At 51.0% G+C, this 60,948-nt stretch overlaps 1 protein-coding gene across 5 annotated transcripts; it reads right to left on the reverse strand.

Annotated features, from left to right (window-relative positions):
• Nucleotides 1-12,443: 12,443 nt before the first annotated feature.
• SPIDR (scaffold protein involved in DNA repair) lies at nucleotides 12,444-60,607 on the reverse strand. Of its 5 annotated transcripts, none has more exons than XM_078875720.1 (21): nucleotides 60,490-60,607; nucleotides 56,501-56,698; nucleotides 55,750-55,813; nucleotides 54,131-54,328; nucleotides 53,369-53,484; nucleotides 51,660-51,925; nucleotides 50,110-50,216; nucleotides 48,818-49,325; nucleotides 40,420-40,615; nucleotides 39,461-39,688; nucleotides 35,194-35,240; nucleotides 28,887-29,450; nucleotides 25,661-25,748; nucleotides 25,074-25,238; nucleotides 24,065-24,139; nucleotides 20,920-21,166; nucleotides 19,574-19,720; nucleotides 15,654-15,747; nucleotides 15,109-15,229; nucleotides 14,043-14,099; nucleotides 12,444-13,107 (listed from the first exon to the last, which is right to left on the reverse strand). In XM_078875720.1, the coding sequence occupies exons 1-21, from the start codon at nucleotides 60,502-60,504 to the stop codon at nucleotides 12,982-12,984; spliced, it is 3,627 nt and encodes a 1,208-aa protein (XP_078731846.1). In that variant the 5' UTR covers nucleotides 60,505-60,607; the 3' UTR covers nucleotides 12,444-12,981. The 5 variants fall into 5 exon arrangements, with proteins under 5 accessions (XP_078731846.1, XP_078731848.1, XP_078731849.1 ...); XM_078875722.1 differs by having other exon boundaries at nucleotides 20,920-21,157; nucleotides 53,369-53,487; XM_078875723.1 differs by having other exon boundaries at nucleotides 12,445-13,107; nucleotides 51,660-51,898; nucleotides 53,369-53,487.
• Nucleotides 60,608-60,948: the final 341 nt, after the last annotated feature.

The raw sequence follows: 60,948 nt of genomic DNA on the forward strand, positions 1-60,948 counted from the left end.
TAAAAATCAAAGTTTGCTAGTTTAAGGACAAAACGCATCATCTCCCACGTATCTCAGCCTTGCCTCCCACGTCTCCCACCCGGGTACAATTTGGACACACGAAGGCATCGATGCGTGATGCATGGAATCAGGTTCAGGGTTGCGCGCTAATAAATGATTGCACGTTTAGGGCCCGTGAACATTGCTCACGGGAATCGTAAAACACGAGAGCCGAGCGCGAGTGAGGAATACCCAGCATTGAACGCTTGTTACGTAAACGTCTTGGCTTTATTATTTTTGTTTGCGATCATTTATCACGTGTTGCATTATTTAACGATCGCAACGTTAATACTTTTGCCGATTGCGATTTCAGCATTGGCATCGTAATCAACCAGTCGTGAGCTATTCACTGCAGGATGAATGCCCGCTTCATTAAACCGCCGCTGCTGCTCCTGTTGTTGTTGTATCTCACGGCCATACGGTGCAGCAATCCGTGTGTCAAGTTGCTGCGCTTTCGCTGATTTCATCGCTAGCGTCTCTTCGGTGGAGGTGGTTCCCTGCCCTGCAGAGGTCGCAATCGGGTACCCGGTACCCGTGCCCTACCCGATACCCGGCTACCCGTACCCGGCCGGGTACGGGTACCCGTTTGCGACCCTGGTGCGGCCGGGTACGGGTAGGCCGTGAGTCACTGGTGAGTCACCGTTTGTCACTCATTTCCCAACGTCTTGTCTCTTCTCACAATTCAAGTTCCTAGAATCAACCCGCCCGCGCCTGCAACATGGCTTCATCCCAGAGGTCGCAATCAGGTAACCGATACCCGTACCCTACCCGTGCAGGGTACGGGTAGGGTACGGGTACGGCCGGGTACGGGTACCCGTTTGCGACCCTGGTGCGGCCGGGTACGTGTACGGGTAAGGAATCAAAACCCGTTTGCGACCTCTGCTGCCCTGTGGCTGCTACCCCCCCCCGCCCCCCCCTTCCTTAATCTTGACCAACGGCCATCATCATCATTATCATTGCCATCATCATCACCATCAACATTACCATCATCATCACCATTGTCATTGCCATCATCATTATCATCGCCATCATCGTTGCCATCATCATCAACATTACCATAATCATCACCAACAACATTACCATCAACATTACCATCATCATCATTGCCATCATCATTAGCATCATCATTGCCACCATCATCGCCATCATCATCATTATTATCATCATCATCACCATCATCGTTACCATCATCACCATCATCGTTGCCATCATCATCAACATTACCATCATCATCACCAACAACATTACCATCAACATTACCATCATCATCATCGCCTTCATCATTAGCATTATCATTGCCACCATCATCGCCATCATCATTATTATTATCATCATCACCATCATCGTTACCATCATCACCATCATCACCATCATTACCATCATCACCATCATCATCGTTAACATCATCATTATCGTCCCTTATAGCCGTGACGCGTTTCTGAACGGTGGTCAGTCCGATGTGCCTCTAACCTGCGTTGCGTTCTCTAACCCACGTGTCCCTCTCTCTCACACATACACCCAGACTCACTCGCACTCACACTCTTGCGCAACTGGGGGCAGAACATTCGAACTCCAAATATACAGGCGCCGTCAGGGTCCGGGATCAAACCCACGTCCTTCCTGCATAGCAGGCCTTCATAGGTGCTCATTTGATCGAATCCTCTATACAGGGTGTTTTGAATAATGGACCCGATTTGAAATCGCTATATCACTGCAACCACGAACCGCCCATGAATGAAACTCTTACCACTTGAGAGGGCGGGGCATAGAGAGGGCGGGGCATAGAGAGGGCGGGGCATAGAGTGGGCGGGGCATAGAGGGGGCGGGGCATAGAGGGGGCGGGGCATAGAGGGGGCGCACAAACAGACCCTAGCCTCAGTCATTCGCGAGATGATGACCCCGCAACACACAAGGGGCGTTTGGCGTTCTGCAGTTCAGCAAGACTAAACATAATTATATTTCTTTAAATGCGATGGAGGGGGCTTTTTTTCTTGTTCTTGTGTCGGTTGAACTGCGGCTCTTGGCCACAAACAAGGACGCAAACCGTGAAGTTGCAACGTGTGCGGACACATTGTCTGAGTGGGCAATTGTGGTGAACGAGCAGGAATTTGTTAAAAAAATAAAATTGGTTGGTTAGCGTGAGCACGAGAGCAGAGCTGCGGACGTGTGTCGGAAAACTCCACTCACCACAACCTGATCACCACAACCTCATCACCACAACCTCATCACAACAACCTCATCACCGCAACCTCATCACCACAACCTCAACACCACAACCTGATCACCAAAACCTCATCACCACAATGTCATCACCACAACCTCATCACCACAACCTCATCACCGCAACCTCATCACCGCAACCTCATCACCACAACCTCAACACCACAACCTGATCACCAAAACCTCATCACCACAATGTCATCACCACAACCTCATCACCACAACCTCATCACAACAACCTCATCACCACAACCTCTTCACAGCAAACTCGTCAGTAAAACGCATTCCGCTCGCTGTGCGCAATTCGGTACGCCAGCGAATTATAGAAATAAAGCATCGAATGTTGCCTGCGTTTGTTATCGCAACGCAAGTTCTATATTGCCACGCGCCCCGCCACCACAAGCAATGACCTTTGATAAGGGTGGGTGGATCGGTGCGGTGCTGTGGGTGGATGAGTGCAGTGGGATGGGTGGTTTGTTCGGTTGGTTGGGTTGGGTTGGTGGTTTAGGTTGGGTGGGTGTTTGGGTTGAGTGGTTGGGTTGGGTGGGTGGGTGGTTTGGGTTGGGTGGTTGGGTTGGGTGGGTGGGTTGGTGGGTTGGGTGGTTGGGTTGGGTGGTTGGGTGGGTGGGTGTTTGGGTTGGGTGGGTGGGTGGTTGGGTTGGTGGGTTGGGTGGTTGATTTGGGTTGGGTGGTTGGGTGGGTGGGTTCGGTGGGTGGGTGTTTGGGTTGAGTGGGTGGGTGGTTGGGTTGGGTGGGTGGGTGTTTGGGTTGGTGTTTGGGTTGGGTGGTTGGGTTGGTGGTTTGGGTGGGTTGGGTGGGTGGGGTGGGTGGGTTGGGTTGGTGTTTGGGTTGAGTGGGTGGTTGGGTTGGGTGGGTGGGTTCGGTAAGTAGGTAGATGCTTGAATCAGGTAGGTGGCTGAGTGTGGATCTCATTCGCCTCACGAATAAAATAAATCAACGATCTGTAAATGCGGAACGAGCTTTTACCGAATGTGTCGGAGTAAGCGGAATGTATCTTTCTGCTTATTGTGCAAGTTGGTCGCGTTGAGACGGAGAAGACCACAATTCGCGTGTGCCACCTGTTGCACACGTGTGCCACCTGTTGCACACGCGTGTGCCACCTGTTGCACGCGTGTGCCACCTGTTGCACGCGTGTGCCACCTGTTGCACACGCGTGTGCCACCTGTTGCACACGCGCGTGCCACCTGTTGCACATGTGGTATACCTGTTGCACACGTGCCACCTGTTGCACACGTGTGTGCCACCTGTTGCGCACGTGTGTGCCACCTGTTGCGCACGTGTGGTTGTCCTCGTTATAGCCCAGCGGTTCTTCACCTGTTGACTTGCAGCCTTGCACCCCTTTGGTTTGCAATCGTTTAAAAAAAAACTGTTTGTTTGTTAATAAATACGTTGTTTTGATGAAACAAAGTCGTGTTTGCTTCTCCGTGCCCGTGCTTAATTTGTGTTTTCGATGAGGTTACCTTCGAAAAAAAGATCTGGCCAGGTCACGCACCCCACAGAAAGGGCATCTCGTACCCCCAGCGGGTGCAGCCCAGGTGAAGAACCACTGCCATAGATTTCGATTTAAAGCTTTCGTGACTGCAGGGATTCATCTTCTTGGTTCTGACTTTACCGAAAGAACCAAGAAGATGAATCACTGCCATAGACTAACCCCCCCACCACCACCACCACCACAGCAATGAACGTGCTGCTCAATAGAGGACATCTCTGACTTTGTCTCGTTGTTGACCGTCTGTCTCTGTGCCTCTCCCTGTGCCAGTCTGCAATGCCCCTCGACCCGCCTGCCTGTCTACCGAGCTATCTGTGTGTGTGTGTCTCGCTGGCACCCTGCCCACTCGTGTCACTGCCGCTGCGTGCTGCATGGACGCACTGGGGCACAGCACTGCAACCCACATGCTCAGTGACGACATTTTCATCTCGGGGGGTAGCGCCAATCGGTCAAGTGGGGGTGGGCCCCCCAATATATTTGTTCCGGCTCGCACCTCGGCTATGACGTCTCGCGGCTCCTCTTTTGACTAATCACATCTTCGTTACGCTCACACGGACACGTAACGCTGTATGGGGCGCTGCGTCTGCGCAAAAATAAATGCTTCGTTCATCTTCTTGGTTCTTTTGGTAAAGTCACGTAGAAGGGAAGTAATAAAATAATAAAAATAAAACATAATAAAATAATTCTCACGACGTTTCGGCCACAACGCAAGCAGCCGTCTTCAGATGAAGACGGCTGCTGTAGGTGAAGACGGCTGCTTGCGTTGTGGCCGAAACGTCGTGAGAATTATTTTATTATGTTTTTTTTTATTCCCTTCTACGTGACTTTACCGAAAGAACCAAGAAGATGAATCCCTGCAGTCACGAAAGCTTTAAATCGAAATTTAATGCTTCGATCGTTGACACCGTTGTTAAAAAAACATATCTCAAGGTGGCTGTTAAGGGGGCTCTCCCCCCCCCACCCTCCCAACCCCCAACTCGTAGCTTTGGCCACGTGGATTGGAAGCGTGGACGATGATCGAACAACCCGAGCAGCGAATGCGCCGCCCGCTAAGGCCGGCCGGGGGGTTGGCAACCTGCAGGTGTCTGGAGCCACGTGCTGTGGATCTTTAAGGGACCGCAGTGCGGCTCTTCAAGTTCAAGTTCATGTATTAGGTGTGTAGCCCTGTGAGCCATTCGGCTCTTGAATCGGGTGCAACCACAACAAACAAAAAACAAAAACATGAACAAAAAACATCTTAAAGTGAATATGTGACTAAGTGCAAACAGAAAATTGAAGAAAAGAAAGTAAAATATTGCAGAAAAAAACACCGTACACCAACGCTGTGTGCAAAAATCCCAGTGGGATGCAAGTCAAACAACAACAACAACAACCATAAGACAACTTAGATTAAGGCCATCAGTCTAACTCTGTACTACAACAAACAAACATGGCTAAACCAATACACTTTTCGAAATCACCAAAATAAAGCCATGAAAAATAAATAAACGTGGCTCATGTTGTTGCTGTGGTTGCCTACCGGTTTACCATGGGAGTCCAGTTTACAATGGGAGTCCACTATGAGACCTCTTTTACCAGTGGCAAAATATAGTAATAGGTTTTCACCCTTTCAACTGGTACAAAAACTGACACCTTTATACAAGGCATCATGTTTGCAATAACCACAACACAAGCAGTCAAAATGCAAACAAAATAAATAACTCTGATAATTATGATGATATGCAGTCCTTGAAGTTGATTGGTCCACACCCGAGACAGCTTTTCTTAGAGCCTAGTCTCCATTGGTGTTGGACCAGATGACGCCAAAAGGCGTACAACTCAAAAACAGCGCACTATCAGAGTATTGAGAGCTCGGAGTAAGCATTTACACTATGAGACCTTCTTTACCAGTGGCTGTCTCGGGTGTGGACCAATCAACTTCAATGACAGTGCATATCATTATCATCATCAGAGTTGTTTCTATTTTTTTGCATTTTGACTGCTTGTGTTGTGGTTATTGCAAACATGATCCCTTGTATAAAGGTGTCAGTTTTTGTACCAGTTGAAAGGGTAAAAACCTATTACTAATGGGAGTCCAGTTTACAATGGGAGTCCAGTTTACCATGTGCAGGGGTCTGCCATTGTCAACACGGTGGGGAGCTGAGGTGGGAGGGTGGGTGGGGCAGGGTTGATTCTGAAACTGTTGGGGGAGCGGTGGGGGAGTCATGGGTGGTGGCGGTGGTGGTGGTGGAAGGGCAGGTTTGGCATTTGGCTGTGGCACGCGACTTTGTAAACACAAACTTCTGCTTTTTTTGCCCTCCACTTTTTCAGTCGGCGTCTGCAAAACCCTTCCAACCCCCCCCCCCCCACACAAGGAAAGTGGAACACGGCAAGCTGCACCGAAGGCTACATTGCTTACGTGTGCATGGCCGGCCTCGTGCGTGTGCGCGCGTGCATCCCCTAGGTCGACTCAGCCTCAACTGAGTACCTGGGTGCGTGCGTAAACATCGCCGTGCCCACGTTCTCCATAGGTTGCTGCTCGCTAACAGCACTTGCCCCAAGTCTGTTAAGGCTATATGGGATATCTTTGTCTTTCGCGTGTGTGTGTATTCGTGGAGTGTCGTGGTTAGCGCGCTGCATTACTAAGCTGGCAACCAGTGACGATTATCTGAACCGGTCCCGGGCCTCCCCTGGGTCGACTCAGCCTCAGCTGAGTACCTGGGTGCTGTGTGTAAACATCGCCACTGGGGAGACAAAGGCGGCCGGGCGTGGTGCTGGTCACCCACCTCCTCGTGTGCCACAATGCCGGCCTTCATAGGCGCTGCTACTCGCTAAAAGCACTTGCCCCAACAGCCTGTTAAGGCTATACGGGGGAAAGGGGGGTCCTTATTCTTTGTACAGCACAATTCGCAAGGCGTGAATTCGTATCGCGACAGCGCAGCGTTTGCGTCGGTACACAAAACGTGGAATGGAGCGCGAAGAGAGAAGAGAAAGGAGTGGGGGGGGGCAAACCCAGAGACGGCTGAGCCCCCCACAGTATCGACTCTCCAACCAGGTCCCCCGAGATCTTCCTGTCGCCTTCGTCTGAATACTCCCCAGGTCAAGGGGCTTTCTGCTCTCTAGAGACAGGGAGGGGGTGATCGAGATTGCTTTGTTCAGTGCAGCTCCCAAACGTTGGAACAACGCTCCCTGCCACTTTGCTAATACGACGATCAGAGCCGTTAGAGATATTTAAGCCCTCGGGTTGAAAAGTCACCTCTTTGAAATTGTCTCTTAACCCCGAGGTCTGGCCGTTTACCCCTGTTCTGAGTGGGTGAGTAGGTGGGTGGGTGGGTTAGTGAGTGGGTGAGTGAGTGGGTGAGTGGGTGGGTGAGTGGGTTAGTGAGTGAGTGGGTGGGTGAGTGGGTGGGTTAGTAAGTGGGTGGGTGAGTGGGTGAGTGAGTGGGTTAGTAGGTTAGTGGGATAGTGAGTGAGTGGGTGAGTGGGTTAGTGATTGAGTGGGTGAGTAGGTGGGTGGGTGAGTGGATTAGTGAGTGGGTGAATGAGTGGGTGAAGAGTTGGTGAGGGGTTAGTGAGTGGGTGAGTGGTTGAGTGGTTGAGTGGGTGGGTGAGTGGTTGAGTGAGTGAGTGGGTGAATCAGTGGGTGAAGAGTTGGTGAGGGGTTAGTGAGTGGGTGAGTGGTTGAGTAGGTGGGTGGGTGAGTGGGTTAGTGAGTGGTTGGGTGAGTGGTTGAGTGAGTGGGTGAATGAGTGGGTGAGGGGTTAGTGAGTGGGTGAGTGGTTGAGTGGTTGAGTAGGTGGGTGGGTGAGTGGGTTAGTGAGTGGGTGAGCGAGTGGGTGAGTGGGTGGGTGAGTGGGTGAGTGAGTGGGTGAGTGGGTGGGTGAGTGGGTTAGTGAGTGGGTGAGTGAGTGGGTGAGTGAGTGGGTGAGTGAGTGGGTGAGTGAGTGAGTGGGTGAGTGAGTGGGTGAGTGAGTGGGTGAGTGAGTGAGTGGGTGAGTGAGTGGGTGAGTGAGTGAGTGTGTGGGTGAGTGGATGGGCCGTTTACTCTGCAGGTTCTGTTTGCTTCCTGCTTTCCAAACACGCTGTGTTGTCCTTCCCCCGCACCTCCGTTCAGCACGGTTGGCTGTGTACGGTGCGAAAGAAGTTCACCGTACACAAACGGTGGTGCATTGGGAACTCCAGATGAAATGCTCCATTTCACAAACGTAAATCATTGTTATTATTACCGTTCTCCGATCCCATAAGTCAGACGAGCAGGTGATTTGACCATAACCCTCCCAGCCGGTCAGTGGCAGTTCGCACTGGGGATCCGATAAGCAATGAATCTCTTTTTCACAGATGTTCAGTCATCTGTGTCCAGTACACTACACTATACACTACACGCTAGTGCTGTATTAGTAACGAATTGTCCACATTCTGTTTACGTGACAAACTTTACTAATTGGCTGTGTCGGGTGCCGGCGGGTTTAACGACACATTCATATTCACGCAATCTAACCCAAAAAATCTCTACTATATTGCTCGCGAAAGCTTGCTACGTATTAAAATTGATTAGTTAGTTGATCCAAGGTACGTCATATTTCATGTGTTCGTCAGTGCAAATTCATCTCTCCCCCCTGAGCGATAACAGGCAGGCGGCGGACATCGGCGTGAAATTGCAGCCACTTTCGCAGCCACTTTTCCGGCCACTTTCCCAGCCACTTTCACAGCCACTTTCCCAGCCACTTTCCCAGCCACTCTCCCAGCCACTTTCCCAGCCACTCTCCCAGCCACTTTCCCAGCTACTCTCCCAGCCACTTTCCCAGCCACTTTCCCAGCCACTCTCCCAGCCACTTTCCCAGCCACTTTCCCAGCCACTTTCGCAGCCACTTTCGCAGCCACTTTCCCAGCCACTCACCCAGCCACTTTCCCAGCCACTCTCCCAGCCACTTTCCCAGCCACTCTCCCAGCCACTTTCCCAGCCACTTTCCCAGCCACTCTCCCAGCCACTTTCCCAGCCACTCACCCAGCCACTTTCCCAGCCACTCTCCCAGCCACTTTCCCAGCCACTTTCCCAGCCACTTTCCCAGCCACTTTCCCAGCCACTCTCCCAGCCACTCTCCCAGCCACTTTCCCAGCCACTTTCGCAGCCACTTTCGCAGCCACTTTCCCAGCCACTCTCCCAGCCACTTTCCCAGCCACTCTCCCAGCCACTTTCCCAGCCACTTTCCCAGCCACTTTCCCAGCCACTTTCCCAGCCACTCTCCCAGCCACTCTCCCAGCCACTTTCCCAGCCACTTTCGCAGCCACTTTCCCAGCCACTTTCGCAACCACTTTCCCAGCCACTTTCCCAGCCACTTTCCCAGCAACTTTCCCAGCCACTCTCCGAGCCAATTTCCGAGCCACTTTCCCAGCCACTTTCCCAGCCACTCTCCGAGCCAATTTCCCAGCCACTTTCCCAGCCACTCTCCCAGCCACTTTCCCAGCCACTCTCCCAGCCACTCTCCCAGCCACTTTCGCAGCCACTTTCCCAGCCACTTTCCCAGCCACTTTCCCAGCCACTTTCACAGCCACTTTCCAAGCCACTCTCCCAGCCACTCTCCCAGCCACTTTCCCAGCCACTTTCACAGCCACTTTCCCAGCCACTCTCCCAGCCACTTTCCCAGCCACTCTCCCAGCCACTCTCCCAGCCACTTTCCCAGCCACTTTCCCAGCCACTTTCCCAGCCACTCTCCCAGCCACTCTCCCAGCCACTTTCGCAGCCACTCTCCCAGCAACTTTTCCAGCCACTCTCCCAGCCACTTTCCCAGCCACTCTCCCAGCCACTTTCCCAGCCACTTTCCCAGCCACTTTCACAGCCACTCTCCCAGCCACTTTCCCAGCCACTTTCACAGCCACTTTCCCAGCCACTCTCCCAGCCACTTTCCCAGCCACTTTCCCAGCCACTCTCCCAGCCACTTTCCCAGCCACTCTCCCAGCCACTCTCCCAGCCACTTTCCCAGCCACTTTCCCAGCCACTTTCCCAGCCACTCTCCCAGCCACTTTCCCAGCCACTCTCCCAGCCACTTTCCCAGCCACTTTCGCAGCCACTCTCCCAGCCACTTTCCCAGCCACTCTTCCAGCCACTTTCCCAGCCACTTTCCCAGCCACTCTCCCAGCCACTTTCCCAGCCACTTTCCCAGCCACTCTCCCAGCCACTTTCCCAGCCACTTTCACAGCCACTTTCCCAGCCACTTTCCCAGCCACTCTCCCAGCCACTTTCGCAGCCACTTTCCCAGCCACTTTCACAGCCACTTTCACAGCCACTTTCACAGCCACTTTCCCAGCCACTCTCCCAGCCACTCTCCCAGCCACTTTCACAGCCACTTTCCCAGCCACTTTCCCGGCCACTTTCCCAGCCACTTTCCCAGCCACTCTCCCAGCCACTTTCCCAGCCACTCTCCCAGCCACTTTCCCAGCTACTCTCCCAGCCACTTTCCCAGCCACTTTCCCAGCCACTTTCCCAGCCACTCTCCCAGCCACTTTCCCAGCCACTTTCCCAGCCACTTTCGCAGCCACTTTCGCAGCCACTTTCCCAGCCACTCTCCCAGCCACTTTCCCAGCCACTCTCCCAGCCACTTTCCCAGCCACTCTCCCAGCCACTTTCCCAGCTACTCTCCCAGCCACTTTCCCAGCCAATTTCCCAGCCACTTTCCCAGCCACTTTCCCAGCCACTCTCCCAGCCACTCTCCCAGCCACTTTCCCAGCCACTTTCGCAGCCACTTTCGCAGCCACTTTCCCAGCCACTCTCCCAGCCACTTTCCCAGCCACTCTCCCAGCCACTTTCCCAGCCACTTTCCCAGCCACTTTCCCAGCCACTTTCCCAGCCACTCTCCCAGCCACTCTCCCAGCCACTTTCCCAGCCACTTTCGCAGCCACTTTCCCAGCCACTTTCGCAACCACTTTCCCAGCCACTTTCCCAGCCACTTTCCCAGCCACTCTCCCAGCCACTTTCCCAGCCACTCTCCGAGCCAATTTCCCAGCCACTTTCCCAGCCACTTTCCCAGCCACTCTCCGAGCCAATTTCCCAGCCACTTTCCCAGCCACTCTCCCAGCCACTTTCCCAGCCACTCTCCCAGCCACTCTCCCAGCCACTTTCGCAGCCACTTTCCCAGCCACTTTCCCAGCCACTTTCCCAGCCACTTTCACAGCCACTCTCCCAGCCACTCTCCCAGCCACTTTCACAGCCACTTTCCCAGCCACTCTCCCAGCCACTCTCCCAGCCACTCTCCCAGCCACTTTCCCAGCCACTTTCCCAGCCACTCTCCCAGCCACTTTCCCAGCCACTCTCCCAGCCACTCTCCCAGCCACTTTCGCAGCCACTCTCCCAGCCACTTTTCCAGCCACTCTCCCAGCCACTTTCCCAGCCACTCTCCCAGCCACTTTCCCAGCCACTTTCACAGCCACTCTCCCAGCCACTTTCCCAGCCACTTTCACAGCCACTTTCCCAGCCACTCTCCCAGCCACTCTCCCAGCCACTCTCCCAGCCACTTTCCCAGCCACTTTCCCAGCCACTTTCCCAGCCACTCTCCCAGCCACTCTCCCAGCCACTTTCCCAGCCACTTTCGCAGCCACTCTCCCAGCCACTTTCCCAGCCACTCTCCCAGCCACTTTCCCAGCCACTCTCCCAGCCACATTCCCAGCCACTTTCCCAGCCACTCTCCCAGCCACTTTCCCAGCCACTTTCACAGCCACTTTCCCAGCCACTTTCCCAGCCACTCTCCCAGCCACTTTCGCAGCCACTTTCCCAGCCACTTTCACAGCCACTTTCACAGCCACTTTCACAGCCACTTTCCCAGCCACTCTCCCAGCCACTCTCCCAGCCACTTTCCCAGCCACTTTCCCAGCCACTTTCCCAGCCACTTTCCCAGCCACTTTCGCAGCTACTTTCCTAGCCACTTTCCCAGCCACTCCCTCTGCAATCCGCGCCACGAAGCTCAGCTGGCCGGGAAAACTCTTGAATATCGGACGCAATTCGCGTCTTGCCAGCGGGTGGCGTTCCGAAATGGGCAGGGCGCTCCAGGGAGCTGTCCTACTGAACGGAACCATCATGGGCGAGAGCGCATCGAATCGGGGAGCGAGTGGTGTGGGGGGCGATTTTATTTTTTGTTAAACGAACGCGACTTTAACCATCAGCGCTGCAAGGTTACGGCGCGCGCGACAATGCAGCGTTTTTAAAAAAGAACACTCGATTGTTTTAACAGCACAAAGTGGAATCTACAGCAAAACGGGCGTGAACTTACGCTAAAGCGTTAGTATAACCTTACGTGCGTTCACCCGTGTGTGTGTGTGTCACAACGGTGAACGCGACCAACACAACCCACACAACAATTAACAAGGGCAATATTCATCACGTTGGTCTCGTGCGATTCATAATTAGTGTCTTTTGGGAACGGTTCGTCGCGTAGGTTATAACGTCAATTTGTTTATATCAACAACTCACGGCCACAAACTTGGTTTCAATTGTTTTGTTAACCTGAACAAGAATTGTTTATTGTACGTTAAATCGCGTGGTGATGGCGCTTTGGGTGGTAGGTTCGTGCCAGAAAGCCCTCCGCCTCCTCCATCCAACATCAACATCATCACCACCACCCACCCAGCCCTTCTCCTCCCTCCTCCTCCTCCATTCAACATCACCACCACCCAGCCCTCCTCCTCCTCCTCCATTCAACATCATCACCACCACCCACCCAGCCCTTCTCCTCCCTCCTCCTCCTCCATTCAACATCACCACCACCCAGCCCTCCTCCTCCATTCAACATCATCACCACCCAGCCCTCCTCCTCTGGTATCTCGTTTGCACGCATCGTGACAACTCGACGCCACTGCCTACAGTCTTGAGCTGTGGTCTGCGAGTCTCTATGTAACTCTATGGGTCTCTATGTAACTCTACGGATCTCTATGTAATGCTACGGATCTGTAAGTAACTCTATGGGTTTCTATGTAACTATGTAACTCTATGGATCTCTATGTAACTCTACGGATCTCTATGTAACTCTATGGATCTCTACGTAACTCTATGGGTCTCTATGTAACTATACAACTCTACGGATCTCTATGTAACTCTATGGATCTCTACGTAACTCTATGGGTCTCTATGTAACTATACAACTCTACGGATCTCTATGTAATGCTACAAATCTCTACGAAGGCAGCGGAAGGCACTAGAAGGCAGCAGAGGTTTGGTGGAGAGGGGGGAGGGGTGAGGGCGGATGTCAAACGGCGCCGAACAGCGCCACCTCCGACAGTTCGCAGGGCCCGGCGAGCCAGGCGGGCGCGGTGCGGACGAGGCAAGGCAGAGGCCCCAGCGAGGAGCCCAGCAAGGCCTCGGGGTCGTAGCCCTGCGGGAGAAGCAATGGGCTCAATTTCGATTTAAAGCTTTCGTGACTGCAGGGATTCATCTTCTTGGTTCTTTCGGTAAAGTCGCGTAGAAGGGAAATAATAAAATAATAAAACATAAAACATAATAAAATAATTAAATTTCGATTTAAAGCTTTCGTGACTGCAGGGATTCATCTTCTTGGTTCTTTCGGTAAAGTCACGTAGAAGGGAAATAATAAAATAATAAAAATAAAACAATAAAATAATTACATTTCGATTTAAAGCTTTCGTGACTGCAGGGATTCATCTTCTTGGTTCTTTCGGTAAAGTGACGTAGAAGGGAAATAATAAAATAATAACAATAAAACATCTTTCTATTATTTTACTATTTCCATTCAATGGGTTCAACGCGAGCCCGTGGAGAGATGGTGTGTCGGCTGATCTTGGTGATGATGGAAAATCTACCAGAGGGTGAGGATGATGATCATGACCAAAATAGATGATGGTGTTCATTGTAATGGATGATGGAGAGATGTTGATTATTAGAATGCATTAAGATGACGATAACTCCAATGCTTGAATGACGGCGATTAATGCAGTTGAGTGTTGACGATGACGATGAAATTAACAGATGATTATTTTAAGAAACGACTTCGATGATGATGATGATGATGAATTTAACGGAGAATGATTAAATCGATGAACAACGAGCATTCGACGACTATGGCGACTATACCGTTGCTGGAAAGCGCCCTGGAATCAGGCGCTATAGACATCGAGACGAGACGAGATGAGACGCCGGCTTGTGGAACGCCAACTCGCGACCCGCCACAACCGCCCGCTAACGGATGTCGAGACAACCCGGGAGAAGTGAATTCAATCACCGGCCACGGTAACGCTTTGAACGACGGTTAAACCCCTAACCACCCCCCCAACCCCCGTCCCCAATGGATACCTCCTCGAAGAGGGAGAGCCGTGCAGGCAGCAGCTTTGAGATGGTCGGCTCCAGTAGCTGTAGGAGAGACGTCGACATCGACACGCGTACAGACGCAAGAGAAACAAATTTAGGAGTTTTCATTTCAAAGGGAAACTTCTATGCTCTCCCCCCCACCCGCGCCCGGCGGCAACATCTAACATCAATCATTCCGGTGCCTGGTTGTGGTTTTAGAAAGAAAATAATTTAGCCTAGGGGACCCCCACCCTCTCTGCATGTCAGCTGGCCCTGTGTAGCACAAGGGGTGACGGTGGCAGCAGCACCGGCCTGCGAGCGGGGGGTGGGGGGGGGGCGATGTTGCGATTCGTCATTCCGGTTTAGTAATTTGCGGGCGACTTTTCTGATTCTGAAAATGTAGATGGCGACACCAGCAGATGCATCGGAATCCATACTCTTTGGTTCTTTCGGTAAAGTCACGTAGGTAGATTGCTTGTGTTGCGATCTAAACGTCGCGATCTATTATTTTTCTACCTACGTGACTTTACCGAAAGAATCAAAGAGTATGGATTCCTGCAGTCGCGAAAGTTTCAAATCTAGAATGCATCGGAATGTTTTTTTGATACTGGGGGAATCCGATGAGCTATGAAGCGCTTTGTTCACAGATGTCAAGTAGGGGCACGGGGTCAGAACGTTAAAACAACAAACAGTACGAAAACACGATAGGAGTGAGAAGTATTGGAAAGGTAAACAAATCACTTAACAAAAATACAAATAAAACTAAATTATTTTTCTCCTACCAGGTAAAGCCCACTGAGCGATTCGCTTCTTTTTCAGACACGAACCTGGCCACAGATGATAGCTCAGCGAAGTCGCTCATCGCCACGGGGAAATTTACAGCAGCAAAATAATAAATAAGCAAATCTAGACGCACGCTTATAAATGTGATCTTGCACGGGCGATGGGTAGATGGATGCGACAGTGGCAGCAATTGGACCGCGGGGGGGATTCGTGGCGGCGTGGGGGAAGAAGGACATCATCCAGCAGTGGATTGAGCATGGGCAGGTGGAGATGATGACGAGGCACGGACCTTGAGATTGGCGCAGCGGTTGGGGCCGAGCGAGCGGCAGGAGAGAACGACGGAGAGGTTCGTCCTCTGAGCGGGGTTCAGCACGATGGCGTCGCAAGGCACGCAGTGCAGTACCTCCCCGCTGACACGCACAAAGACCCCCCCCCCCCCCCGTGTAACTTTCAACAGACTGCCGGGACAAGTGCTGTTAGCGAGTAGCGCCTGTGAAGGCCGGCACGGCACACGAGGGGGTGTGTGGCCAGAACTACGCCCGACCGCCTTTGTCTCCCCGGTGGCGATGTCGACTGCACACCGTGCCAGGTACTGAGGAAACCAGTGAGAACCGGGAGGCAACGGACGGAGAACGTATCAAGCAAACTCCGCGCGGAAAAACGTGTTCCCGAGTTGGGAATCGTACTCGGACTCACAGGGTGTCACCGCCGTTTGGCACTGCCACCCCGCCACCCTGCCACTCTACCACTCTGCCACCCTGCCACCCATTCGTGGGCCTGGGCATGACGGACGGTCGGTCGGTGGGATGGACGCCACGGAGGAGGGAGCCTCACCTGAAGTTGCGCGTCTTCTCCAGCTCCTTGCTCCCGCACCAATCGCACGTCAGCCAGGAGAAGGCGTTCTCCTCGTCCACGCCAATTATCACCCCTGCGCAAAACACACAAAGATCCCCCCCCCCCACCGCGGCAAGTGCTGTTAGTGAGTAGCGTCCGTGAAGGCCGGCACGGCGCACCTATTCGGGGATGGGGTGGCCAACCCCATGCCCAGCCACCTTTGTCTCTCCCCCCCACCCCCACCCCCTCTACCACCATGCCCTATTTGGCAATAAAGAAAAATTACAATGGAAATCATCCAATTCCTCTCCCATAGCGATCGGTGACTGGGCTGAAACATATTATAGCAAAGGTAAGCAAATTACTTTTAAAAAATCTATACAAATAGACCTATTTTTATCTTAACAGGTAAAGCCCACTGAGCTATTAGCTTCTTTTTCAGAAGCGACCAGGCCACAAATGATAGCGCAACGAAGTGGGCTCATCACGTGGGAATTTATAGCAGCAAAATAACGTGAATAATCTAGGCGCACGTTTCTAAACGTGGAGGGAAAAGCACGAGAGGACCCGGAGAAAAAAATCCACGCGACCACGGGGAGGACACGCCAACTCCAAATATAGAGACATCGTCAGGGTCGGGATACCAGGCGAGGGGATAACATCTTGCCAACGTGGTGAACCCACCCTCGCCAGTCCGCCCAGCCACCTAACAAACACCACATGAACACGACTTTAAAACTATGGGTTTCAATAAAAGTGATCATAATAATAAGAATAATAAAGAAATCAATGGGCCATTGCCTGCAACACAGACACGGATCTCGTATAATATTTACAAGAGAAAGGAGGGGTGGGGGTGGAAAATCAACAACACCACTCACTCATACTTCGACCACTGCCAAAAAAAGTTGGGAGTTTTTTTTTTGCAAACAAAACCGTTCAAAGTCCAGTAAACTATCACTGCCATAAAATGTTCCAACCCCACACACCGCCGCAGCCGCCGCCACCCACCCCCCTCCCACCCACCCCCATCGTTGTGATGCTGAGTTCACCTCCCAATTCCCAACCCCCCCCAACAAACAACCAACAACCGACCTCCACGACCACGACCAAAACGAGGGTCGCGCGGGACGGATTTAGGTGTCGCTGCGGCTGCTCAGCCTCTGCCCGGACGTACGGCGAGCCGTTCGGCGCGACTGTCCGACGTTTCACCGCCACCCCGTGCCGGGAGCTTCTCCAGGAAACCGAAGCGAGCAGCTCGCGTTCATAGAGCATTGCCGGCCGCTGTCGATCGGACCGTCTCTCGGCACCGATTGGCTGCGGTAACAACAACATTGACCAGACTACACCAGGGAGCTTGAGCTGACCCAATCGGGAGCCAGAGAGCGGCTACTTCAGCAGCAGTAGCCGCGGCAATGCGACATCATCGGGGGGGAGAAGGGATGGGGGGGGGATAATTAATCCGCTAAATGCGGTTTCAGAATCAGCTGCCAGAACGCGGGGTACGAAACGTTGGACATCGTGCCCGGACGTCACGTGGCACGACCCCCGAAATGGCCAATCGGAGAGAGCTGTGCAACCGTGGCACAGCTGTGAAATCCTATGCGGTGGTATCGCTGCGTTAAAACAACGCGCGTGTAGGGTGACCTGGGTGGAACAGGGGTCGGTGAAACTGAGCCGGCCAGCACTGCTGAGATTGCTGGGTTCAAAGCCGGGTTTCAGCCGCACAAATGCTAGTGTTGAAAAACTGGGTTCTCAAGTGTAGAGATTCTGTGGAATCGGTCAGCAATGTCTTGCATTGAGCCCCACGGACTCACACAGCGAGACGTAGACTCACACAGAGACACATAGACTTGCAGATGCACCCACATACTTACATAGACACCCATAGACTGGAGACCCACGGACTTACATCGAGACCCATAGACTCACACAGAGACCCACAGACCTACGTAGAGAACCATAGACTAGAGACCCATAGACTAGTCTCAATGCAAGTCTGAATCTCTGTGAGTCTACGTGTCTCTATGTAAGTCCATGGGTCTCTGTGTAAGTCTGTGGGTGCATATGCAGTCTATGTGTCGCTGTGCAAGTCCGTGGATCTCTGTGCAACGCACTTCTGACTGCGTATAAGTTTAGGACTCACATATAGACACACACGGAATCACGAAGAATGCGCTGTGTAACGAAATGATAGTCACAGCACGGTAACCAACGACCGCACAAACAACCCACCGCGGGAAATCTTCTCGCAACGCAGCGCGACCCGCAGAAGCAGATGTCACAGAGCTGCTTCTGACATTGCTCCAAGTGACCTTTGTTCCGCACCGTTAGGGGGTTGCAGTAGTCAAGTGAATTTATCTTTTGATTACGCGCATGGCGCCGTTCGGGCAACAATGTGTCCGCTATGCCACTGAGAGTAACGGGCGCCTCGTGACTGTACAACGGATCATTATCATTATTTTTTGACAGATTCAGCCAAATTTAGTGAAGAATCAAATTTAATGTGATCTGGTTTTTGTTGTTGGTGTTGTTGTGCTCGTGTAAGTGCCGGATGGGGCTGAGACCAGCGACTCACTGCACTTGAGAACCTCTTTTCATCACCGACGATTGAAAGCTGGATTCAAACCCAGGACCTCATTGCCAGGGGCATGCAAAAGAGTGGCCCAAAAAGCACTCCACCACTATCATCGGTGACAAACGCCGGCTTTTAAAACAAACTGTACACAGTTATTGGGTGATGCTACTGCTGCGTTGGAAGTGGTACACAAGCACAATTAATAACAGCCACTCAACACGCTCGTCTATAATAACACTGTGGCCTGAATAACATTGTGGCCACCCTATCCTACCCACCCGATCCTACCCAGCCGATCATACCCAGCCGATCCTACCCACCCGATCATACCCACCCGATCATACCCACCCGATCCTACCCACCCGATCCTACCCACCCGATCATACCCATCCGATCCTACCCACCCGATCCTACCCACCCAATCCTATCCAGCCTATCATACCCACCCGATCATACCCATCCGATCCTACCCACCCGATCCTACCCACCCAATCCTATCCAGCCTATCATACCCACCCGATCCTACCCACCCAATCCTACCCACCCAATCCTACCCAGCCGATCATACCCAGCCGATCCTACCCACCCAATCCTACCCACCCAATCCTACCCACCCGATCATACCCACCCGATCCTACCCACCCGATCATACCCACCCGATCATACTCATCCGATCCTACCCACCCAATCCTACCCACCCAATCCTATCCAGCCGATCATACCCACCCAATCCTATCCAGCCAATGATACCCACCCGATCCTACCCACCCGATCATACCCACCCGATCCTACCCACCCGATCCTACCCACCCAATCATACCCACCCAATCCTACCAAACCCGTTCATACCACCCAATCATACCCACCCGATCATTCCCAGCCAATCAATCATACCCACCCAATCCAACCCAGCCAATCATACCCACCCTATCCTATCCACCCAATCCTACCCACCCAATCCTACCCACCCAATCATACCCACCCAATCATAACCACCCAATAATAATCACCCAATCATAACCACCCAATCATAACCACCCAATCATACCCACCCAATCATACCCACCCAATCATACCCACCCAATCATACCCACCCAATCATACCCACCCAATCATACCCACCCAATCATAACCACCCAATCATAACCACCCAATCATAACCACCCAATAATAACCACCCAATCATACCCACCCGATCCTACCGGTCCAATCCAACCCAGCCAATCCTACCCACCAGATCCTACCCACCAAATCCTACCCACCAGATCCTAACCACCCAATCCTACCCACCAGATCCTACCACCCACCCAACGGCAGAAGTTGACCCGGTGACGACCAGTACCTTGCACCAGGCACAACGTGTTTTCCGGGCTAGTGGGCGACAGCCAGTCCAGCAGTGGAGTGTCCTGGCGAGCCGCACTGGCCGTGGGCTTTGTGGCGACGTGGCTGGAGAAGAGGATGAGGCTGCCCTCCGTGGCGACGAGGCGGTCTGTGTGGGCACACGCGCACATCTGCGTTAGCCTCAGAAAAGCAATGATACAGCTGTCGTGCTGTGACTGTTCCACCTGAAGACGGAAGCTTGTGTTGCTTCCGAAACGTCGTGATTTTTATTTTATTTTTATTTTACATTTAATTTTTTTACCTACGCGACTTTACCGGAAAAAAACCGAAGAATATGAATCCTTGCAGTCACGAAAGCTTCAAATCTAGAAGAAGAAAAAAAAGCAATGTCTGTCAATGGTGCAGTCTTAATATATGAATGCAATGTAATTCTACGGGTCCTACGTACGTGTGTCTATGGCCACTGCGTAACATACGCGTCCCTCTGCAAGCCTACAGGAAACCTGTGTAAATCTAGAGGCCAATTGTAAGGATGAGAATCCTATGTAAGTCTGTGGGTCCAATCGAAGTGTGCTGTTGAGCCTACGCAAGTCAGTGGTGCCGTATGAGTCGATGGTCCTCTATGTAAGTCCATGGTTCCATGCAAGTCGCGGGATACAATGCAAGTTGTAGGGGTCTTATGCAAATATATGGATTCCATGCGAGTGGAATGGATGCTATAAGTAAGTCTGTCTACGTTGGGCAGCTCATGGTGACCGCCAGATCGTTGTCACGCACTCGGGACAACGAGATTTGGACCTCAGAGTTTTGCGGTCAGCGTTCAATCGGCTTGGAATTAAATACCGCTGCATACTCTTTGGTTCTTTCGGTAAAGTCACGTGGGTATAAAATAAAATAAATCACGACGTTTTGGGCGCAACACAAGCGTCCGTCATCAGGTGGGAAAGCGTGGTCTGCTGCTGAAGCAGACTGTTTTAAAAGGTTTGAAATGGGTGTAGCCCAAGGGTCATACAGAAGTGGCCGGGGCTAGTGATGTTAATGTGAGAAGTTAGCATGTAGCTGTAAGATAGGAGAGCGGCCTCCTAGACTAGGGCACGGAAGTGGCTATGTTAATGTGAGATATTAGCATGATGTTAGTGTGAGAAATTAGCATGATGTTAATGTGAGATATTAGAGGGCACGGAAGTGGCGATGTTAATGTGAGGGATTAGCATGTAAAAGTGAGCTATGTTCGAGGGAGGGAGGGAGGTGAGGCACGGAGGTAGGTGAGGGAGGTAGGTGAGGGAGGGAGGTGAGGGAGGGAGGAAAAGGAAGATGAGGATGATGAGGTGGCGGCTCTCAGCGCACCGTTCTCACACACGACGTCCTTGAAGAGAAGCGAGGCGACGCGAGGCTTGCACAGCGCCGACCGCACGGCCGCGGGCAGCACGCACGACGCCGTGACGAGCACGCGGGCCGAGCGAGGAGGGGCGGGCGACGACGACGACGACGGCGACGACGAGGAGGAGGGGAGGGGCGTCTGCAGGGAGTCATCGGTCACGAAGAGAGAGCACCTCGCAGCACCGGCGCGTCCGCCCGGTGTCGCCTGCATTGCCTCACGGTCGAGGCAACAACAACAAAAAATTAACCCGTAAAAACAAAGTTTTTCACTATAAATCCTTTATATGCGTGGCGTCGGTTTTATTTTATTATTCATTTCAGTTTTTCTTGAGAAAGAGTTTCATTTTTATCACATTGGTATTTTATATTAAATATGAAAAAAAAAATTCCTAAAAAGTGGAAAATTTAGCAAACTTTTTTTCACGAAAATAAATTGTCACGCACAACGAGTCTGTGTGGAAAATGTCAGCTCGATTGGATCACGGGAAGTGGGTTAAAAAACGACCGAAAGATTTGCACGGTCGTAAGCACGCAAGCAAGCAAGCAAGTGAACTTAATATAAAGGATTTAAAAATCAGTCAGTTTTGTTGCCAGAAAAAAGGGGAAAAACCCTGTTAGTATATGTTGGTACTGGCAAAGCAGGTCCCATGATGTAGCTGCTCCTCCCGAGCTCTCATTACTCTGGTAGTGCGTTGTCTTTGAACTGTGCGCCTTTTGGCGTCATCTGGTCGAACACCATATGAGACTAGGCTCTAAAGAAAGCTGTCTCTGGTGTGGACCAATCAGTTTCAAAGACAATGCATACATTATCAGAGTATTGTTTTTTGTTTGCATTTGACCGCAAGTATTGTGGTTAATATGTAAGCATGATTCCTTGCAAAAGGTGTCAGTTTTGTTGCCAGAAAAAAGGGGAAAAACCCTATTAGGTGAAAACATTGTCGTCGAATTAATTTAGCGAGCATTCATGTTGTTTTTTAAGTGATTTGTAATTTACCCCCTTCCCCCCCATTCACCCCCCCCCTACCCCCCACACCATATGACGTGGAAGTGTAACGGTGAGCGGCGTACTCGACTTGCGATCCAGAGGTCGCCGGTTCAATCCCATCTCCCAGTGCGGTGGTGGAGACAACGTGGGCCAAGTTTCTCAACTCCCCCCACTTCGCCCCCCCCCCCGCCGTCACCTCTCTCCACTTAGCAGCAGTCGAAGTGAGTTCATCGGCAGGTCGCGCGTGGTGCCGTCAAGTGCGGGTAGGGAGCTCCCACCTATTTCAAGGCGTGTGGCCAGCATAGAAGGGGGTAGGCCCAATACCCTCCACACCAGGGGTCAGCAACCCGCTGCTCATTTATTAGGGACCACCAGTCTCGTATGCACGTGCATTCATCGTCATCACGATCCATACGCAGGCAGCCCGTAGGTGTCCAATGCACATTTGTTTCCACTTTCCGCTGCCTTGCAGCCAGTGCGCTCAAGTAGTGCGCAACGCATTGCATTGCGGCTCTCGATATATTTAGCGGGGGATTTTTTTTGTTTACAGAATTCGAAAAAAAACTGTTTTTGGTTGCCGACCCCAGCTCTATAAGGGCCTCTCTGGAGCCCCATAAAGGGGAGGCCATCTTCTTGCAGTGGTGTGAGAGCCAGCAATTGCAGGGGCTGCACCTTCACCTTTATCTAAACCTTTGTAATATCTCTGCAAGTTTTTTTTTGGTCTTTGTTTTAATCACAGGCCGAGCAGGTGCCTTGCTTTGCCTTGGCCCGCCCAGGAGTGAGCCACCCAGGCGAGAGGATAGGGCGGGGATTGGGCTTGCCAGCCGGCTTACTAACCCTATAAATAGACACGGGTTCAATGGTTTAACAGCTTAATTGAGCGTAATGGCTCAGCGGTGTGTAACTGCGTTTGCAAAACAGAAGCAGAAAAAGCTGCAGTGTTTAATGTGCAATCTTGCGCAATGTTAAAAAAAAAGTTACAGGCGAGATAATTGCACCGTTTAACTCGGGGCTTTCGTCATCGCAATGATGAGGGAGGGGGGTATAATTGCGATTATAGTAGTTATGGGTATCAGCGTAATTGGCAGAGCCACTAATGATAATAGCATCTTTAGGATCAAGCTTTATCTTGGCCTAATAAGTCCGCATTACAATCTTTATATTAACAACAATTTTTTTATATTACCAGTAAGCTATATAGCTCTTTTTCAGAAGCGACCTGGCCACAATTGATAGCTCAGTGAAGTGGCGTATCACGTGGAAATTGATAGCAGCCAAACGCACTAAACGCGTGTTGTTTTTAAATGTGGAGGGAAAAACCAGAAAACAAAATCCACGCGGCCATACGGGGCGAATTATGCAGCAGGCATCAGCATCGGGTTCAAAGCCACGAATCTCCTGCATACCAGCCGAGGTAGTTAACATCTATACTCTTAGGTTTTTTCGGTAAAGTCACGTAGGTAAAAAATAAAATTAAAAGTTAATAAAAGTAATAATGGAAATAAAATAAAATGATAAATCACGACGTTTCGGAGGCAACACAAGTCTCCATCATCAGGTGGGACCGTCACAGCTAAAATTACTGCATCAAGTGAGGAAAATTCCAAAAGACCAGCCCTTAAATACAATAATTTTAGCTGTGACGGTCCCACCTGATGACGGAGACTTGTGTTGCCTCCGAAACGTCGCGATTTTTTATTTTATTTTATTTCCATTATTACTTTTATTAACTTTTAATTTTATTTTTTACCTACGTGACTTTACCGAAAGAACCTAAGAGTATGAATCCTTGCAGTCACGAAAGCTTCAAATCAGGAATTAGTTAACATCTGGCCACGGTGGCATGCCCAGATCACTGGTGAATACCACGGCCGTTGGGTGGACACACCAGGGTCGGAGTGGACCAGGGCGGACAAACGAGCGAGACGGGGAAACAAGCGGTCGGGGGGAAGTCAGCCAAGTGTCCAGGGGCTTAGACGTGTGAAGTGGGCCGATGGGTCAGGTGAGACCCAACGGGACAAGGGGTGTGTGTGGGAGAGCGGAGAGAGAACCTCCCCGAGGGCTCGTGTTGAAATGCCGAGCACGTGTTGAAATACAAAACAATTTTAAAAATAATGGTGATGATACCTCCTCCATCTCCGCGTAGATGAGCGTGGCGTAGAAGGTGCAGCGCCACGACGCACGGTGGCCCCTCCGCTGACTCTGAGCGGAACGCAGGGGGGGGGTGGAGGAGGGTGCGGAATGAGCGACGGCATCCAGAGGTGAAGAAACGCGGCGCTTGCGTCCGACGAGCTGCTGTCCTCTGGGACTGTTTGTTGTTGTTGTTGTTATTCTGCCCTGCCCCCCCTAAGCTTGCATTTTTAATTAAACAATAAAATTATTGAAGGGGCACCACAGTGCTGTGATGTTATCTCCCTCGCCTGGTATGCATGAGGTTCGATCCCGACCCTGACGCCTGCTGCTGCATATTCTGAGTTTGTGCGTCTCTCTCTCTCTCCCCGTGGTCGCGTGGATTTTTCTACGGGCCCTCCAGTTTTTCCCTCCACATTTAGAATCAACATCACGCGTGCGTAGCTGTCCCCTCGCTCCCCTCCTGCCCCCCCCCCACCCCCCCCACCGTGTGTTTTCGAGTCGTACCGCGCGCCATCGTGCGCGGCATCCCGACGCGTTTTCAGTTCCTGAAGAAGCTCCCGCGTGCGTGGGAGCGGAACCCTTGGGGGGGGGGGGGGGTCACTGTGACCTCTATCTCCTCTCTACTGATCTCCACTCCTCTCTCTACTGATCTCCACTCTCTACTGATCTCCACTCTACTGATCTCCACTCCACTCTACTGCTCTCCACTCTCTACTGATCTCCACTCTACTCTCTACTGTTCTCCATTCTACTGATCTCCACTCCACTCTCTACTGATCTCCACTCTCTACTGCTCTACTCTCTACTGCTCTCCACTCTACTGTCCCGGTGCTGTAAAGATGAGGGCCACTGCCCATAACGTTTCTCGCCACCGTTACACTTTTCCGCGGAAGTCTATTTCTCCTAAGGCCACGGGCGGTACCGATCAACGTCGAGACCACGAGTGAACTTCAGATATTTCGCGATTGTGAGTTGTAGCCGTGCATGTGCCGTGCGTGGGTACCAGTGTGTGGCTGAGTGGTAACGTGGAGGGCGCGCGGTACAGAGCGCTGGTACCGGCGCCGCCGCCGCTGCCGCCGCCGTCATCCGAGAGCGGAAGAACGCAGGAGCCGGCGCGGGTCGCCAGAACGTAGCAGAAGCTGGGCGCCGGCATCATCTCGGCACTCTCCTGTGCATCGTCGTCATCATCATCACCGCCATTGTCGTCATGGACATGGCTATCATTGTCGTCAATAATCATCATCATCACCATCACTGTCATCATCATTATTGCCCTGCATCGTCATCACTGTCATCATCACTGTCATCATCATCATCACTGTCATCATCATCATCACTGCCATCGTCATCATGGACATGGATATAATTGTCGTTGCCGTCAAAAATAATCATCATCGCTGTCATCATCATTATTGCCCTGCATCTTCATCCAAGTTATCATCATCATCACTGCCATCATCATCATTGTCATGGACATGGCTATCATTGTCATCGTCATCAAAAATCATCATCATCATCATCGCTGTCATCTTCATCAGCATCATCATGTTCATCACAGCCCTGCAGCCGTTTGCTCCCGTCCTGCGTTACCTCTGGGCTGTGCGGGCTCCCGGGCTGGGCTTTGGGGGGTTGTCTTGGTGGCCAGAGGCTGTCAATGAGGCTGAACAGTGCGGGTGACCTGCAGGAGGGAATTGAACCGCGGAGTCAAAGTCACCCCCCCCCAACCCCCCCCACCCCACCCCACTAAGGGTAGGTGGATCACGCAGAGACCCGTGAGAGTCGCCACAACCCAGCTGAGCTATAAGGCGGCCAGGTTGAGGCGGTACAGCGAGTGGGTTTTCATAAGCCGCCTGGGCGGTCTGGCGCGTGCCGTGACGGGGCTACCACAAGATCCGACCGTGTCGGTGAAGTGCTCGCCGAGAGCTGCACTGGCTTACCGCTGAGCTAACTAATCCGTTCTGAGGTCACCGCTCGTTACACGCAAAGTGCTCGCCACAAATTAATCACAACGCCTTGCCGATCTCAAGGAGCAGAAACCATCCTCGCAGGAGCAGCAGCAGCAGCGGCTTTTGGCTTGGCCATCGAACAAAGACGGCCACCGCATCACGTGGCGCTTTCAGACGCACTTCTGCGGCCGTCTGGAACGCTCTTCCTTCCCATATCAGTATGCCACTGGAACTGCGCACTATTAAATAATCAGGATTGAAAACGCATTTCTTTACAACTGCTTTGTGTGTTTAGTTTATTGTCCTTCCCCGGCACCTCCAATTAGCACGGTTTTCTACGTATGGTGCGAAAGAAGTTCAACATACGCACACACATACATAGGTGGGCAGGTGAGGTCAGGGATGCTGAGCCAGCACCGACGAGAGCCTGGGTTCGAATCCGGGTTATAACCGGTTCTTAAGCATAGCAGAGTAACGATCTCAGACCACGGCATTTCCCAATTACTGCACATTTTTTTAAAAACTTGCCAAAAATTCCAACTCTCGACAATTCATCACGTGGCAGAATGTGTGGGAAAGTGCGCCCCCTACCGTGCCAATGATGCAAATGCGACTTTATGGATTTCTCGGGAGAGAAGCGATTGCCGTCAAATGTACGGTGCCACGCGAAGGGGAGGTTTTCCGGACGGCATTCTTCATCTCGGTTCATTGCACGGGATGGATAGAAAATAAACACAATTACCACCCAAAAGGCTACAGCAAGTCCTCGCTGAACACGTCGGGTGTTCACAGGACGCATTGTCGCTCAAAACCGGAACACTTTTCGCACAGCGCGAACGCGCGCACCATTATAACATGGAACGCGCGACGTCATAACGCAGTTTCTGAGCGGTCAACGACGAACTACAGGTAGTCCCCGACTTACAATGGTCCGACTTACGATATTTAGATCTTACGATGGCGATAGCGATATGACAAAATTGAAAAATATTTTATATTTCGCGCGGCAGGCAAACGCAGCAGCGTACGAGGTACGATACTGTATGTTTGGACGCTGCCGGGATGTACTGAACGCATCTCCCGCCTTGTGTGGTGATGCCTCTCACTCTCACCAGCGGTCGACGGAGTTAAGTGGTCACGGTGTTAGCGCGTGTAGTTTTTTCTGTGTTTTTGTGTTGGTGAGTACAGTACAATATGATACATTACGATACGTTCAATGCATGTATGATACGTAGATTTAGCGAATTCATTTTAGGGTTACCACGATACGATACATACGTTCAATGCATGTTAAAAGTTTTTATAGCAGATAGGATTGTTTCCTGAAAAAACTTTCTATGAAATTGCAGTTCATATAGGTAGGCTTAGAATTTACCTTGTTTTTTACTTTACATGTTACTGTGCAATACAGTATTGTAATTAATATATCCACACGGTATATAGTTTATACAGCAAGGTACTGTAAATTGCTCTGCTTTGCTAAATTATCACCATTCTTTAAGACTCCTGGGTAGGCTGGGCCATTTTCGACTTACGATATTTTCGACTTACGATGGGGTCGTCGTAACGCATCTCCATCCTAAGTCGGGGACTACCTGTACTTTCTTGAGCTGCGCGGCTGAGCGTACGATACGATACGCGGAATGATACAGAAACGTGGGGGCATACGCAGTTATTTATCCCGCCATCTCAGTGTGAGCGTGTGTAGTCAGTGCATCGGGCGAAACCGTTTTTCGCTCAAAGCGCCTTTCGCTCAACGCGGCACTTTTCATCCGAACTCATCGACTACCGCGAGCAGCGAGCGTCACAAACGAGGGCTCCGCTAAAGCGCAAAGCGGAAAAGACATTCCGCTTTGCGCGGCTCAAATCCCTCAAACTCCACGCCGAGTAACGCGGCGGACAATCGCCCGGGACGCAAATGCGACTCCCCCCCCCTCCCCGTACCCCCCCGTGCCCCCCACCAAACCACGCATGAGTGCCCTGCGCATGAGCCTATCTGTGGCGGTCACACTGGCCCCGGCTTGTCAAAATGAAACCGGGGACAGGCGGCGCGCTGGGGGAAACGCGTCGCCCCTCGACGCCAGGGCACAGGGCACAGCTAGCGGGCGTGAGAGCGGTCGTCGTCCGACGATTAAAATAGATCCTTAGCCTGGCGCAGGCTGTGTGTGGCACCGTCGATTCATTATAATTTTCCGCTGCTGATGAATTTGATAAAGATGCTGCTGATTTCGACGATGATGATGCTTGCTGTTGATTTTGACAATGATGCCAATTTTGACGATCCTGTTCATTTTATTGATGCTGCCGATTTTATTGATTGCTGCTGCGGATTTCGATGATGCTGCTGATTTCGATGATGATGAAGTCCGTGACGCAGCTGCAGATGGTGTTCTTGTTGCTGCTGCTGATGATGAAAGTGATGTCACGGACATTGCTGCTGCCGTTTCTGACGATGATGATGATGATCACAGAGATATAAATCAAACTGCTGCAGATTCTGCTGCTGCTGCTGCTCATAATAACAATTGATGACAGTCATGATAAGAATGGTGAAGAGTGATATGAGTGGCACTGCTGCATCATCAGTGCTGCAATCACTGATAATGACGACAATGAAAGTGATGTCCATGACGCTAATGATGACTACGACGATGAATATTATGACATAACTGCTGCGGCTGCTACTTCTGATCACGATGACGATGACAATGATGACGATGACCACGATGCTGTCCGACAGTGGCGATTACGACGACGATGTTGCTAAAAGCAATACCGGCCACAGCGACGCCGGCAAGCACGACCCGAGTGACGTCATGCCCCCCCCCACCCCCCCGACCCCCACCCCGACCCCCACCCCCCGCCCCCACCTTGTCCGCGTGGTCCTCCGCAGCACCGCGACATCGGCGAAGAGGCAGCAGCGCCCCTCCAGGTGTGCCGGCAGCACGGGAGGAGAGTCCGTCGCGCCCGCCGGAGGAGCTCCCGCGGGGCAGATAGTGGAGGGGCCAGGGGGCAATGGAGCAGGATCAGCCCTCGGCCCCAAGGTGGAGCCAGCGGGTTCGGCCCTCAGCTCCATGGTGGAGGAGCCAGCGAGCTCGGTCCTCAGCTCCACGGTGGAGGAGCCAGGGAGCTCGGTCCTCAGCTCCACGGTGGAGGAGCCAGCGAGCTCGGTCCTCAGCTCCACGGTGGAGGAGCCAGCGAGCTCGGTCCTCAGCTCCACGGTGGAGCCAGCGGGCCCGGCCCACGGCTCCACGATGGAGCCAGCTGGTTTGGTCCTCATCTCCACGGAGGAGCCAGGGGACCCGGCCCTCAGCTCCACGATGGAGCCAGCGAGCTCGGCCCTCGGCTCCGCGGAGGGGCCAGGGGGCAACGAAGCGAGATCGGCTCTGAGCTCCGCGAACACTCCGCACGAATCTTGTAAGAGCAGCACACACCTGCACAGAGACAACATCATCGTCGACAAATGACAAACGACGACAACAACACCCGGTCAAGCCGGTACGCATTTTCAGAACCGATTCGCCGAAAGTCAGGACGTGGTCGACCGATCCCAGTGGGGATTTAAGTCGTGAATGTTCGTACGTCAAACTTATTTCGCACCGTACGTATCCAATCCTGCTAATCGGAGGGGCGGGGGAAGAACAACAAACTACGGACGGAAACGTGTAACATCGTTCCAACCACCACGCCGGGAGGGGGGAGTCAAACCGTAGTCTTTCACAACCAATATGAGAAATGATAAAAAAAATTCCTCCATGAGATCTGACCTCCTGTTTAAAAATCTGATGCACGGTGGATGCAACGTCCGGCGAGATGTCAGCGAGCCGTGTCGATGTCGTGAGATTCCTCTCCAAAGACAACGACGCCGCTGCTGCCACCGCTGCCAACGCAGGAATGCCACTGTCCACGCTTGATTCAAGTGGTACTCTTTTGATTAAATACGATAAAAAAACGAAACTATTTTTATATTTAACCAGCTAAGGCACACTGAACTATACAGCTCTTCTTCAGACGCCGCAACCTGGCCACAAATTGATAGCTCATCGTCGTGTGCAATTTATAGCAGCCAAATACTCTAAACGCGTAATGTTGATTCCAAACGTGGAAGGAAAAACCGGAGGAGCCGGTGAAAATTCCACGCGACCACGGGGTGAGAGGGAGACACGAAAACTCCAAATATACAGCAGGCGTCAGGGTCAGGATGGAACCCAAGACCTCCTGTATACCAAGTGAGGTAGTATTAACATCACATAGAAATTGAAAGCAGCCATAGGCTCAAAATGCATGATTCTAAATGTGGAGGGAAAAAAACCAGAGGACCCGTAGAAAAATTCACGTGACCACGGGGAGAGACACGCAAACTCCAATTATACAGCAGCAGGCATCAGGGTTGGGATGTAACCCACGACCTCCTGCATATCAGGCGAGGTAGTTAACATCTCTCCACCGTGGCGCCCTTGACTGGCTGCATCAGGTGGCGGAGGGGTTTACGACACGCGAGATGTTGTTCTTCGTTATTTCCTTGCCACTTACCGGTAATCAAAGGTCGCAAACGGGTTTTGATTCCTTACCCGTACCCGGCCACACCAGGGTCGCAAACGGGTACCCGTACCCGTTTACCCGTACACTACCCGTACCCTACCCGAAATGAGTGACAAACAGTTACTCACCGGTGACTCATGGCCTACCCGTACCCGGCCGCACCAGGGTCGCAAACGGGTACCAGTACCCGTACCCAGTCGGGTACGGGTAGCCGGGTATCGGGTAGGGTACGGGTATCGGGTACCCGGTTGCGACCTCAACCGGTAATGATTAGCACGGTTGGCTACTTACGGTGTGAAAGAAGCTCAACATACATACATGCATGACAATAAAAAGATACATTACGGTTAACGAGCCTACGCCGAACACGTTACGTTACTCTCTTCTCTCGGCAAAATCTGCGCGGTGCCTTTTGCGTTACCGGCTCGCGGGGACGCGTGTCAAGGAAAACCGGAACGAGAGTTCAAAACCGTACGGCAGAGGTCGCAACCGGGTACGCAATACCCGTACCCTACCCGATACCCGGCTACCCGGCCGGGTACGGGTACAGGTAACCGTTTACGACCCTGGTGCGGCCGGGTACGGGTACGGGTAAGCCGTGAGTCACTGGTGAGTAGCCGTTTGTCACTCATTTCGGGTAGGGTACGGGTAGGGAACGGCTACCCGTAACCGGCCGGGTACGGGTACCCATTTGCGACCCTGGTGCGGCCGGGTACGGGTAAGGAATCAAAACCCCTTTGCGACCTCTGCTGTACGGAGACGAGTGGGCAGACGCACGCACGCACATATGGTGGAGGTGCACGCTGGGAATTACGCCCAGAGACCGCACCGCAAGATGAGCACGTGGCTTAGATCAGTGGTTCTCCACCTTTGTTAGCTACCTGTTGTATTTTGTTTCAACCGAGTCTACCCCTTGCCTGACCCAACGCGGCACAGCGGAGAAATAAATGCGTGAAGAAATGAACGTCAAATATTTTAACCAATTGTTCACTTTGCGAGGCGTCCTAACGAGCTCGTAACTGCAAGCAAATAAAAACAAATGTCAACGGACGCTCTGCACTCGAGATCAAATTTGTTCGCGCTCGCTGGCTACTCCTGGAAACCACGTTGTTTACGATCAAGGAGTTTAGAAAGGTATTTTATATCGTTCTTGGTTAGCATATAGATTACAATTTTTATTGTAATTATTTTATATTGGAAAAGATTCATCCGTGATTTTTCCCCAAAACTCTCATGTATGATTCTAGATTTGAAGCTTTCGTGACTGCAAGGATTCATACTCTTAGTTCTTTCGGTAAAGTCACGTAGGTAAAAAATGAAATTAAAATTAATACAAATAAAATAAAAAAAATCACAGAAAGTGGGGAGTATCATGTATGATATAATTTGTCAATATATTATTTTATATTGCCAGATTCATACATGACTAGTCCCCAAAAACTCTCATGTACGATGATACATTTTACACATTTATGAATCGCCTCATGTACCCCCATGTTACCCTCAGGGGTCCGCGTACCCCCCGTTGAGTACCACTGGCTTATAGAAAAATACTCAAGGTAGAGGCATTCACGCCGGCTGGTAACGAGAGCGGACTTGGGCTTAGGATGTTGCTACAAGGGATGATGCCCAAGTGGTCGTGACCAATGACGAAGTGCCTCAGTTCGAGTGGTTCATCGCACAGCGTGCAAACAGCTGTACAAAGACAAAGATCCACCGTATAGCCCTTTAACAGGATATTGGCGTAAAGCGCTGTCAGCGGGCACCTATGAAGACCGGTACGGTACACGAGGGCGTGGGTGGCTAACACCACGCCCGGCCGCCTTTGTCTCCCCAATGCTGATGTTTACACACCATCTAAGTGGGAGCCCACCGAGGAGAGAGGTTAAAACATTCGCCACTGTTATTGGTCGTGAGCGGGAATCGAACTTGGTGAGCCGGGTTCGTAGAGCAGTGAACTACCCGCTGTGCTACCGCTCCCCCAAAAGACCACTGTTACAAACACAAAGATCCCCCGTGTAGCCTCAACAGGCTGTTGGTGCAATTGCTGTTAGCGAGCAGCACCTATGAAGGCCGGCACGGCACACGAGGGGGGGGGGGGGTGGCCAGCACCAGGCTCGCCCGCCCGCCTTTGTCTCCCGAGTGGCGATGTTCACTACACAGCGCACCAAGTACTCACTTGAGGCTAAACCGACCTACGCAACCGCACAAACCTACACAGACCCACACCAAGCGTACGAGGGGATGTTTGAAGGTCCACACGGCTGGGTTCATGAACCAACGAAAAAGGGGGGGGGGGGAGTGAGATAGCAGACAGTAGGGAGGGGAGGGGAAGGGAGGGGACACATTGTGACTTCCCGTAACCCTGCCGCGTACAAGAAACGCCACGCATCTTTCCTTCTCGCTCGCGGTCCGCGCGTGTGTGTGCGTGTGTCCGCATGTGTGCGTGTGTGTCCGCGTGCGCGGTAGTGGTAGCGTATAGCGCGCTGCACTACGAACTTGCGACCCGAGTTCGATTACCGCTCACGGCAATCACCGACGACGATTGTCTGAACCGGTCCCAGGCCTCCTGGTGCGGTGTCTAAAAATCATTTCCACTGATGAGACAAAGACGGCCAAGCACGGTACTGGCCATCAACCCCCTCTGTGCACCGTGCCGGCCTTCACAGTTGCTACTCGCGAATAGTACTTGTCTCAAAAAGTCTGTTTGGGCTATGACGGGGGGATCTTTGTCTTTGTGCACTTGCCCCAACAGTCTCTTTGTGCTATACGGTGAATCTTTGTGTGAGCGTGTGTGTGCGCGCGTGCCCACCCGTCCGTGCCCACCCGTCCGTGCGTGTGTGCGGGCGCGTGTCACAGCTGCACACACGCCCGCCCACAGCGCCGAGGTCTCTTTGAATTTCTTTTCCTCTTTTTGATTTGTCCCGCTGTGGTCTCTAACGCTACTGTTGTTTTGGTTTTTTTGGTTCCACGCAACCCGGACTTGATTCCCTCTCAATTTCCAATAAAGAGAAGACGCAAAACTCAATCGATCGGGGGAGGTGTCGCAACCGTCCGGCAATTGGTCAACGTGACCGGATTTTAAGTCCTTTCGGAGAAAGAGGGGTCGGGTGACTCAAGAGGTCAGGGACGATGAGCCGTCACCGTTGGGATCCTGGGTTCGAATCCGTTTTTCAGCTGCAGCAGCAGCGCGTGATTAAACCGGGATCTCAACCGTAGTGAGATGATGGTCTCGGCATGGTCAACATTGACTCATAGAGATACCCATAGACTCACATAGAGACCCATAGACTCACAGAGAGACCAATAGACTCACAGAGACCCATAGACTCGCATAGAGACCCAAAGACTCACATAGAGACCCAAAGACTCACAGAGAGACCCAAAGACTCACATAGAGACCCAGACTCACAGAAAGACCCAAAGACTCACATAGAGACCCAAAGACTCACAGAGAGACCCAAAGACTCACAGAGACCCAAAGACTCACATAGAGACCCATAGACTCACAGAGAGACCCAAAGACTCACATAAAGACCCATAGACGCACACAGAGACCCATAGACTCACACAGAGACCCATAAACTCACATAGAGACCCATAGACTCACAGAGAGACCCAAAGACTCACATACAGACCCATAGACTCACATAGAAACTCTAAACTAAACTTTTTTTAGCAGCTAAAGGCCCACTGATCTATATAGCTCTTTTTCAGAACCGACTTGACCACAAACGAAATGGCTTATCTCGTGGCAATGTATAGCAGCAGCCAAACACTCTAAACGCGTGATATTGATTTTGAACGTGGAGGGAAAAACCGGAGGCCCCGGAGTAAAATACACGCGACCACGGGGAGAGAGAGACACACAAACTCCAAATATACAGGAGTCTGAGTTAGCATTGAACCCACGACCTCCTGTATACCAGGCAGAGGTAGTATTAATATCACGTAAGAAAATTGATAGCAGCCAAATCATTGAAATGCATTGTTGCAGACGTGTAGAGAAATATATACGGGCGTCAGGGTCGGGATCGAACCCACGACCTCCTGTACATCAGGCGAGGTAGTTAACATCTCCTAGCCACCGTGATGATGATGAGAGAGAGAGAGACACGCAAACTCCAAGAATACAGCAGGCGTCAGGGTCGGGATCGAACCCACGACCTCCTGCACATCAGGCGAGGTAGTTAACATCTCCTAGCCACCGTGATGATGATGAGAGAGAGAGAGACACGCAAACTCCAAATATACAGCAGGCGTCAGGGGTCGGGATCGAACCCACGACCTCCTGTACATCAGGCGAGGTAGTTAACATCTCCTAGCCACCGTGATGATGATGAGAGAGAGACTCTAACTCCAAATATACAGCAGCAGGCGTCAGGGTCGGGATCGAACCCACGACCTCCTGTACATCAGGCGACGTAGTTAACATCTCCTAGCCACCGTGGGAGCTGCGCAACAATGCCTGGAGGCTCATTTGCAGCCGGACGTCACGTTGACTCGTAGCACTCAGGTTTTAGTTTTTTTTTTGGGGGGGGGGGGGTGTGGGTGGTGGGGGTGTGGGTCAAGGCTCTGAATACCGGCGCGACTTTCCCGAGAGGGAGACGTCAGCGGAATCAATTATCAATTTACCCGTGTTGGCTGGTGGCCGCCCCGTGCTGCGCTGGTGTCCGGCTCACCTGCCGAGGGCGACACACGAGAGGGGAGAGCACGCGTGAACACGCGCTCGGTGGAACAGACAACAGGTGGTGAACAAACAACGCGCGTGAACAAACAACGGGGTTGAACCAATGGGGGGGGGGGGGGGGGGTGGGGTGAGGGGGATTTGCTCGATTAGCCGGACGCGTTCGGTCCGGCGGCGACGCTGCATTAACGGCGGCGACGAAAACGCGATTGACAAAGTGCGCGGATCGGAACGCACCGCTCCATCCAGAAGCTCGATGGGCGAAAGCCTGGGCAGGTGAGTTCTGAACAGGTGAGAGCCTGAACAGGTGAGGTTCAACAGGTGAGAGCCTCAACAGGTGAGAGCCTGGACAGGTGACAGGAGCCTGAACAGGTGAGAGTCTAAACAGGTGAAAGGCCGAACAGGTGACAGGAGCCTGAAGAGGTGAGAGTCTGAACAGGTGAAAGGCCGAACAGGTGACAGGAGCCTGAACAGGTGAGAGTCTGAACAGGTGAAAGGCCGAACAGGTGACAGGAGCCTGAACAGGTGAGAGTCTGAACAGGTGAAAGGCCGAACAGGTGACAGGAGCCTGAACAGGTGAGAGTCTGAACAGGTGAAAGGCCGAACAGGTGACAGGAGCCTGAACAGGTGAGAGTCTGAACAGGTGAAAGGCCAAACAGGTGACAGGAGCCTGAACAGGTGAGAGTCTGAACAGGTGAAAGGCCGAACAGGTGATAGTAGCCTGAACAGGTGAGAGTCTGAACAGGTGAAAGGCCGAACAGGTGACAGGAGCCTGAACAGGTGAGAGTCTAAACAGGTGAAAGGCCGAGCAACAGGTGAGCCTCAAGCTGCTGCTTAAAGGTGGGTGGTGCGTTGATGCTGCGTGTGTGCAAGCACAACGTCTTGGGTTGTGTCATTCGCTGAAGCTTCGGGCTCTGGGCGCTGAACCGCGAACAGAGAAGCCGCTAGTGTTCCAGTGCTTTAGATTTATTTTGCTCAACGATGCAAACAATAATTCACAGCTCTTTTTTTTTTCTTGGTTCTTTCGCAAGCAGAGTTGTAGCCGAAACGTCGTGAGAATTATTTTATTTTATTATGTTTTATTTTTATTATTTTATTACTTCCATTCTACGTGACTTTACCGAAAGAACCAAGAAGATGAATCCCTGCAGTGACGAAAGCTTTAAATCGAAATTTCACAGCTCTTTGTCAATCCCCTGCTGGATGAAGGCCTTCCCACGCCCCCGACTTCGTGACGCTCAGATGAGCTGTTTGATTGACGATACTTCACTACGCTGGCCAGTGCGGGGGGGGGGCGGGGGCAGAGAGGGTGGCTGGGGGTTTGTGAGGTGGAGGCCCACTCGCCACTGATCTTGGCCGCAGTCAAAAATCTAACTCAACTAGCAAATCACTGCGCTACCACCCCCCCCGGCCTTTAACGTATGAACATAAAGACTAACGGCGTGCCATCATGTCTCGCTGTTCCGCCGAACGTGGGATGGGGTGTTCATCTGTTAAAGGTCCCGTGCCAAGTTTTGGAAATTCCACGTTCCTCTGGCATACAGCGGTCTATCCCCAAAGTGAGCGATGATAACGATGATGATATCCAAAAAAAAGTGGTCCTGATTTTATTGGCCCTGGAGGAACGATTGCCAATGATGATGATGGCGGTGGTGGTCTGAGTTATTAACCCAATGGGAATTTTTACGTAGAAAATTTGGGAAGCTGAGTCATACGCTCCGACCACAGAGCAAAGAAGTACTGAGAGGTACATAGAGAGAAAGAGGAACACGTGAATTCGAGGAAACGCGCAAGTGGGTTGACATCATGTTGACGGTTAAGATACATTAATTTTAAAAAAACTTAACACATTCGCCAATAACAGCGCGGCTTTAGAATAAAAAAAATAATAGTGGGTGACATTTGGAGGCAATGGCCCATCTTTCACAGCGTATTGTTTCCTGTACTTGCGCCAACGCAGCATTACCGAGTAATTTGTTAAGATGAGCAAGTCGGCCTGGGCAGGAGCTGCAATCAGCTGGTGTCAGCGCTGGACGAATCAGGGACTGCTGGAGGTGGCGACGAAATTAGCGAGGCCTTCATTGAGCAGTGGATTGATCATGGTTGCTGAAGATGATGATGAGGATGACGATCATAGTCATCAACCCAACCGGAATATGAACTCAGAAGTTTACGATCGCCGACACACGCGGACGTCTTTCCCTTCAAATCTAAACTCTGAGAGATCAATCCGAAGGGCAGAGATGACTCAAGGATGTTTAGAGCTTTGAGCTGGCACCGTCTAAGATCTCAGCTTCGAAATCCTGGTGTTTGGCCACCTGCGAATACAACAGCTCCTAAAGCGGAGTTCGTCACTTGTCTCAGCCCGGTCACCAATGGACAAAACAACGTCGCATACAATTTGGCTGTGCACTCAATTTGGCAACAACAACAACAAATATTCTGTCTCTGAGAATGAACGTATCGGTTCGACCGTCGTGCGACGAACTTTACTCTCGAGTGGGAAAGTGGCACCCTCAGGCTGCGTGTGGACCACAAGATTACTTCAGGGCATCTCAGGGGCAGTTCAACACGTGGGCGGCTTTCCCGACCAATATTATCCATAAGAGGTTTTTTTTGGGAGTTAAATCGTGTAAATCTAAATGAGTCGTTAAACCTGCCACCGACAGTGTCGCCTGCTGATGGTAGTTGTTATTACTTGCGAAACGTCGTACTCGAATTGTAAATGTGTACTCTCCAACACACCGGTGTGCTGTACTAGCAACGAATTGGCACGTTCTGTTTACGTGACAAACCTTACTAGTCGGCTGTGTCGGGTGGTGGTGGGTTTAACGACACATTTATATTTACGCGATCTAACCCAAAAAAAAACTCTATTATGAATCTCAGAGGCAGCTTTGTGATGTCCGCCTCCGTGGGCACTGCGCGCTGCCAGAGTTTCCGAATGAAGTCTTCGAGTGATGATGCGGCGCCGATAGCACAACTGGGATAAAAGTGGGGGTGGAGGTGGGGGGCTTGGGGTGGTGGTGGAGGGGGGGAACCATGTGACTACGTAGCACAGTGGCTAAACGGCACGGCTTCAGTTTGAAAGGTCACATGCTCAAATCCTGGTTTGGGTTCATCACGATCATCATCATCATGATCATCATATCCGCTCGTTTTTTTCTGTTTGTTCCATAAGACCCGGACTTGATTCCCTCCCAATTCCGATAAAGAGAAGGCACTAAACGGAATCGACCGGGACGTGTTGCAACCGTCCGGCAATTGGGAAATGTGACCGGATTTGAGGTCCTTTCGGAGACAGAGGTGCCGGGTGACTTAAGAGGTCAGAGAAGTTGAGCCGGCACCACTGGAATCCTCGGTTCAAATCCGGGTTTCAGCCGCAGCCTGAGATTAAACCGGGTTCTCAAGCGCAGCGAGTTCATGGTCTCAGCATGGTTGCCATTGACTCACAGAGAGACCCATAGACTCACATAGAGATACACAGACTAACAGAGAGACCCACAGACTCACATAGAGATCCACAGACTAACAGAGAGACCCATAGACTCACATAGAGACCAATAGACTCACAGAGAGACCCATAAACTCACATAGAGACCAATAGACTCACATAAAGATCCATAGACTCACAGAGAGACCCACAGGTAAAATAGGCCAAGTTGTGATTAAACCGGGGCTCTAAAACGCACGAGTACTCGACATGTAACGCTGCACTGACCCATCAAATCCTGATGATCATCAGCCATGATCTATCCACTGCAGGCTCCCCAAGTTGTCACCATCTCTCACGGCCTCGCGAAATAACAATCAAGCAATCAATTCCGTCCGATTTCTGTGTTTTAATTCTAGATTTGAAGCTTTCGTGACTGCAAGGATTCATACTGTTAGTTCTTTCGGTAAAGTCGCGTAGGTAAAAAATTTAATAAAAATGTATTAAAAAATAAAATAATAAAATCACGACGTTTCGGAGGCAACACAAGACTCCGTCATCAGGTGGGACCGTCACAGCCAGATTTGCTGCATCAAATCTGGCTTTGGCTGTGACGGTCCCACCTGATGACGGAGACTTGTGTTGCCTCCGAAACGTCGTGATTTTATTATTTTAATTTTATTAATTTTTATTTCAGTGTTTTATCCCCGATGAAATAAAAATGGGGGAAATGTTAAAAATGCCGCGCTGACCACCCCCCCACCCGTTCCCCCTTGGCTCACCGGCGTCGAGCGTGGTGGTTTCCTGGACAGTGCCGGCGTGGTTGCGGTGGTTGCGGTGCGTGTGTGGTACACGCGCTGCACCACCGCACGTACGCACAGCATGGTGGCGGCGTTCCCGGCGGGCCCCACCGCTCCTCCCTGCTGCCACTCGAGGGCCTCCAGCAGTGAGTCTGTCGCTCCGTGATGGCCCAGGAAGAGGCCCGTAACCAGGGCCGGCGTCAGATCCGCCTGCGGAACAAGACGATGGCAGAGGCAGCAGCGGCAGCAGCAGCAGCAACAGCAGAAACAGAAGCAGCAGCAACAGCAGCAGCAGCGGTAGTGGTAGCAGCAATAGCAGCAACAGCGGTGGCAGCAGCAACAGCAGCAGCAGCGGCTGCAGCAGCGACAGCAGCAACAGCAGCCACAGCAACATCAGCTATGACAGCAGCACTCCCAGATGTCCCTCTCAATCACGTGGTCGGATTTCTTAGTCCTCAATCCGCTGCTGGATAAAGGCCTCTCCAAGCCACATCAGTTACACGGGGGGGGTTATTTGACCATACTTCACCACACTGGTCAGTGCGGGTTGGCGACGTCGCTGGGTCTCCATGCGGGTCTCCGCACAGCGCTCTCTCTTCACATGGGGTCGGACGCGCAGATGTCACCGCCGTTTTCCGTGAATTCACTGCTCGATGAGGCAGGCCCTCCCGGACACCGCACGGGTGGTGGTGGGGGGGGTTATTTGACCATACTTCACCGCGCTGAACGAGTGCGGGTTTGCGAAGCCGACCAACTGCCAAGCACCGCTCCTCACAGCCTCGCCACCGCCACCAAATCTGGCCATAGGCCGTCCCCCTTTTGGTCGCCAACCTCTGCGCGACACTCTGGTGTGTCGACGACGATCGTCGGCCCGGGCGCAGGGGGAGCGTAGCGGAGTGCGGTACAACGCCGGGGGGGATGGGGGGTGGGGGGGCAGTAACCTGGCGGTTGAGCCTCCGGCAGGCGAGGTTGTGTCCCAGGGAGTGGCTGAACCGTGGAAGGACGCGCGGAGGTTCAGTGACGGAGTGACGGCTCGCACTGCCGTCGCCGCCACCGCCGCCAAGGTTCTCCACGAATCGCGTGCACAGCACGACCGGGAGCCGGTCGCCAGACTCCGAGGACAACCACAGCTTCAGCCTGGCTCCGGAGAGACAGCGGAGAGGGACACCACGGTAGCGAGATGTTAACTCCCTCGCCTGGTATGCAGCAGGTCGTGGGTTTGATCCCGACCCTGACGCCTGCAGCTGTATATTTGGAGTTTGCGTGGCTCTCTCTCTCTCTCTACCCCCGTGGTCGCGTGGATTTTTCTCAGGGTCCTCCGGTTTTTCCCTCCACGTTTAGCATCGACGTCACGCGTTTAGAGTATTTGGTTGCAAAAAAATTCAACGCGATAAACCACTTCGTTCAGGTACCATTAGTGGCCAGGTCACTTCTGAAAAAATTAACCCGTAAAAACAAAGTTTTTCACTGTAAATCCTTTATATGCGTGGCATCGGTTTTATTTTATTATTCATTTCTGTTTTTTTTGAGTAAGAGTTTCATTTTTATCACATTGGTATTTTAAATTAAATATGAAAAAAAAATCCTAAAAAGTGGAAAATTTTGGAAAAAAAATTTCACGAACATTAATTGTCTCGCACAACGAGTCTGTGTGCAAAATGTCAGCTCGATTAGATCACGGGAAGTGGGTTAAAAAACGACCGAAAGATTTGCACGGTCGTAAGCACACAAGCAAGTGAACTTAATATAAAGGATTTAAAAAGATCTGCATAGCTCAGTGGGCCTTACCTGGCAAGATAAAAACAATGTTGTAGTAGTGGAGAGCGGAGAGAGAGTGAAGAGAGGTCCGTGTGACGGTTGGCGGAGAAACGTTACCAACTGTTTGTGTCGTATTGTCTGTGAATGCAACTCGCTAACCCACCCCTTGCTGGACATCTACGAGAAAGAACTTCACAGCCCGTCCAATTCCTCCGGGATTAAGATTCCGATTCTGAAATCACGCCTCGATGGCCCGCCGATTTGATCAATTGCCTTGACGCAGCACTACGATTCCGCTCAAGGATCGATTTGGGCATCGGCGGTGACGCTTCTGCGGAATAACGGGTTGCGCATACTGCTGGAGTGTCATCTGTATGTACGTATGTTGAACTTCTTTCGCACCCATTCAGACGCTGTCTTTCCGACAGACCTGTTCTTCACCTGAGGACGGCTGCTTGCGTTGTGGCCGAAACGTCGTGATAATTATTTTATTATGTTTTATTTTTATTATTTTTATTATCTCCCTTCTACGTGACTTTACCGAAAGAACCAAGAAGATTCTTTCGCACCGTTCGAAGCCAACCGTGCTAATCGAAGGTGCGGGGCGGGGGGACAACAGACTAAAGAGAAAAATCGGTTATCAAGAAATGAGTTTTCAATACGGATGATTTAAAAGTGCATATCTCCTAGTGGCTTCCAAATATCGGAAGGAAGAGCGTTCCAGACGGGCCGCAGAAGCGCAATGGATGCCTCATCTCGTGGCACTACGCCGGCAGCACGATCGGCGTTAAAGTACGGGGGGGGGGTGGGGGGGGGAATTCGCACGAGACAATAACCAACAACAAAAAAACCACGAGGAATTTAGGAGCTTAACAAGCGGAGTTTGATTGACACGCAGCGAACACGCTTTGCGGGACTTGTGATAGCTTAGTTTTGTTCATTATTGTTTAACCAGCTGAGAAGTCAAGGGACTAGGGTGAGTCGCAGTTTCAAGAGTGAGCCGAGGCATTTAGTCGGGCAGCCGAGAGCAGCGATTGGTGCTGTGTACACATTCCAAATTGAGTTTTGCTCATTTGGATCCCCTACACCAGCAGCACGCGATGGCCAGCTACTCTTTCGAACGACATCCAGGGACACTGCGAGTGAAGCAGAGGGCGCGTGGTAGCCCTGCGATTGTTAGCACCCGCAGTGGTAACCAGGGCGGCCCACCGGATTCAAACCGCTAACCTCTGCATGTGCTCCCCTATGGAGTGGATGTACCGTGAACTTGAAGCGAGTTCTAAAGTAGTTCCGTCAACTACAAACTGGGTACATGAAAAAAATTGCGTAGTAAAAATATCTATAGCATTAAATATCCATAACATAAAATATATTTTTTATTGACGGAAAAAAATGGGGATCAATGTTTCGCTCCCAGGCTTGTGTGGCGACAGCATCTGTAACCACACGTATGCGGTGGTGGTGGCGGCAGTGGTGGCAGCAGTGGTGGCGGTGGCTCAGAAACCGCCCCGGAGATAAATGAATCAGCGCTTCCGCCTCACCCAGGCGTAGCCACGCACCCGTCTATTTACCGTGCCAATATCACTTTTTAATAATTATTTGTTTTTAATATTATTACTACTACGAGCAGCCCGCATATCCTTTGGATGTGCCCGTCCGTTCCTCCTGAAATCCAGCCAGCAAAACTTGTTTTAGATATATCATGAAAGTAGGATAGCACAATAGCGTATCTTGCGGGCTTGCGCTGGATGCAAGGCTGGGGTGGAGGCTGTGTGGGGCTTCAGCACGACACATGAACCCGGCTCAACTCCCGGGGGGGATGCATGCGTGTGACGCGCCAGCCAGGCAGGAATTCAGCCAGCAAAACTTTTTGTTCTCATATAGTGTGATTATTATTACGCTTGCTCCCACTGGAAGGCCTCAAGGCTCTTTTTCAGGAAGGTCCTGCCACGTTTTCTCGGGAGGGTGCAATTTTGACGAGTGTAATCCCAGTTGAGTAATCAGCATTGGTGATCACCATTGGAACCTCATTTGCCAGTAAAAATATGATAATTGTTTTTTTTACCCTTCTATCTGGCAACAAAACTGACACCGTTTTACAAGGAGTCATGTTTGCAAACATGACTCCTGACACCTTTTTACAAGGAGTCATGTTTGCAAACATGACTCCTTGTAAAAAAGGTGTCAGTTTTGTTGCCAGATAGAAGGGTAAAAAAACTAATTATCAGCATTGGTGATGTTTGTCAAATATTTGTAGCGTTGTGTGTGTGGTTTTTTTCACCTATGGGTGAGGAAACCGGAGAGCCTGGAGAGAAACCCATGCAGTACACGGCGAGAGAATACAAACTCCACACAGAAAGGCGCCATAGTCGGGAATTGAACTCGCACCACACATCCAGTAAGACCCCTCGCTACGGCTGCAGCTACGACTTGAAAAATATCTTGTTAGCTCAAATGGGCTTTACTCGTTTAAACTTCTGATTCTGATTCTACTTAAGTCACGGTGGTGATATGTTAACTACCTCGCTTGGTGTATAGGAGGTCGTGGGTTCGATCCCGACCATGACGCCTGCTGTATATTTGGAGTTTACATGTCTCTCTCGCTCTCCCCGTGGTCGCCGTGGATTGTTCTCCAGGTCCTCCAGTGTTTCCCCTCCACATTTAGAATCAACATCACACATTTAGAGCATTTGGCTGCTATAAATTTCCACGTGATGAAATCCACTTCGTTGAGCAACCATTTGTGATAGCCAGGTGGCTTCTGAACAAGAGCTTACCTGGTGAAATAAAAATAGAAATAAAAATAGAAGTATCCATGCTCAAACAGGCTGCTCTGCGGGGCCTATCCAAGTTGCTGCAAATCACATGCCTTTTAATTAACTTTCATCATTATAGAACAAAAACAAAGATCCCCATATAGCCTTAACAGACTATAGGGGCAAGTGCTGTTAGCGAGCACCTATGAAGGCCGGAACGGTACACGAGGGGGTGGGTGGCCAGCACCACGCCCGACCGCCTTTGTCTCCCCAGTGGCGATGTTTACACAGCGCACCAGGTACTCATTTGAGGCTGAGTCGACCTAGGGGATGCCCAAGACCGGTTCACATAATCGTCACTGGTGTTGGCCGTGAGCGGGAATCGAACCCGTGTCGCCGGGTTCATAGCGCAGCGCGCTAACCGCTACACTACCGCTCCCCATTATATAACACACATATACACACGCGTGCACGCGCGTACACGTGTGTGTATGCGTGTGTCTCTTCCAGCCGCTACTGGCAGATTAATCAGGGCTGGGGCTGAGCCCCGCGTGTGCTTGCGGGACGAGGGATGACGGGACGAAACCCGCCGCGACCCGCGGACAGGCTTGCCTCCCCCAGATAAGGGAGCGTGCGTTTCTCAAGAACGCCTCTATCAGGCAGACATCACTCGTTGGGCAACGTGCATTGTCACTCAGGGCTCTTCCCTTTTTGATCAGAGTAAATAAGCCCCCACCACCCCCTCGCTCACCCACCACCTACTCTCCCTCCTTCCCCCCCCCAACATCAACCACTGTATTCTTGGTTCTTTCTGTAAAGTCACGTAGAATGGAAATAATAAAATAATACTAATAAAACATAATAAAATAATTATCACGACGTCATTCAGACTGTCGTCTCGACAGACCTGTTCTTCACCTGAGGACGGCTGCTTGCGTTGTGGCCGAAACGTCGTGAGAATTATTTTATTATGTTTTATTTGTATTATTTTATTATTTCCATTCTACGTGACTTTACCGAAAGAACCAAGAAGATGAATCCCTGCAGTCACGAAAGCTTTAAATCGAAATTTAATTATTTTATTATGTTTTATTTTTATTATTTTATTATTTCCCTTCTACGTGACTTTACCGAAAGAACCAAGAAGATGAATCCCTGCAGTCACGAAAGCTTTAAATCGAAAAATGTGTGCTGAACTTCTTTCGCACCATATATAACCAACCGTGCTAATCAGAGGTGCGGAAAGATCCCGCCCGCCCCCCTCCCTGTATAGCCTTAACAGACTGTTGGGGAAAGTGCTGAGCGAGTAGCAGCATCTATGCAGGACGGCAGGGCGCAGCTATCGATCGAGGGTCGAATTCGAACCGTGTGTGATCGGCATCGCGCTCGCTGAAGGTGTTGATGCCTTCAGGGAAGTCGTGTACTGTATACACGCAACTGCGCACAATTCTGTGAGTCACTTGTAACTGCTTTGTCGTTACTTATTGCCAATTATAAACCCATACTATTGTCCGATCATTTCATAGAATCCCTGGCACGTAATAATATGCTACACAGTGGCAGTGGGGGTCGCAAAATGCCAATTTATTACTAATAAAACCCAATGATCCGATCGAAATTAGGGATTTCGATCGGATCATTGGGGGGGCAACATGCCACCCCCCCCCCCCACTGGCTCTGCCAGTGCTCACCACTATTTGATTAACCGTTTCCAAATTCACTGCATTCAAGTAATATGGGCACATCCTTTCATATGCCCTGGAAAGGAAGTGTTTATCACACCATAAATCTTGGTTTTGTAAATCTCAAGGCTGGGACTTTGTCAAATGAAGCGACAATCCCAATGTAAAGTGACGTGTTTATGTCTGTAGCCATTGGTCACTGGGGCTGAGGCCTTCAACTCATCGATCACACTCGATAACCAGGTTCAATCGCAACCGGATCTGTGTGACTCTACGGGTCTCTATGTAATGATGTCTCAATACAAATCAATTGGTCTCTATGCGAGTCTACGTGAATTTTACACGAGCCTGTGGTTTTCTATGCAAGTCTATGTATGGCTATCTATGCTTAAAGGTCTATTTTTTGCATCTATGTATGTGTGTTGAACTTCTTTCACACCGTACGCAGCCAACAAACTAAACACAACAGGCAGTTCCAAAGAAATGAATTTACAATCTAAATTTAAAAGTGCATAGCTCCAGTGGCTTCCCAATATCGGAAGGAAGAGCTTTCCAGATGGCCGCAGAAGCGCATCTGAAAGCGCCACGTGATGCGGTGACCGTCTTTGTTCGATGGCCAGCCAAAAGCCGCTGCTGCGAGTTCGCGTGAGGGTTTGCGCTCAATCTAGATTTGAAGTTTTCGTGACTGCAGGGATCCATACTCTTTGGTTCTTTCGGTAAAGTCACGTAGGTAGAAAAATGCATCAATTAAATCACGACGCTTCGATCGCAACACAAGCAATCGTCATCAGGTGGGAAAACCACAGCAAGAACATTTTTTGCCGAAGTGTTTTTTTGCTGAAGGTTTACGCTCTTCGACGGGATCAGCTAGGTGTTGCGTGGTTCATTTTGCGTCAATCGCAAATACTTTATATGCGTCTCCATATAAAGTACATGGGCCTCTTCGTAAGTTCATGGACTATGCAAGTTATCGGCGAGCAGGCTGAAAACCCATCAACCCACTAAGCTTCGAACCCAGTTTAATCCCAACTCGGTCTGTGCGAGTCTAAGGGTCTCAAACATATATCTGCACGCATGCTAAAAGTGTCACCCATCCTGGCCGGGTCCCCATTGAAAAGGAGCTTGTTGGCTCGATGGGCCTCACGATATTCATTAAACTGACCGACTGCACGTGTGTCAGTCTCTACGCGAGCCTACTTGCAGCTGCGCAAGTGCGTTGGTCTCTTCGTGAGTCTACGTATCGCCGGGAAAGTGTGTCAAAGAGAGTCTTGCAAGCCCTACGGCAACCGGGCTGATACCGTCAACTCGTCAACAGTCGGGGACCCGGCCTTATTCCTAAAAAAACTGGATTCTAACCCAGGCTCTCAATTTCCACGTGATAAGCCACTTTGCTGAGCTATCACTTGCGGCCCGGTTGCTACTGAAAAATACGTTAATGCCTCAGTGGGCTTTGCTTTATAGGATGGGGATTCGTATTCTTGGTTCTTTCGGTAAAGTCACGTAGAAGGGAAATAATAAATTAATAAAAATAAAAAACAATAAAAATTCTCACGACGTTTCGACTGCAACACAAGCATTCATAATCAGGTGTGGAATTGCTATGGATTTCACACCTGATGATGATTGCTTGTGTTGCAGACGAAACGTCGTGAGAATTTTTAATTGTTTTATATTTTTATTATTTAATTATTTCCCTTCTACGTGACTTTACCGAAAGAACCAAGAACATGAATCCCTGCAGTCACGAAAGCTTTAAATCAAAAGGATGAGGATTGTTTCGTTTTATTTTGTACGTGTTTGGGTGATTTTCCTTTCTTGTACTTTGCACCCTTATCGTGTTTTTGTACTTCCTTTTGGCGTCATCTGGTCGAACACCATATGAGACTAGGCTCTAAAGAAAGCTGTCTCTGGTGTGGACCAATCAGTTTCAAAGACAATACATACATTATCAGAGTATTGTTTTTTGTTTGCATTTGACTGCAAGAATTGTGGTTAATGTAAGCATGATTCCTTGCAAAAGGTGTCAGTTTTGTTGCCAGAAACAAGGGGAAAAACCCTATTAGTAGTGTTTTCGTACTGTTTATTGTTGTAACGTACTGAACCCGTGTCCCGACTGGACATCTGTGAAAAAAGAGCTTTGGAGCTCATCGAATTCCTCCAGCAGTCGACATTAATATTCTGAGTGGTGGCTCTGTGTCTCTGACTCCAGTGTCATTGCCCTGGGCACACGGGGCCACCGTTCTTGTTCAATCAAGCGTGCAGACTGCGACCCATCCATTACGAATGTGATCCGAAACCGGAAGAGACACCTGCGGTTAGATTGAGGACGTGGGAAACAGAACCAGGAAAACAAAAACTTGGTAGACAGGAATGAAATCTTGTATGCATCCAAATCGGCGGCAGTATGTATCGGGGCAGGTCAACAAGAAACAATAGAAAAACACGACTGAGGTGCAAATTATAAGAAAGGGAAGCAAATCACAAAAAATAAAACAAATAAAACTGAACTATTTTATCCGACCAGGTGAAGCCCACTTAGCTATTAAACTTATTTTCAGAAGGAACCTGGCCACAGATGATAGCTCAACGAGGTGGCGGCATATCGTCATGTGGACATTTTTACAGCAGCCAAATAAGTCTAAACGCACGTGCAGAACCTAGCTGCTGCCCAATGTCGAGGTCTGCCTGCTGGCCTATGCCGAGAGGGCATCAGCAGGCAGAGAGATAAGTAGTACTAATCACATACCTGCATTTCCCATAAATATGCTAAATTCCTCTTGATATGCACATTCTTTTGTCAAGGCGCCCTTCCCCCCCTTCCAACCCAGCTTAAATATACGCTCCGAGCGTGGTGGTGTTTCATTCAGACGCTGTCTCCCCGACAGACCTGGTCTTCACCTGAGGACGGCTGCTTGCGTTGTGGCCGAAACGTCGTGAGAATTATCTTATCATGTTTTATTTTATTATTTTATTATTTCCATTCTACGTGACTTTACCGAAAAAACCAAGAAGACAGGCAGAAATAGTTCGTGGAGTTTTGAGATTCTTCCACTGAAGGAGCCCAGACTACGGCGAGCGGTTTCCCGCATGGTCCAACGGCCATCTCCCGTAAACAACGTGACGTGGCGATGCCGTGCACTCACCAGGGCGCAAACACGTGAACTGTGTCTCCGTTGCGCATCTTCAGGTGCTTGACGGCGTCTTTCGCGAAGAGGGCAAAGACGGTGTTGTCCGCGAGCGGCCCCGACGAGGTTTGCTCTCGAAAACCGTCATCGTGCCCACGTTGTTGCTCTCCCACATCTTCGCATCTCCCTCCTCCTCCTCCACTTTCCACTTCCTTCGAATCCAGATCCGGTCCATCGCGCCGACAGTTCCGGGGCGACCTCGTTGAACCCGGGTCCGGAACGCGTGCCAAGCCGACCTTGCTTTGCGATTCCGAAACCGTCGCCGCCAATTCCCCGACAGTTGACGTCCCTTGTGGTCGCGCACCTGCTTCTGATTTTTCCTGCTCTGAGTCTGCGGCGCCCGTAGAGAAGAGAGCTTGCCGCGGCGACATGAGTCTGCAGGTGGTCACGAGCAATGAGCATTCCGTGTGCTGCGTGAGGATACGCAGTTTCAAAGGTGCTCCCCTCTCCTCCTCGTCCAAGGAGACTGTGAAAATATAAGTCAAGGTGCCTAAATTATTTCTTACGTCAAATAAGGATTTTTTTTTCTTCTTTTATTTATTCATTCTCTGGAGACCAGCAAAGATCGATGATCGATGTTTGGTCGCCGCGTTGATGGCATATCGTCGTGATTACTCACTTAACAACAGAGTGGGCCGTGTGAAGGCTGCTGCCATCTTTGTTGACACCCACCTCCCGTTTACAGCCCGGAGGCGGTGGTGACAATTCAATATCCCTACGGTGGGGTCGAGTCTATGCACAGGACAACCGCTGTTGATCTTCCCACGAGGCGGTACTCATTTTACCTAAGTTGGAGGGATGATGGGCTTAGGCAACCACCCCCTTTCCCCGCCCCCCACCCTCTCCAAAATAACCGTGTCACCTGACCCGACATCAAGGTAACAGCCAATCAGATTGAAACTCGACACGAACCATTACAGATTCGGTGATTCCAATCCTATCCTGCTTCTACTACTCAAGACAACGCGATACCAACAACGGTGTAACATCTTCTTGGTTCTTTCGGTAAAGTCACGTAGAATGGAAATAATAAAATAATAAAAATAAAACATAATAATTATTCACTATTTTATTATTTCCATTCTACGTGACTTTACCGAAAGAACCAAGACGATGAATCCCTGCAGTCACGAAAGCTTTAAATCGAAACGGTGTAACAGTTGAAAACAACGAGTGCAAACGCACCTCCGACGCATACCAAGTCGTAAGTTGGTCGGTCTGGTTTTTGGTTTGGCGTTGAACTTTCTTACCCGCTGACGCCGCCGCAGACGCGCAGGCGCGGTGATGGTGGCGCCAAAACACGATGGAAGATTTCTCCCGGCACTGAAGCCTCCAAGCTCTCTCTGCCAGGCCTCCCCTGCCCCATGGACAACAAAAAAGACAGAGAGCAGTGCCCGTCGCATGACTGGCGTCAGGGTCCACGCCTCTGCCAAAATTTGAACGATTACACCGTGAGTTACTCAGTTGGGATCACAACAACAACCGCCATTTGCCACCAAGTGGCGGTGACGTCAGCACGGCACTTGTGCCAGGCTAGTTGCACTTTAAGGCCACGTGAAGTGTAGAACGCCCGCTGGCAGGAGGTCATGGGACAGACCCAGTTGCCATGGATGGGTTGTCACTAAGATGAGTGGCCGATGCACCATCTTTGCCCACTACTATGCCAACTTGCTTTGTTTTAGCCGCCCGGCGCTCCGCTCGTTGTTGTGAGCGTCGCTCCCCCGCCCTCCGCTGTTGCTGGAGGGCGACTGCCTCCAACTGCCCAGTAGGGTCCTTCACGAGCCTCCTCCACAGAGGCCGATCTTGACACCGCTGGTACCAATTATTACCAAGTCCACTCAGCTCCACATCCTCTCGCACTACATCACTCCATCTCTTTTTAGTCCGTGCCTCGCCCGTTTAGTTGGGATCACTCCCACACACAGCAAATCAGCATCTCAAAATGCCGCTGAATTTGCAAAGCGCGCAGTCTTCGCATACCGAGAGAAATCACAGACAAGTGCTTGGGAAGGGCAGCCAGCACCAGCGCCAAACAGTCGCCCAAGCTCTGTAGTCCTATATGGTGATTGCTGGACCAACCCGATTAACGCGCGGTCTATACGTGTGGGAGGAAACCGGAGTGACGAATTCGTGGTTTCGCGTTAATCTGTGGCACACGGGCCCAATGGTGACATCTGGTGGCGTGGCAGGAGAGCGCGTGCACAGGGGTTACCTACCGTTGCATGGCGAGAAGTTCACAAAACCAGTTTTAAATATTCTTCCATTAGGGAACAGCAGCAGTGGCAAGCAGCAGTAGCAACCAGCAGCAAGCAGCAGCAGTAGCAATCAGCAACAAGTAGCAGTACCAGCAGTAGCAAGCAGCAGCAGTAGCAAGCAGCCACAGTAGCAAGCAGCAGCAGTAGCAATCAGCTACAAGTAGCAGTACCAGCAGCAAGCACCAGCAGTAGCGAGCAGCCACAGTAGCAAGCAGCAGCAAGAGCAAGCAGCAGCAGGAGCAAGCAGCAGCAGGAGCAAGCAGCAGCAGGAGCAAGCAGCAGCAGGAGCAAGCAGCAGCAGTAGCAACCAGCGGCAAGCAGCACCGACAGTAGCAACAGCAAAGCAGCAGGAATATTAAGCAGCAACAAGCAGCAATAAATATGAACGGCAGTCACAACAGCAAGCAGTAGCAGCAGCAAGCAGCAATAGCAAGTAGCATCAGTAGCAAGCAGCAGCAGCAGCAAGCGGCAGCCAGCGACATGAGCAAACATAACACGAGCAAGGGGGAAAAAAAAGAATCCGTCCGTTGACCTTTGACCCTCACCGGAGGAATCGCTTCTTGCCTGCGGAGTCCTGCAGCTCGGCGCAAGCACCGCGCTCTCCCCCCGCCGCCCCCTCGTCATCCGGCGGCGTCCGCATCATCTCCAGCCACTCGCTCACACGCCTCCGGGGAGGACCCGCCGGGGCGTCGGCGGAGAGGGGTGCCGAAACGGTGGAGCCGCGGCCACCGTGAGTCTCCTCTTCATCATCGTCAGTATCGTCGTCGTCGTCGTCCGAGGCGAACTGAGTGATCGTAATGGCAGCTCGGCACTGTTCACACAGAACGGCTCCGCCGGTAAGTTTTGAAAGTTGTCGAGGTTTGATAATTGGTTTTTTACCCTTCAAGGACAGTGCATACATTATCAGAGTTATGTTTTTTGTTTGCATTATGACTGCAGGTATTGTGGTCTATTTAAACATGACTCCTTGTAAAAAAAAGGTGTCAGTTTTGTTGCCAGATAGAAGGGTAAAAAACCAATTATCATATTTTTTACTGGCAAATGAGGTTCCAATGGTATAATGGTCGAGGTTTGTTTTGCTGCAGCCAGGTGAGAACTCGACAGACCAGGGCTGGACTCGAGTTTGCACGGGCGTTCTAGTGGTAACGTTGTCGAAATTTGTATATTTCGGACCCTGACCGTCTTGCAACTGGCATCGTGAAGATCTTTAAGATCCACTGCGTGCGAAGCAGATGGCGCGTGGTATTTTTCCGGTCATTTCACTCGGCGGTATTAACCAGGGCGGCTGCTGGGTTCGAACCGCGAAACTCTGCAGAAAACGGCGAATGCGCAACCGTGGGGGGCACGTCACCGTCCCCAGCAGGTGTGGACACGTCCGTTCCTTCTTCGCGAATCGTTTACGATTCTTAGCTCTTGCAAAAGATTATCCAAAATATAAGTATACTTTCGTATTCATGTTGAACTTTTTTCAAACCGTACGTAGGCAACCGTGCTAATCGGAGGTGCGGGGAACGATAACCAATGAATGAGTGGGTGAGTGAGTGAGTGAGCGAGCGAGTGAGTGAACGAGTGAGTAGATGAGTAGGTGAACGACTGAATGAGGGTGGCGTGGACAAGTAAACAGGTGAGTTGTAATGTATGTATGTTGAACTTCATTCGCACCATACTAATCGAAGGTGTGGGGGGGAAGGACAACAAATAAAATATAAAAAAAACAGTTCTAAAGAAATGAGTTTACAATGTAGATGATTTAAAAGTGCATAGCTTCCAGTGGCTTCTTAATATGAGAAGGAAGAGCGTTCCAGACGGCCGCAGAAGCGCATCTGAAAGCACGCAATGCGGTAAACCATCTTTGTTCGATGGCTAGCCAAAAGCCGCTGCTGTGCGGATAACCGGAATCCTCGTGGCCATTCGGAACTCGCTGTGGAGGAAAGCGGGCAAATCGATCAAAGGGCTCCTCAAAATCTTGCAATAAAAACCAGCGGCAAGCGGATGTGTGTCGTAATGACGCGCGTGATGTCATCAGAGTCGTGTCGGCTCAAGATGTACCGCTACTACTGCCGCCCTTTAGAACACTTCCGAGGACCAAAGTTAAGCGTTGCGAAGTGTTACACGGCCCGCGCAAATGTGCATCGTGTTCCTTGTGTTTTTGTCATTTTGCAAACGTGTCTTGAGACTGGGCAGCATGTAGCGCGCTACGTAAATTTAAATTGTTGTTGTTGTTGTGATTGTTGTGGTTGTTTGCCTGGCTGACCGGTAACGGGCGGAGTGTGGGGCTGCTGTCGAGGCTGCGTTCGGAATCAACGATGTCAAACTCCGCCAGGGGAGAGTCCAAGGGGAGAGCGTAGTCCGACTCCACAGACTCGATGTCTTCTGAGCAGCAGGGAATAAGCAAGCGTTGCCTTCGTGATATAAACCAGCGACATCACCTCACGGAGCCCAAGACTTCATATCACACAACCCGCAACGTCATTTAACACGACCCGCAACTAAACCCTTGTCCATTCCGAGACATCTGCAAGTTGCAGGGTGGGTGTCCCGTTCACCGCTGAATCTCGGAACACGCAAGCGGTTAGCGGTCATTTTATTGAGTGGCGCAACGCCGTTGTTTTTAAAGGCATTGTGCTCACCGTTGAAAACTGTAGCGACACGACCACACTCTACGATAACTGGCACCAAGCCGTGCCCCACGCCCTCACGCATGGCCTTGTGGGAGGCTTGGTTCGTCTTCTGACATGAAGACGTACCGATAAAGTTATGTTATTTATTTTAATAACAAAAAATTCTTCTGATTTTGTTTCGATGGCATGTTGTCATTGGAAGGAAAACTGATGACGTGCATATACCATGATGACGTACCAATGAAGCACTGTTATTATTATTTTTCTTCCAAATCAGAAGAAAAACGGATGACATACACGTACGTACCGTACGTCATCGGAATGGGAAAAGATGAATTTCACACGACCCGCAACTTCGTGTCCACCAACCCCCGACCCCAACCGCACGGACTTACCGTCGTCGTCCGTCGCAGGCCTGTGCACGCTGCGGCCGTAGGCTACGGCCTGCGCCGCTCCCAGCCGCTGCTCGGCCACCAGCGAGCCGGCCCCGACGCGCCCGCGTGAGCGGCGGCGGATTGCGACATCGGCATCCGGCGACTCGTCACACGAACCGCTGCTGGTGCCGGGGCTGGAGATGATGGCATCCGCGTCGCCTTCATGAGCGGTGCGGGGAGAGGGGGGGCGGGCGGAAGGGAGGGGGGGGAGGGGGCATGAGCTCCAAGTGGATTCTGCTGCGGTAGGACAGGCTGTGCGAGGGTGCTTCTAAATCTTCTTGGTTCTTTCGGTAAAGTCACGTAGAAGGGAAATAAAAAAATAATAATAATAAAACATAATAAAATGTTTTCTTTTTATTATTTTATTATTTTATAATGTTTATTTTATTATTTTATTATTTCCCTTCTACGTGACTTTACCAAAATAACCAAGAAGATGAATCCCTGCAGTCACGAAAGTTTTAAATCGGTGCTTCTAAACTTATCAAGCATGTTCGTAACAGTCAATATTTTGATTCGTATCTTGATTTTTTTTTGGGGTTGGATCGTGCAATGTGGCCAAATTTGCGTCATTAAGCCCCCCCCCCCCCTCCGTCACCCGACACAGCTGACCAAGTGAAACTGTCACGTACGCAAAGAGAAGGAAAAATCGCAAAGTTACCCTCGCTCTCTCCTGAAGCCCTCTCGTTGTGGGCAGCGGCCCTCAACATTGGCATCATTAGCTCCTGAACATATTGCCCAATGCAAGAAGAGCATAGTCTATGGGCTATGTGAATCTATGGGAAATGTGAGTCTACAGGCCATGTGAGTATATGGGCAATGTGAGCCTATGGGCAATGTGAGTCTACGGGCCATGTAAGTCTATGGGCAATGTGAGCCTATGGGCAATGTGAGTCTACGGGCCATGTAAGTCTATGGGCAATGTGAGCCTATGGGCAATGTGAGTCTACGGGCCATGTAAGTGTATGGACCCGAAAGTAAAACGACACCAACTCTCTATTTTTCTCTCCTGAAGCCCTCTCGTTGTGACCAAGAGAAGACCTTCACATTGGCCAACGAGCTCCTGAACAATATATTATTGCTGTCGCCATCACGTGCAAGAATCATCATCACGATCTATGGGCAGACAGCCCACAGGTGTCCACTACAGATCGTCACTTTCCTCTGTCTTGTGCCAATATGCTCATGTAGTGCACATCCTCCTGGCACCAGTTTCTTATGTCGTGGTCAAGCCATCCTCTGTCAGGTCTTCCTCTCTTTCCGCAGATGAAGATGTATATCGCCTGATGGTGCTGGTTGTAATTACTAGCGAAACGTCGTTCTCGAATTGTAAACGTTGTGGTGGGTTTACTCTCCAACACAACGTTGTGCTGAACTAGTAACTCATTGGCGCTTCGTTTCCGTGACAAACCTTACCGATTGGCCGCGTCCGGTAGTGGCGGGTTTAACAAAACATATTTACGCGATCTAACCCAAAATAAACTCTGTTATGGATAATATTGATCGCTGAAGCCATTACTACTACGTGTTAAGCTGAGGGTGGGAGCGCTGCGGTGCCGTGCTCCGTGTGTGCACCTCACCTGGCAAGCAGCGCTGCAGCTTTGTGAGACACCTTGCTACCGGCTTCCACGATTTCCAGCTCGCCTGCCCAACGAAAAAAAAAATCCGTTTAGCCGCACCAGATTACGTCGTTGTCTCAATAGTCGGCTGCGATCTGTCAACCGCTGGGTTCACCGCAGGTCGTCATCGTCAGCCGTGGACCCACCCGTCTATCCGTTCACTTCCCCAAGCGGTCATCATCTCCAGTCGTTCCACGATGGAAGTTATTTGCCGGCGGTGTTGCTACCGCTGTCGCTGCTACAGTGGCGGTGATGTGCAAGCAAGAATAACAAATCTAAACTCAAACACGTTAGTCAATAACGCCGTGGCCTTAAAAGGAAACGATATCAGAATCAGAATATGTATTTAGACTGGAGGAATCCGTTGAGCTACGAAGCTCTTTTTCACAGGTGTCCAGCAGCGGTAGGTAAGAACATTACAATGACCACGTAAGGCCCGCTGAGCTATTAGCTTCTTTTTCAGAAGTGACCCTGCCACAAATAACAGCTCAACGAAGCGGTTTATCGCGTAGTCAAATACCCTAAACGCGTGACGTTGATTCTAAATGTGGAGGGAAAAACCGGAAGGACCCGGAGAAAAAAAATCCACGCGAGCACGGCGAAGAGAGGCACGCAAACTCCAAATATACAGGTGCCAGGGGTCGGGATCGAACCCACGAACTCCGACATACAAGGCGGCGAGCCGTGTGAAATGAAGGAGGTGCGGTCTTACTGGATGGGCGACGTCGGCTGACGTGAAAGCGTCGCCGCAGCGCGCCCAAGACTCGTGCAGCCGCGCGACGTTTGGCGGTCTGCCTCCTCCCCGCACCACCACCTCATCCTCATCCTCCTCCTCCGCCGTGAGTCTGCGCTCCTCCGCGCGCGAGCTGCCCGATGGGAACGGGACATCCTCCCAGGAACGCTCCTTGCGCTGGACGGTGGAGGTGGGGGGGGTATTAAATGCGAAGACGAAGATTAGCCTGCGGTAGGCTGAAGGGGCAAGAGATGTCAGCGAAGCACACACGTGCATGAAATTACAAAGACACAATCACAAATGCGCATGTAAACCCTGTACATGATCGCACACACACTAACAAAGACAAAGATCCCCCGTATGGCCTTAACAGAGTTTTGGGGCAAGTTCTGTTAGCAAGCGCCAATAAAGGCCGTTACGGCACACGACGGAGGGTGAGTGAACCAGCACCACGCCCAGCCTCCTTCGTCTCCCGAGTGGCGATGTTTACACAATCGGCCGAGTCGACCTAGAGGAGACCCAGGACTGGTTCAGATAATCGCTGGCCACGAGTGGGAATGGGACTTGGGTCGCCTGGTCCGTAGTGCACTAGGCACTACGCCGCTGATCCCCGCACAACGATCGCCGTTCACTACGAAGTGCACCTTGAGGTCACGTGAAGTGTGGAAGGGCTCGCTGGCAGGAGCTCATGGGACAAAACGTTCTTAAACTTCCATTGCTCTCCTCAAAGACAAAACCTGCAAGTGTGTTCAGCTTAGGATGCGATATGACCCAGAGGTGGCAGTACAGTAGTGGATTGTGAAGCTTTGGAGAGCGGTCATGCAGTGTAGATTTGAAGTTTTCGTGACTGCAAGGATTCATACTCTTAGGTTCTTTCGGTAAAGTCGCATAGGGATAAAATCAATTAAATCACGCCCCGCCCCCACACTCTCTATCCTTGGCTCCTCCTCCCTCCCTCATTTATTTAACCCCTTGCGCCCAAAACGTCGTGATTTCATTTATTTTATACATACGTGACTTTACCGAAAGAACCAAAGAGTATGGGGTCATGCAGTGGTTAACGCACTTCGCTACGAAACCTGCGACCCGATTATCCGAACCGGTCCTGGGCCTCCGCTAGATCGACTCCGTTTCAAATGAGTGCCTCGTGCGGTGTGTAAACATCGTTACTAGTGAGACAAGGAGCGGCCGAGTGTGGTGCCGGCCACCCACACCCCTATCAGTACTTGCCGCAAGAGTCTGCTAGGGATACGTGGGATGTCTTGCTTGTGAAGCTTTGCGTGTTTTATCCCCGTATGCCTGCTGGGTTTTCACCGGGTCCTCCAATGTTCAAGTATTGGTACAAAAGAAAAATAATCAATTCTTGAAACAAATCAACCAGAACATCTTCAAATAAAAACGCGATGAAGCACCTTCCTGAGAAAAAAGTCATGGGACTCAGTGTGGCTTTCCTGGATAAATAAGCCATCATTATTTATGATTATTTACAGAACAGACCGTGGAACGATAACGATTAAAAGGACCGATTCACAAGTACGGCCGCAGGCGTCATCACAGCGACACACTCCTCAATCATCTGGCTCAACCACCTCAATATGAAGTGACGGACGCTGCTCTACATCCAACATGAGCCGCACAAAGAAGAAGACGACGACTGGGGCGGAATCAACACAGCACCGATGTTGAGTTTAAATAAACCCTCGCTGCGTCAACACAAGGAGGCGAGGGTTGGTGGATCACGCAGAGGTTATTGAAACTCCACTACGTATTCTTAGGTTTTTTTCGGTAAAGTCACGTAGGTAAAACATTAAAATTAATGAAAGTAAAATAAAATAAAAATCACGACGTTTCGGAGGCTACACAAGTCTCCGTCATCAGGTGGGACCGTCACAGCCAGATTTGCTGCATCAAGTGAGGCAATGATTCAAGATGTAATCCCTTAAAAGCAAGTTGAGGGGGGAGGAGAGGGGGGGGGGGGAGCTCATCAGAATGTGGTAGCCAATGAATGGAACGTATCGGGAGGGAGGGGGGCGGGGCTCAAAGACGGCACGACGTGCCCCCCCTCTCCTCCCCCCTCAACTTGCTTTTAAGGGATTACATCTTGAATCATTGCCTCACTTGATGCAGCAAATCTGGCTGTGACGGTCCCACCTGATGACTTGTGTTGCCTCCGAAACGTCGTGATTTTTATTTTATTTTACTTTCATTAATTTTGATGTTTTACCTACGTGACTTTACCGAAAAAACCTAAGAATATGAATCCTTGCAGTCACGAAAGCTTCAAATCTAGAATCTCCACTGCGTAGTCTGCGAGGTGGCCGGGAGATGGCAGCACACAGCAGGAGGGAAGGAAGCTTCACGAACCCATCTGTAATGCGTACATTTGAACATTATTTTCCGCCTGTGTGTGTGGTGGGGTTTCCTCCGGGTCCTCCGCTCTCCTCCCACACGAAGCCAATGTCCCATTCAGGTCAATAAGTCTGTGCTCTCCAATCTCCTGGGTGAAAACTGGGCTAGGTTTTTTGCCCAATCCTGGCTCGCTGGCTCAAGAACGTAACGAGTAGCCAGGCGGTGGTGGTGATGGCTATGCACGTGGCTGCCTGTAACCCAGCACTGTGGAGGCAGCAGCGAGGGTTGATGGACCACCAAACACAGATGTCGTGAAACTCCCTTTTTCCCGTGGGCGTCGTGGAGAGGGCCCGTGATACCCCGGCTCGCCGGGAGAAGGCGGCGCAGCAGAGTGTGGGCTACATCTGTTCCATCTGTGTGGGATCGCGTGTTGCACCCTCGCACGTGTGGGTTTTCTCCGGGTGCTTCTTCCTACATTAATCGTCCGAAAAAACAGTAAACAGCTCGCCACCGCGGTGTTAACCTGACGGGAAGCTGCTTCTCATCGATTACAGAGTGTTGGGCTGGGTTGAGGTGGCTAGGAGATGTCAACTACCTCGCCTCGTATGCACGAGATCGTGGGTTCAATCTCAATCCTGACACCTGCTGCTGTATATTTGGAGTTCGCATTTCTCTCTCTCTCCCTGTGGTCGCGTGGATTTTTTTCTCCGGGCCCTCCGGTTTATCCCTCCACATTTACAATAAACATCGTGCGGTTTATGTGGCTGATCATATGTCCCACATGGGAAGCCACACTGCGTTGTGCCATCATACTGTACGTGGCCAGGTGGCTTCTGAAAAAGATCTATCCGGCCAAGTGGTCCTTACCTGGTGAAATAAAACATAGTTTAGCTTTAGTTTAAGAATACAAGTTTTTAGCTTACATGTATAAACACACTTTAATTGGCGGGGCGGGGGGGACATCTTAATATAGAGAGGACCGCGGAGCTTTGGAAATAATTGTTGTGCGGTGCCAGCTGACCGCCTGGTTCCTGCTGCTTTCCATCGCTGTGGTTCCTCGGCGACTGTGAGAGATGCAATTCTCACGACGAGTCACGCGATATGATCAAAATAATGCAATGAAAATAATACAATGCAAATGTTTAACACAAATAATAATTATAATGAAAATAATTATAATGAAAATTATTATAAATTTGCAATCTCCTTTCTATCGTATATGTGGGGAAACACAATTACATATGCCGTACACAAATATGGTCTTACAAGTGGCCACCCCACCGTAGCAACCAAGCCGAGGTGGAAATTCCACGTTACTCTGGCGGGTGCCAAGTCCACTCCGCAAGTGACGACTTGCTGGGCGTATAGCTCGGCTAAACAATGGGCCAACGATGTCATTGTTTTATTGTTACATACCCCGCAGCGTGACTTAGACGACGAACATTGCGATGTTAAATCACAACTTCATGAAAACACTGAATGTTAAAACATAGCGTGAAGCGAGTTTAAGGACGTGTGGATTATATCGACCATGCCAATCGCGTGAACCTGACGAGAGTTCGTACACCTCGGATGTAAACCTCGCGCGGCTTCGCAGTTGTGAGGCGAACTTCCGTTACCTTCTTAGCAGGCATCGAAGCGCGAAAATGTTCAACTTTTAAAAGCTTTTAATGAATCGATCGGTGGGGCAGGGAGAGGGGGAGGTTTACATTTCCCAGTTCACATCAGCGGCGCAAAGGGGGCGCACCCAATCAGACGGCGGCGTTGGTTCGTCACGTGCAGCCGCGTGGGCCAATGGGAAGCGAGGCCGTCGCGGATTTTTAAAGCGGTTGGCTTATGCGCTGTAGGGAATGTGGGAAGGTGACGGGAGGGAACGTGACGTCATCTGGAGGGACATTTAAATGAAAGGGGGGGGGGGGTAGAGAGGGGTGGGGAGCGGTGGTGCAGCGGTTAGCGCACTGTGTGTGTGTAGGGAGTGGTGGTGGTGTAGTGGTTAGCGCACGGTGTGTGTAGGGAGCGGTGGTGCAGCGGTTAGCGCACTGTGCCTGTGTGCGGAGCGGTGGTGCAGTGGTTAGCGC

The sequence above is a fragment of the Lampetra fluviatilis genome, chromosome 42 (genome assembly GCF_964198595.1).
Source record: "Lampetra fluviatilis chromosome 42, kcLamFluv1.1, whole genome shotgun sequence".
In the NCBI taxonomy this organism is placed as follows: domain Eukaryota; kingdom Metazoa; phylum Chordata; class Hyperoartia; order Petromyzontiformes; family Petromyzontidae; genus Lampetra; species Lampetra fluviatilis.

Excerpts from the sequence above, each read along its gene's own strand:
- SPIDR (XM_078875719.1), bottom strand. Across the intron at positions 15,230-15,653 it reads GAGAAGACGCGCAACTTCAG|CGGGGAGGTACTGCACTGCG; the intron begins GTGAGGCTCCCT and ends TGTGCGTGTCAG. Across the intron at positions 14,100-15,108 it reads ACCGCTGCGCCAATCTCAAG|CTACTGGAGCCGACCATCTC; the intron begins GTCCGTGCCTCG and ends TCTCTCCTACAG.